The 72,089-nt window shown below is 42.3% G+C and overlaps 1 protein-coding gene across 4 annotated transcripts; it reads right to left on the reverse strand.

Annotated features, from left to right (window-relative positions):
• Positions 1-33,003: 33,003 nt before the first annotated feature.
• Positions 33,004-57,759, reverse strand: Cdc42ep3 (CDC42 effector protein 3). Of its 4 annotated transcripts, none has more exons than XM_026405868.2 (2): positions 57,053-57,759; positions 33,004-35,022 (listed from the first exon to the last, which is right to left on the reverse strand). In XM_026405868.2, exon 2 carries the CDS (start codon positions 34,783-34,785, stop codon positions 34,021-34,023), a length of 765 nt encoding a protein of 254 aa, XP_026261653.2. In that variant the 5' UTR covers positions 34,786-35,022; positions 57,053-57,759; the 3' UTR covers positions 33,004-34,020. The 4 variants fall into 4 exon arrangements, with proteins under 4 accessions (XP_026261653.2, XP_026261651.2, XP_026261652.2 ...); XM_026405866.2 differs by lacking the exon at positions 57,053-57,759 and adding an exon at positions 56,027-56,296; XM_026405867.2 differs by lacking the exon at positions 57,053-57,759 and adding an exon at positions 55,879-56,008.
• Between the last annotated feature and the right edge of the window lie 14,330 nt (positions 57,760-72,089).

The following is a 72,089-nucleotide window of genomic DNA, read 5'->3' on the forward strand; positions in this document are numbered from 1 at the left end:
TTCAGCCCCAGCTGCGTTTGGTGTGTCATGATACCACGCCGGCGGGTCACTTGGTCTGCTCTGGGCGCAGGTGGAAGCTCCACTCTGCCCCACAGCACCCAGCAGGAGCCTGACTGAGAAGCAGTCACCTCTGGTTCCCTAGCCTTGGGCCGAAGCAGCTTCGGTGGCCAGAACCCCGCCTCTCGGATCCCGATACACTCTCCCCTGGGAGCTGGCTCCAGCGAGCGACCCCCACGGGTTCCCCAGCCCCAGGCCAAAACTGTTCCGGGAGCCAGAACCCAGTCGCCCCAAGCTCAGCGCACGCTCCACTTGGAGCTGGCCTCCACCGGCAGTCTCCGCAGTTTCCTCAGACCTGGGCCAGGTTAGCCCCGGGAACCAGAATCCAGCTGCTCAGTGCCCAGCGCATGCCTTGCCAGGCACAAGCCTCTAGGAGTATTCTCCACAAGATCCCCAGTCCCGAGCCTGAGCAAGAAATCTGTCTGCCAGCCTGAAATCACCTGTTCCGTAGCTGAATGAGCTGAGATCAGTGGAACATGGGGATGATTACATCATCTCTCCGAAATGGCGGCTGCTGTCCTCCTCTGTGGTCCGACCGGTGTCTGGAACCAATCTGGCCCGCTTCTCTCCTCTGTCTCAAAGCCGGAACTCAGCACTCAGCGCTGCCAATGTACCACTGGCGGGAGCCTCCCCAATCCGTATCGCTGTTCCCCTTCTCCGGCACCTTGCCGCTCCCCAGCGCGCGCCACAGACTCCAGCCGTGGGGCGATTGCCTATCAGGCTATTCGACCCTCCGTGCAGAGAAATGGAGCTCCCGCAGTTGAACTTCCACGATGGAAATCTGTCCACTAGATTCTGGAGCACCTCAATTTCACTGGAAATCCCCAACAAGATAGCCTTCAGGCGATTCACATCGTCTTTCTCCCGCTCAGTGACGCGGTGCACTGGGGTGATGCACTCCCTTCGCCATCTTCCCTCCTCAGGACTTGACTTCTGCACCCGCCGTGGGGCCACCTGTGGAGCCGGGTAGCTGCGGCCGCATGGTTAGGAACCGGGCGGGTGAGACGGCTGCTCCCAGAGCGAGCGCTAGGCCTCCCAGGGGAGCCCGGATGGTGGAGGCCGACTGCCGGTTCGGGCGGGGCGGGCCAAGCCGCTCCGGGTGTCAGCCGCTTGCAAAAGCGGCTGCTGGCTTCAGGACTTGACTTCTGCACCCACTGCGGGGCCACCTGTGGAGCCGGGTAGCTGTGGCTGCATGGTTAGGATCCGGGCAGGTGAGGTGGCTGCTCGCAGAGCGAGAGCTAGGCCTCCCGGGGGAGCCGCTTGCCGGAGTGGCTGATGGCTGCGGGACTAGACCTCTGTGCCCGCGTGGCCGTCCAAGATCCACTTCTCTGGGACAAACTGTCACTTCCAATAAACCTACCAGTTCACGGCTGCTCTCCTCTTAAGGGAATTATGCTAGAAGTTCCTCCGTAGGTAGGCTGCAGCTGTTCAGATGGGTCTTTCTTATCCCGTTAAAGTGGAGAGGTTGGAATCGCTGCTTCCTCGCCGGCCACCATGTTGGATGCCCCCAGACCATGTACTTATTAACCTTTTCTATATAGCAAAACAATTTTCTTTTGACTCTTAGTGTTTTCTTATTATTTAGTTCTTTATCTTTTCTTTGCTTTTTTCCTCCTTTATCACATAAAATTTATATAATTGCCATACCATTTTTTTTTCTCATGTGTGTTTATCTGGTTCTGTCCAGACCTTCTCTTTGCTCTGATGAACTGAGGGTTACTTTTTGTTCACATTATCTGTAATCGTCTGTGCCCTAAAAGCTGGAGATCAATGAGTGAGTCTCCTTTTGTTCTATCCACTGCTTCTATAAATCAAGAGCATGACAACAGAAGGAGAGAGCCCAGCTGGGCTGCTTTGACTTTGTAAAATAACATGGGTGCTGCTTATTGTTCCAGTCCTATGTCCAGACCTGCTTGAGAGATGTTCTCCTCCACTGTGGGAAGGCAGCCTGGGCCCTTGGATGGTAGAGCTGTGGAGCTTTCTTTTTTGCAGAGCTAGTCCCTGTTTCACTACCTTTCCCCCTCCAGCATCTCCTCCACCAACATGGTATTTGAAAAGGAAAAGATGATGACTAAGTTGGCTTCTCTCCAGACTTGATTTCCTCAAATCAGTGCCACCTCTGGGGGCGGGGGTAGGGATAAAACTGTGCAACTTCTCTGTTTCATTTCACAATCTTCTAGTCAGATATTGAAGTTTTTTTTTTGTTTTTGTTTTGTTTTGTTTGTATTAACATAACCCTATTTATTTGTTTTGTGGCTATCAATAGTTTCTCCTCTAGATTTTAGGCTTTGCATTTCCCCCATTATTTTGTTAGATACTAGAAAAGGAATTACAGTGGTTTGGTTTTAGTCTGAAGTCTTAAAACTTAGACAAGATAGAGCAAAAGTTACATTCAAGAGATATGTAACTGATGATAGAGTTGCAAATTCCATATCGTAACCACTCAAAAGGGAGGTCATTGGGAAGAGGTATATGGTGACAAGTCCAGAAACTACAAAATGCAAGAGAATAAAAGCATAATAGAAAAGAGGAGGATTTAAAAAAAATAGAGGGAAATTTCATTGTTTCTGATGATACAAATGATAAACTGCTTTGGTAGGCAACATTGTCGGTTTGGACTGAGAGTCTTGGTATTAGTAATGCATTATCACTGTGCTTTGAAATTCTGGTACACTTTTTAACTTTTGAAAAAATGGTTCTTCCTGTTCTGAGAAATAGCTTGGCTGTTTTTATTCTAAAACTCTAGAGTTTATGTTTGAAATAAAGTCTTATTTTCCTATGCAAACTTGAAATCTTAACAGATGTTTGAAGCAATGACTTAGATTTTAATATTTATTTTGTAGTCTGAGACATGTTGGCTAAAGGGCCAATAATCCTGAAAGTTTCTGTTATCCTACGTCATAGACTGTAGCATTGGAGGGTACTAAGAAAGCAGAAACCAACTGAACACTGGGCAAGAGGAAATGTTTAGGATGGTAATGGGATCAGAATTAGGCAGAGAAGTGGGAACAATGCTGGGTACAAGCCAAGAGTCAGGATAGGGACCCAAGGTCCTTGCAAATATTTACTAAGGGTGCCATAGGAATTGCATTAAACAAAAAGGCAAGTGTCCAGCTAAAAGCCACCAACTAGGAGAGCCATAGGGATCAGGACCAAGGTGGGCAGGAAGCAGAGTTCTAACAAGGAGTGGAGCTGGAAGTCGCTTGTTTTCTGTCATCTTATTTTATCTTGACTGTGGGAAGAATAAACTGAGATGGAAACCTGCAATGATGAGAACCGATCATTCTGACTGAGTGGGGCAAGAGAGAAAGAAAGAGAGCATCTTATCCCTTTGATATCCTCCAGCTGTCTAATTGACATATTTCCTCTGTCATGGTAGGCCTGCTTCAAGATTGAATTAATTCTGAATCAACATTTACAAGTATTTGATTTCTGGTTTTTCTCTTTCAAATTCAGTTTTTAAAATTGAGTTCAAAATTTGATTGAGGAAACATATAATAAACGGTACTTAGTTCAAATACACTATTTGAGTTTTGACAGAAGCATGTGAAGCCACCAATACAATCAGGATAGCATACATTGCCATCAAAATGTGGAACATTTTCCCTAACTTGCAATTCCTCACTTCTTTCACATCTTTCTCAATTCATTTTTTTTAAATTTCTATTTTCATTGTGATGAAATATACAGGGATTTTTAAAAATTAGAGAAATGTTTATCATTTAAACATATTAATAAAAGCCATTTTAAAGTCTATCCATGTGAACTCTAAAATCTAAATTACTTTTGTCTTTTTCCCTCTGTTTTTTCAGTCATTAGTCTGATCTTATAATCTATCTTGTAAGTTTTGATTAAATGCTAGGCATGATATATGAAAAGATTACAGCAAAAATTGGAGGCTCTAGATAGTGTTTTCTTCCTTGGAGAGAGTTTAGAGCAGAGAGAGACATCCCCTTAATCCAGTCTGGGGACTGTTCTAATTTGAAGCAGAGTTTAGTCTTGGTAAGGATGAGTCTATTTCTGGTTCACCTTTATTACTAAGGTGAAGCCCTTTAGAAGTTTTATCTGAAGCCTGGATTTATTGGCGTATCAGCAGTCCTCCTCCTTGGTGAGCTCTGAAGTTCTATTGAAAGTGCATTTTTATCTTTTCAGCTTCTCAACCAATGCTTACAACTTGACAAATGTCTTAGGGGAGAACACTGCTTGGCTCAGAGCAATGCTTGTCTCTTCCTGTAATCTTGGCTTCAAGTCTTGGCTGGCAGCTGTGTGATACCTTCAAACACACACACACACACACACACACACACACACACACACTGAGCTATGCATTATCTTGTGTGCTCTTGGTTTGTGGCTTCTTTACCTCATTATTAAGGTAGTCATCCAAACCAGGAATCTGGTTGTCATCTTCAATTTTTCTTTCATTGCCTGAATCTAAGCAATCACCAAATCCTGTTTTATCTTGTAAAAATTCCTCTCATCTCTCCTTTCCCTTATAATAAGGTTACTGTTTTAATTTGGAACTCATAATTTTCTTTCCTTGAGCAACAATATTCTAAGCAGATTTACAGAGAAGTGCACACAAGTGTACAAAAGTCAATCTGTTTGAAGTCTATCACAGCCATCTCCACGTTCTGAGACTCCTGGTCTCTGAGTTCTGTGATCTAAGTTTAGAACTCGGCCTCCAGCCCAAACTTAAACACTAGGAGCGCACTTGTGGAGGGATAAGAAAGGAGAGGTAGAAACGTCACACAAACCCCAGCAATGTGAGAAAAGCTGCCTGAGGAGGAGGAAAAAAGTGCTGCTGTCCTCTATTAAATTTTCTCCCAACTAATCTGTTACAGGCTTATGCTAGGAAAGAAAAAAAAATCACTGTGAGTTCAAAAACTATGCAAGTTAAAATCACTACTAGAAGCATATGATGAGTGAAATTCATTTTATTGTTTTGAGAACCTTTCATGAAGACCAATGAAGAATAACTTGGAAGAGGAGCAACCATTCTCTGAATTTTCCTCTTCATTCTAAAGCTGTCTGTTTTGGTAACGGAGGACTGGTTGAATAACTCAGTGACGGCTGGAAGTTTTCTCTCTCACTACAGCTTTATGGAAAGTGGTATTAACAAAGTCAGAGGAGAAGTGATGATCAAATCTTAGAGTGAGAAGAAACCAATGTATTAGCTGCTTCTGCCAATGTCAGGGGCTGCACAAGCTGTCATCACAGCCTAGACCTTAATTTATGAGTTAGTGCAAATCAGATATCATTTTTAAGTACACTTTCAAGAAAACTCGCCAGGAATTCCTTTGGGCAACAGAGGATCCTCTTGTAATACAAACCATTCCAAATTTGGGAGAATACAATGAGAGAGAAATTTCAACAGTCTGCCAAAGTCAAGTTATTATGTGAGTCAGGAATAATGCACTTGCCCTTTAGTTGGGGGACTGACTTGATTAAAGAAAAAGTAAGCTGAAACATTTACTAGAAAGCAAATGATCTTGTAGCAACAGCTCATCTCTGACCTGGGTGAATTTTTATCATCATGCTTTAGAGAGAACACAGGAGACCCCTGAGGACCAAAGTCCCATCATCAACTGATCACCAATTCATGATCAGAAAATTCATGGGTCCTGTAAGGGAAAAGAATGTACAGTAGTGATCTTCACACTGTCGCTACGCATTGCAGAATCTTTAAAAACCTGATGCTCAGAGACTTTCATCAAAGACTGTACTAATTAAATGAGAATATCCAAGGCTGGGCCCTCAGGCATGAGTAGTTTAGAAAATTCCCCAGATGATTCAGAAATACAGTGAAGATAGAGAACCAACCAGTGTTTCCAAGCAGAGAAAAGATTCTCATCCTAGTTGCACATTAGCATCACCAGGAGAAAATCTGAAAAACTACCAATGTCAGGCATCACTAAGAATTTAAGCAAAGTGTGCAAGGGATAGGGCCCAGAAGGTTTTCACCTCATGGCCTGAGTGGTTCCAGACTCAGCACATCAGCATCATATGGTAACTTTTTAGCAATACAAATTCTTGAACCCCCAACCCACACCAATGGAACCAGAATCTCCAGGGCCCAGTGTTTTGCATTTTAACAGGCTCTCCAAGGGATTTTGATATATACTGACATTTAAGAACCACTAGTTATAGTGAATAAGAACTGGTCTCTGGGACTAAACTATCTAGGTTCAAAGCTTGCCGCTTGCCTATGGAGTAAGTTAACTTTTTTGTGCCCCAATATCCTCTTCTGCCAAATGGAAATAAGAATAGGGTCTCCTAAGAGCATTGCTAAAATGTGCACCATGAATAACTTTTATTTATTTATTTTTTTTCATGAATAACTTTTAAGCAGGGACTGGCATATGATAAACTCTAGGGAGTGCTTGCTAAATAAGCATGTATATATGCTATTCTAAAGAGATGTGACTCTGCTGATATTTAGTAGGCATCATTTGTCACCACTGCAGAAATGTGAGTGGGCTTGCTCCTGTGATTTCCTATCTGATACCTGGAAGCCTTAAGTCTGTGGACCAGTCTCCTGGCAGGCAAATTCCTGGGAAGATGATCTTTCATGGGGAAAATATTAAAAACTGTAGGTAATTTTCCAGTCTGTAGAACTTGTCACCTATTTGTAAGTGATTTTTGAATTATTACTCATGTGGAAAAGTGGGGGTTTGAAGTTGGGTTACAGGAAAAATTGGGTCAGCTTTCAGAGACTTCTCACTCTCTTCACAGCAGCTGAATCCCAGAGTGAAGATGAAGGCAGCCTTCATGAGAGAGCATTCCCCAGGATTCCCCTTGAAGAATGTCAGACCAGCTGGAATGAAACTTGCTGAGGTCCTGAGGGAAGCATAAAATCCAACAGTTATTATGGAATGGATTCTTCTCAAGAAAGAGTGCATTTGGCTTTGATGACATCTTTGTAGCATTCGGTTGCCTTCTAGAAAGCCCACTGAGAATTGGGGGTCTTCCTGGAAGCACTCCATTCATCTGTTGAAAGAATGGCTTGTTATGGCACCCCCTCACCTTACAAACTGGATTTCCCTCCAAAGCCTGTTTGCAATATTTTCCCTGAATCTTGGATGTGTTTCCCCACAAGCACTGCTATCTCTTTTTCTGTGGCTCAATATGGGATGTCTCCTGCAGATCCAAACCTACACCTGTAGCATGCAGCACAGCACCTGTACCGTGGCTCACCATGGCCCTTGCCTCAGCCTCTAAAGTTTTCTTTATGAAAATTATCCTTCCTAAAGGATGATCACAGATTTGAAGCTAGCCTCAGCAACTTAGCAAGGTTGTAAGCAAGTGAAATTCGGTCTCAAAAAATAAAAAGGGCCGGGGATATGGCTCAGTGGTTAAGCATTCTTGGGTTTGATCTTTGGCACCAAACCAAAAAAAAAAATTTATTCCTTCTTAAGGAGAAGAATCATGTTTTATACATCTTTTGTATTCTTTATGGTTCTTAATACATAGTTCTTAATAATTGGATGCTTTTTCTATGTTTTTCTTTTTATCTTGACTGCCTAGAAGCTCTGCCTTAAATATAAAAATTAAATTACAGAAGGAATTTCATTGCTGATTCACTTAATTCTTTATATTTTTATGTGGTTTCAGTTGGCTTTATTCAACTTTTCAAAGAATGTAGGATATCACTTTATTAAAGATATATTTTTAGTTCAATTAAACCTTTTGCACCAAATTATATTTAATATCCTATACACTTCAAAAACTCTGATTTACAAAGAAGTTCTTATTCTGGGATATATGTGTGTGTGTGTATGTGTGTGTGTGTGTGTGAGTGTGTGTGTGTGTGAGAGAGAGAGAGAGAGAGAGAGAGAGAAGAGAGATTGTGTATATACATAAACACACACACATATATATTTAAGTGTGTGTATATGTATATGTACATGTACATATATGTATATGTACTATGTATATGTACACACATACTTACATGAAGTGTGTATATACATACATACATATCTAGACACCCACATATATACATGCTTCATGTAAGTATATATATGTATGTGTGTGTATATATATGTAGTACACAAGTATACATATGTATGTGTGTATATGTATATATATACTTACATGAAGTGTATATATAAGTATAATTCATGTAAGTATATGCATGTGTATGTATATGTACATATATACACACTTCAAGAGAGTTTTTATACTATATAGTATACTATAGAACAGTGTATATATAATGTATATAGATAACATACTATATATATTTCTATGCATTACACATATAATGTATAAATACATAAGTACTTATATGCTTTATATATAAAATACTATATATACATATATACACATACACACATGTATTTATACATTGTGCATGCATGGGCACATATTTTTAGAGAGAGAGTGCCTCTAGCTTTCATTAGTTTATCTAAAAATTTTATGATTTTCTTCTTGCCTTCCCATGCAACCAAAAGTTTAAAAATCACTGAGTGAGTAGGACCTGGAAGTAGTATCCAATAATATGAATTCACACAACTCTGTCCTCAGTTCTCTCTCCCAGTCAGTAAACATCATCATTCATTTTTGGCCTTGCCAGCAATTGTTCTTCTGGCCAAGCAAGCAGATGAATGACTATTAATGGAGCCAGTTCAAAGCAAGGCACAGTTGGCTGGCTTTGGATCCCAAAGGACACCCTCAATTAGACTTTGGCTAGAGGGAGGTCAGAGCTCAGTAGGTGAACCCTGCCTCTGAAGAGGGAGCAGGCTGTCTCTCCCAGAGAGGGCTGGTGACCACCGGCAGCGCATAGGCGCCAGGCACAGAGGTGCCTGCTGGTTATGCTGTGCTGTGCTATGCTGTGCCCAGAGCTGGAGGCAGCAATGGCACCTATAAACCAGAGAGCTGGGTGTCAACCCACAGAAATGAAATCTACCAAAGTGTTGATGAGTCATAGCAGTAGGACGTTTTGAGTCCTTGCAAGGAGCGCTTCCCAGGAGACCCAAGACAGTATTTTCCAGAGATGTTTGGTTCGGATCCCCTGAGCTGGCTCAGGATTTTGTGCTGCTGCTGAGGGGTGTGGAGTGCTTGAATCCTCACTTCCCCATCCTCTTCAGCCAGAGAAGCAAGGCCCTGAGCGGTTTAAGGGTAAAGTGCACACTAAGTCACTTACTCCTTTTGTTTCCTTGTAGGAGGAGCTTGGCGGTTTTAAGGCTTCTGCCTTCCCACTCTCTCCTCTCTAGAGGAGGAGGAGTGCTATATCTGATGAGGGATCTTGGGAGGAGCGCCTGAGAATCACAGCCTCAGCCCCACAGCTCCCCTCTGGCTTAGGGTCAGCCTGCCTCAGAGGGCATGTGCTTTCTCCTTGGTTGTTCTGTGCTAGGTTTTCCCAGGGCAGACTCCTTGATGGAAGACTTAGGGATTGTCCAGCGCCGCCATGGATACACTTTTTTGGGGTGTGATGCTGGCATACACATTTGATCATCACATCTAAGGCACAGTCTCCAGGGGCTTTATCAGTAATAAAAGCAATATTTTTATCTGTCTGCCTGATACCCATGTTTATTTCTTTCTATTGGTTCTGAAAATGAGATAGTAGCACTGGGATACTTTGTATTGGTTCTTTAAATTCTTCTAGTTTATAAAGCTTGAAACCTTCTGATCTCAGGCTCTGAGGGTGGTTTGGAAGGAGATCTTGGAGAAATGAGGGGTTGGAGGACAAGCTGGCAAATAAGGGGTCACCCCTCCCCACCAATCTCAGAAGCCACCAAACTTTGTAAGCTGATTTGGCTTAAGCTGACTTCACATTCCAGTCTCTTCCAGTCTGATTCTGAGTGATACTAACCAGAATCCCTAACCAGTATATTGAACAAGTCACATTTGATCTGGTGAGATCATGATGTCATTTTTTTTTTATGACTTATCTAGCAAAACCTAGCTTGGCTTCTCTCTCTGGACCACCTTTGGATGAAATTTCATGTAGATATCACCCTTTTTTGGGTATTCTTATACAATAATGAAAAAGTACTCTAGTTACATTTGGCCAATACATACATCTTATTTATAATAATAGTCCCAAGTAGAGCAAAGTTCCTGCTATCTGCTCAGACTGTCTGTAGCGTGGAGACTTGTGTGAAGTGGGGAGAAAGGGCATGTCTGTCACCGTCTGTGTTTCTTATAGAGCATTTTTATGATTCTCCTTTAGCTCATTGGGCTGCCTTAGGTGCCCCAGGACTGGGGCAGAGGGAGAGGAAGAGAAGGAACCAGTAAAGTTCTTGGTTGGTGGTCCCCAAGCAATATGGCACTGGTATCCTCTGACCTTGGTTTCTCAAGAGATGCTTTGGCTGGGTACCTCTGAGTACACTTCTGTCCTTTTCTGGTGTGGTCTTTTTACCCTTTCCAGAAAGCTGTCCTGAATGGGGTCACTTTTTAAAGGACTTAAGCTGCCATTCCTACTCTGAGTTCTATATCGGGGAGTCACATATTGATGGCTGGTATTTAAATGAGAGGGCCGGCATCAGATAACATCCTCTGATGAGTAGCAGAGGGTTGTTGGCCACCCTATGAATGCCAGAGGGTGGAGCTGGCAGAGACTTCACTGGGTGAGATGCTGCCAGGGACTTGGGAGAGAAGCTGAGCAGAAACGTAGGCCCCTCTCTCTCCTGCTCCTGTCCCTTGCCATTGGCTGGCCACTCTCTTCCCTTGCTTCTCTTAGGCCTTTGCTCTCTTCTTTGTATGGTTACATCATCTTTTCCTTTTTCATACAGCCTCAGCTTCTTGGTGAACTGGCCTTTCTGTCACTCTTGTCCTGACCCAGCCCTTTTGCTTGCTAGATTGTTTGGGAAGCTCTGTGAATTAAACAGAAGTTCCCTTGGCAGTCTAGGCATTCAAGGAAATTGGGTCTTCAGGAAGTTCACAGGAGCTGGTCTGTAGACCTCAGAAGGAGTCTGCTGGGAAGCAGGAGCCAGAGCAGGGCAGCAGCCACGGGGTGGGGAGCTGGGAAGGAGGAGGGCGGGTCTGTCTCCAGGTGTTCACAGGCCCAACAAATTGCCCAATCATAAGATGAGAGAACTACCCAGAGGGAGGAATTGGCCACTCCTAGGTTCCATGGCACAGAAGGATTCTAAGTGCTATAGTAGGGCTCTCCATATCAACTCAACAGTCCTCCCAGACCTAGGTCTCTGGGAAAACCAGTTAACCAACCCCTACAGAAAGTTTCCAGACCACTCAGAAAATCTTGTATTTGCCTGAGAAACATTTAGTCCTTCCTTAGCATCAGGGTCATGCTGCCAGTAAAATTAACACTATGCTTTCCTCAAAAAGTGTGCAGGCTTAGGGGCCATGGAGCAGATAGATGCTTGAGGAATCAAGCTGCTCAAGCCTGACTTCTTTTAAAATAATACCTTTGAGGCACCTTCTAGTATGGTCAGTTGCGTTTGCTAGAGCTCTCCCTTTCTTGTGGGCTGAGTGGTTGCAGGGATACTTGGGTTAAGGCTGAAACAGGGCTGACCACCCCCTGGCACGTCAGAGCTCCCCTTGTCTGGTCTGTTTGCTTGGATGCATTTGTCACATTACTGGTGGAAAATTGATGCATGTTCCTTCTCTCCTGGGTCAGATTCCTAGTGGTAAATCATGTTTGCTAGGGTTAGCATTACCTCTTATTCCCCATGCAAAAGAATAACAAGGACAGGTGGTTGCATAAAGACCCCAGTGAGTAAATCTAAAGCACCTGTGAAAACTCAAAGTCAATATTTTCTTTAAAGGAAAAGAGGGTGTACACATGGTGTCCATTTAACTTAGCTGCCATGGCAGACATAACCTGAGTATCAGTGATTAGCTGCTTTAGTTGCTCAGCAAGTCCTGAGGGTCACAGATTTGGGCAGCATCTTCTGCCAACTTGTTATTCCAAGATCTCCCACTGTTCTGAACAACATCGCCATGCTTCTGCTCCCACCTCAGTGAAAACAATCAGAACATCCTTACACTTTTAAAAGTCTAGCCATGTGCCTGCACTGATGTTTTACGTGGATTTTCCAGTTTAATCCTCACAATAACCCCATGAAGTAGCTACCTTTATTTTCATGCACAGATATAAAACCGAGGCTTAGAGAGGAAAATTAGTTTGCCCATAGTAAGATCATTTGTACTTGACTCCACCCACATGTATTCTAACTCCAGTGTTCATTCAGTTATTATTGCCTAGTTGTCTACATCAATTCTAAATGTGTAGGGTTTTTCCTTCCCATTGTCTCAGTTATCTATCAGTTGGGGCACTTCAGTTCTCCCTGCAGATAGCCTCTCTCTGCCTGTGGTGTCTCACCCCACAGGGCATCTCCACATGGCCTTTCTCTAGCAGAGTGAATTGGACTTCCTCACAACATGGCAGCTGGGATCCAAGAGGGCGCTTTCCAAGACTATGAACCTCATTTTTCAAAAATTTTTTAAGCCTCTGCTTGCATCACACTTGCTAAGGTCTCATTGGCTGAATCAAGTCACATGATTAAGCTCAGCTTCAAGGTAAGAGGGGACTTTCCCAGGGGGCAAAAACCTGCGGGTGGTGTTCGTTGGGGAGGCCACTGCATAACCATCGATGGCACCAGTAATAATATTAATAGTAGTGATAGCTTTTATTTATTGGGAACTTACATGACATTTCTCTTTAATCGTCATAGTTAACTCAACCTTTCAGCTTGTCATCATTATCCCCCTGCGATAAGAGACAAAACTAAGGCTCAAACTCACCTGATAAAATGACAAGAGGGAATTAAAATACCGTCATTTTGTTTCACAGGTCCTATTATAAGAGATAGAAATGTGGCATATAGAAAATGAAAAAAAAAATCCAAGGTGTAAGTTGGGGGAGAATGTATTTTTAATATAGGGACAGTCCTTGGCATTGGGAAATAAAAAAAGAAAGAGACAAGTCAGTGGCTTTGGTGCTTGATGCCATAGGGTTTGGGACCTTCCTGCCTCCAGACTGACCTTCTTACGTTTGCTGCTGTCCTGACTTTTTGAATGGAGAACATAGTAAACAAAATTGGGCACAGTTAAGTTCATCAAAAGATGAAAGAATACAATGTGACTTCTCTTTTAATCAGCCTCTTGTTTTAATCCTTGGCTGTGTTCTCAAAAAGTTCTCCCCTGAAACCATTTGGGAAGCAGAGAGCTGAGGAAAGAACGGAGCGAAGGAGCTATACCCTATAATAATGCAGTTTTCAAAACATAGCTTAGATTTTTGGAAAATCCCCTCATGAGCATGAAAAGCGGAGTGACCATGTTCAGATGCGTTTGCCAGCTAAAAACCACCATGACACTTGAGCTCAATTGCAAATGTTCTTCCTTCCCCACCAGCACCCGGGGGCTGTGGTCCAGGCGGTGAACACAGAGTTTGGCCTGTCCCAGGACTGAGTGTGTATGAAGCATGGGCATTGTTGGGTGAGCCTGGCTGGGAGGGTAGTGCTTAAAAGCTAGGGAATCATGTGGAAAGATTCATGGAAACTTATATTAAAATATGATACCTCCAAAAATAATTTCTTGCAAGCAGCAAGAATTAATGCATTGTGAAACAAACAGAGCTTTCACTATTAACCTCAGGGAAGAAAAAAAGAGTAGGGTGGCTGGCTCAGTGGAAAATATTGGCTGTAAGAACTGTGATTTTTTTTTTTTTTTTTTTTTTGGCTTTTTCCATGCTAGATGGCACTAATTGATTGAAGAGCTTAGTTGTTTGGGGAGGGAGTCGCAGGGGTGTATAAAAATTAGACTGTGATTTTCGGTGCATTGGAGGGTTCCCTATTATATTTTCATTGTTGCATCTATCTTATTCATCATTGTTTTGGTCTTTGCGGTAATTTTTAATTTTTAGTCTAGTGTTTAGTCTTTCTCCGTGTAGGCGCTTGGAGGGGAAGCTGACTAATGAGCCTGCAAAAGCACTAGGGTGGGGTGGGGGGGTGTTGACAGATCTGACTGACATTTGCATGGCATTTCCCTGTGGACTCTTTCCCCACCCTGGTGGCAGCATTTTAAGGACACAAAGATCCTGGAAAATAGTGTCTTTTAACCAATTTCTTTCAAAGTGAAGCCCATGGAGAAAGGAGCCATTTTGTCTGAGCAAGTAACAAATTCTTACAGAAGCTTGTAATCGCTGTCCCTTCTCCCTCTCCATCCCCCCCCAAAATAGACCTTGTGGTGTGAAATGAGGACAGCAAGTGATTCATATGTAAGTGAGTTTATAATTCATTTTAGAAATAAAGCTGAGTATGTAAAGTCCAGTCCAGGAAAAATAAGGAAAAATGAACAGCTTTAAGGGCACATCAGACTGCTTGGGCCAAATAAAAATATTTAGTATAACTTAAAAATATGTCTATATTTATTTTTTGAAAGGTTACGTGCAATTAAAGCTACCCTTGTTGAAAATTTATTTAAAAATAGTTTATCATATTTATTTTGTGACAATTTGTGGCAGGATTGCATGCTTTGATCTCATCAATGGCTCTTTGAAGGAGGCTCATCATGTATTGTTGACAGTAATGGACAAAACAGAGGTTCTGAAATTTGGTCACTTTCTTAAGGCCACCTGTATTGTTAAGTGACTTGATTTTGCCTATGATGGTTCTAAAACTTCTTCTCTTTCCATTTTAAGATGTACCACATCTACAAAGTTTTGTCGCTATGGGCCTGTTCAGCCATGACTTGGGTGGTGGAAAGTATTTTGGATTCAGAGTTAGGAAATCGTATTAGAGTCACACCAGAAATTACTTAACTGGGTGACTTGAAGTACATCACTAAAATTCTCTAAGCTTCAATCTTATATTTGTAAATTGGGAGGGGATATCATTTATCTATAGAGTCATAAGGCCAAAGATCATGAATGTAAAAGTTCTTTAAGGATGGTAAAGTTCTCTTCCCAGGTATGTTATTATTATTTATTAAGCACAAATTAACAGCAATAGGCTTGGAACTCTGAGAAATTCAGAAGGCTTTTATATAGCCTGCCTGACAACACCTTTACTTCTTTCTCTCCATTTGAAAAGGGCCATGTCCTAATCACACTGAACTTTAACTTGCCCTTTTCAGCTTCATGCCTGGGCATAGTTTAGTCTTCTCCTTTGGCCTCTTTATCCTCCTTCAGAGCCTTTTCCTCTTGTGGACTCCCTTATACTTTGTTCACATCTCTACTAGAGCACTTTCCTCCGTGTGTCATAATTTTTCTCTTCATTTATCTGCTTCTGCCACTTCCTAAGTAAAGAGCAAATCAAGGTCAGAGGCTGCCATCTTTATTAAGGTGCCCGGCTGTTTGCTGAATGAATGATCAGAGGTATAGGAATCACTCCTGACTCCCAAATTCACTATAACCAAGTTGAGGACACGACAAACATACGTGAAACATTAGCAAAGCCCACAGGATTCTACGATGTGGCTCAGATCCTTAGCAAGGCATAAATTCAGAAAAGTGGGAGATGAATGGAAGTTCAAGTAACCAGGGAAAGTTTTGAAGGGTATTTGGAATTAGTTAATGATACCTAATGGATGGAGACACTACTTAATCTACCAAAGTTCCTTTAGGGAGGGGATCTTATTAGTTTGGAATCCCTCATGTGGTAGATGTTAAATACTCATGGCGTCTACTTTGGAGGAAGAAGTATTCTGTAAGAGGACAAGGATTTATCTGATGTGCTAGGGGAGGAGTTTGAGGAAAGAGATGGAGGTGGATTGAAGAAAATGGCTGCGGACTGCATACCCACCCAACAAATGTCAATGAAGTTGACTAAATCCTGAAGTGCTTGAACTGAATGGATTTGTTTGCTTGTTTTGTTAAAGAAATAATGGATGGACTTGAACCCGAGCTACTTAAAGAAAGAACCAAGGAGTAAGTACTCAAAACACATGACATGGACATGTGAGGAGGGTCCAAGGACATAGATGAGGAATTTGGGCCAGGTGAAATCAATCTCGAAGGAATGGAAATGGGGAACAGAAGGAAGGGAAGCTGAACAGTTGATATCCAAATCAACTGTTCCTCCTAAGCAAAAATTGGCCATGCTCTTAAGAACTCACCCAGTTAAAACAAAATAATATTGCAGTCCACTTGATAGACATTCCTGGACCCAGAATCCATGTCTCAGTCTGCTGTCCACACTGACAGAGGAAAAGTTTTCTCCTGTCTCTGGAGAAGTGAGGAAATTATTCATAATATCAGATTTACTTAAAGAATTTTCTTTATTTTGAAATCATGTTTTTGTGTTTTTTTTGCTCATAAATTCCCTTTCTAATACACTGATGGTTTTACACAACTTTACAGAGCACAGTAATAATGTGTCCGTTTCATGTTCATCTTCTAAATTTCTTGGAATTTTTAGCTATAAAGTCCAAAAATCTAGGAACCACTTCTTTTAATATTACAATTAATTAATTTCAATTAGTTATTTTGTCCTGAACTAAATGAAGGACAGGAGGTTGACTGGTCATGGTTGGTGTTAAGGCAATGCCTTTTTGAGTCACATGATACACATCCCCTTTGAATTAGAATTTGTGGGCAAATGCCTTGCCTCTGAAGCCTGTGTGCATATTAACAGGGGTTGGTTCTGTAACCCATATGCTATTCAACAAAGTAAACCCTACAGCTAATAAAAACAATACCTTGCTTTGTATTACAAAGCAGCATTGTGTAATGATTACATATTTTCACTTAATAAATATGAAATGCACAATTGTTATTATGCTCCACAGTAATTGGCAATGAACAGCACACATTTCATGTAAATAATTGTAACTACTGTGGCTTCTCATATGAGGGCCAGCTTCAGGGCATGTGAACTGTGTAGATCCTCAGGGAGGGCCCAACGCTCCATTTAATGTGCTGTCTTGAAATGGTTGATAGTTTTTGAACAAGAGGCCCCATCCCACATTTTACTTTTACACTGATTCCTACGAACTTTATGGCCAGTCCTTTCTCCTATCCAATTGTACCTGTGAGGATTTGGGCAGGACAGAAGAATCAGGATTAGGCTGGAGAAAGACTAAGGCTCCAAAGGTCTCCCCAACTGAGCTATATCCCTGGACCGGCACTGTTCTTCATCGTTTGGAGTTAATGAACTTCTTTGTGGAGCTCAAAAGTGTGAATCAATCCTGAATCCAGGTTAGGGATTGGGGCTGGGGCTGCCTCTGGGTGGTGACCTCAAAGAGAATTCCAGTTCTGTCATGGTCTCCTCGGTGAGTCCTGAGCTGGTATGTACAAGACTGTCATGTGGCCCCAGCTGTGGTGGGTGTGGTGAGTGTTCCCCATACTTGAGCAGAATGGAGCCTGTGTGAGCTGTGAAACTGTCAGCCTTGTGGATTAGTCATCCTTGCCGGGGCTCTTTATGAAATGGGTGCCCTTGTTAGGTTGCTCTTTCCTTTAATTCGCATAGTAGACATCAGGCACCATTGCAAATAGGACTTTTGCTGATAGTTATGCTGCCTTTTTAATATTTTCAAGTTTCTTATTCTCTCCATCTCTCTCTGTGTGTATATTTCTCTCTCTCTCTCTCTCTCTCTCTCTCTCTCTCTCTCTCTCTCTCTCTTATTAATATACTAAAGCTTTATCTTTGCTGTGAGGTTAACTTCAGGCAGAGGGTATATTACCAGCCACAGGCCAGAACTCTAGGCAGGGCGAGTGGGAAAGAAATATTTTGGCAGCAATATAACTTAGGAAGCCAATATTTTTTACCATAAGTTACAGTAAATATTTACAAATTCAGGGGGTGTTCATATTTTGAGTGAAAAGCAATCTCGTGCACCGATATTTACTTTGAACATATTCTCCTTTTTTTTCAGTAACCTTAACTAATTCTCCTTTTCAAAGAGCACAGAGCAAGTTGGCTCTCAGTCCAGCAAAAAAAAAAAAAAAAAAAAAAAAAAAAAAATTCATGTACACACTTTGTAGTAGTCATACAGTTAGAATACAGAGATAAGAAAACAAATGCAAATCCTAAAATCATAGTACCAATTAATAAATGAACTCAGCATCATTGATGAAGGAGCCCCAATCATAGGCCCTCTACTTTTTTTTTTTTTTTTTTCACTTTTGCTAGGAGGAACAAGAATCTGTAAATTCTGGGTGTGATATAGCAAATAAACTAAATGAAAGGGAGGCCTTTTTTGAATATCGTTGTTGATGCTGTGAGATCTGAAGACAGACAAGGACTTGCCTTCAAGGAACTTGTATTTGTAAAGAAAATACATCGACAAGGCGAAGGATCATAAAAATCTGACACTATAACAATAGAAGGAAGGCAGAGAAAGGAGCCTTAATTTAACGGTTAATTTATAAATGGAATGTTTGGAGTTGTTTCAGAGATGAAAGAGATGATTTGGGGCCAGCAGGAAAAGAAAATCTCTCTGGAGGAGGTAGATGTGTGGAAGAGGGGCATTCCAGGGAGGCAGAAAGCATGAGCGGAATTAGAGAGGTGGTGAAAGATCTGTGTGCAGTAGGGCAAGGCTAGCCAGCCAATCTGGCTGAAAAGAAGTTTTGGGTGATGAAGAATTAGAGATAGGGCTAGAAATAGCTGAGGGCCTCGACTGTGGGCCCAGGAGCTTTTCCAGTACTATAGAAGATGTGCTCTGCCATGGAAGTCATCTCTGAATCCTCCATTTCCATGGCACCATCTTGGACTTCTTTCCCTTTCTGCTTTTTCCTTGAAGTCAGGAGTTCAGTAGACCCATCTTTCCTGGATCCATTGGGCCAATTCCAACTTGAATACTAGGCCTGACAGGAAAGTGTGTAAGGCCATTACGGGGATTCCTCAAAGTATATTACTATTCCAACTTGGTCATAGTCAGTTTGGAAAACAGAATGGTGATATCTTCTTGCCTCAATACGTGAAAGCTCCCTCTTCCATGTGCACAGTAGAAACAGAGAGGGCTTCTCTTACCCTCTACCACTCCCAGAACCCACTCTGGCCCTGACCCAACAACCTGAGAAGTAGGTATAAAACTGGGGACTTTGTTCAAAGGACCATTCATTTTAACCCCTGAGCAAGCATTATGAATGCAGACCAGATAATGTGCTATCATAAGCAAATGAAAAGCTCCGAGTCGGTGGTGCTGCCTTTAGCACTAAGTCATTCTGTAGAGTAATTATGAAGCAGGAGAATGATTATACAAACTGCAGACTAAACATTTAGGTCCTGTGTGTGAGGCCAGCTGACAAAGCAGAAGTAATTAATAGGCAGTTACAACGTGGAAGATTCTGGATAATACAGTTTTGTTATACGAAACTCACAGTCTCTGACAGAGAAATATTAGTAAGATAGATGCAGTTGGACCAAGTTTTCTTGAGAGGAAGGGCATTCTCAAGCCATTTCTGGAAAGAATCCCTGGTGGTGTTTGGTTCCCTCTGCCCCTTTGTGGAACAGTTCTCTGGAGTGTTACACTTGGCAAGTGTGTAAATATAGATGTCACATGCACTTGCTACAGCTGTACAAGCAAGCTGCTGTGAGGATTAGACACTTGTTAGTTTTTATGAAGTTGGTTGTCTGGTCTGTTTCTTTGCTTTCCTAAGGTACTTCCTGGTGGAGAGTTTGAATAGTACCTCCCAGAAAACCCCAGTCGGCAGCATCTGCTCTGAGACTTGTCAGACCACAGCTGGCCCTGAGCATGGCCTTGCTAATTTCTGGGTCCAGGGTGACTGTGGTGTGATCAACCTCAGCCAGACAGAACCCTCTAATCTCTCCTCACCTCCTCCTGCTATAGAGGCCCTGATTGTTAGAAGTTATGATATGGATTCTTACTTTCCTTTAGTCCCGAGGGAAAAGAAGGGACCACAGTGGGTTTTGTGGAGGGACAGGTGTCATGTCCTCAGAGTTGATTCTTAGAAAACCATGAAACCATTCTTTGATGACCTTCAATTTGTTTTCTCCTGTATTCCTTTTGGACTCTCTCCCTCACATTCCCCTCCTCCTCGCTGTTGACAAATCTCTTCCTCCTACTCTCCAAATGTCCACTTTTATCTTCCTTTGAAAGGACATCAAAATATTCCTTCCTTTTTTCTATCCCCAACTTCCTAAATAATCCTTACCCCTACTTCTTCAAAATTTCTGTTTCTCAGGACTAATCCCAGGAGAAGCAGAGATCGACGAACTCACACCAGTAGGTGAATGATGGGTGCCCTTGGGGGTTAGACAATTAGTCATTCACTATAGATGACTGTCTTATATCTTTCCTTTTGCAGATATTATCCTGCCCATCCCTGTGAAGCAGATAATCTCACTACCTTAGTTTACTGAAAAGGAAATGGAGGCTCAGAAGACTTAAGGAGCCTACTTAAATAAAACACAAAGGTAGGACTTGAACCCAGATCTTTGGCTCCAAGAAGCATTGCTCATTCTCTTCCACCTGTTGCCTGAATAGCAAATGGAAATATATTTGGAGAGTTGATTCCTCTCACTCTTAATAGGTTAATCTATTAAAGTCAGCAGTCTGCTTGGAGATATGGGGAGAACTGGTACCATTGTGCCAATGTGTAATGATATCTACTGTCTACTTACCAAACAGCCAAGTAATGAGTTCCTAGAGTCCATGAAAGAGCTAAAAAAAAAAAAGTTTTCAAATAAGGAAGTTCTGCTATTTCTTTCCTTTTTTAAAGTGGGTTTTCCTAAAGCTGTTTTACTACTTCCCTGTGTACAGGCCACTTGTGACAAGATGATCCATGATATCTCTTATTCCAGTGATGTCAGCTTGGAGTTTTTTTCTTGTTTTCTTACCTGGGTACAATGTTCCCAATTGTATTAGTTACAAAAGATAAATACAAAAACCATACCTGGTCATTTAAAGTCACTCTCTTTTTGTCACAGTTGTCTATCTGATCTTTTAGATAAAAGAAGTATAATACATTGAACTGAGTGCCACCCTTAAATGAGGATTTCTTCTCTATTTTGTACGATACCAAAACCACACAACAGGTGAGTGGCAGACCAGGAAGTTTCCCTTGGGATAAACCAGTAGCAGAGATTCACATCATTCAAGGGTGATGTCATAGTCCAAGATCAACTGAAACTTGGTTGGGCAAAAGGGGAATTCCTTGTTTCTCAGAAGCACAGTATGGGAGGATGGGGATGTGGCTGGACCTTAGAATGATTGGGTTGAGGACAGCATCCAAATAAACCTGTATCCCTCCATCCCTGGCTTATGCTCTTCTGTACTTATTTGATACATTCTGTTTGATAAATGTCTTCCTGACAGCTGGATGCAACCCATCCTCACAGTTAATAGCTCACAGTTGATATTGGTGGTAGCTGTTTAAAACCACAAGAATAGAATGGGGGAGGTATCATCTCCTAAAGCCAAGAAATAATGCTCACAAAAGAAAGGTGCTGTGCAGGTTCTAAATGAATGATACTATAAAAGGCTACGGAAATCACAGATGAAATGATGATAAAACTGATTATACAAAAAGGTAATGTAGCTCTTAAAAACTGACTTGTGGCACTTAACATTCTTACTATTTTAAATTCCTGAAATAGAAATATGAAGGAATGGAAGCAGTGTATTTTGAATGCATAATAAAAATACACAACAAGACAACAGCTCCCCCTTTTTTTTGTACATATGGGCCCCCTTGATCACAATTTTTATTTTATTATTATTAGCTCCTTTTTGACTCACCTTTAAAAGATAATGACAATTTTCATTGGAAAACTACTCTAAAAAAGAAGTTTTAGAAAATAACAGTAAAAGGGAAAAATTTCAACAATGAAACATTTATTCATCCATTATTTCCCCCTCCAGTGTGTACGATGTAACTGTAAAACAATGAGGCTTTTAAAAATGGTAGGCAAGGAGGACCTTAAATCAACAAATTTTAAATGTAGTCATTTTATTTGTGTAATAATAATAGCTAATATTTATTGAATGCTTGCCAAGTGCAGGTAACTATTATAAAAACTTTATTGTTGTTATTAACTTTCAAAACAAGTCGTTGGCAAGCTAAGGCCTCTGGGTCAAACTCAGCCCACCATCAGTTTTATTCAGAGTTTTATTGGAACACACTAACACTCATTTATTTATGCAATGTCTACTCTACTCTCATGCTACAGAATTGAGTGGTTGTGCAGGAGACTGTACGGATTGCAAAGCCTAAAGAATTTATCATTGGCTGGTTCCTGCAAAACAATCTTATGAAGTGGGTATTACTTTTTATTATTTATTTGTTCTTTCTAGAGAACAAATGTATAATATTTTGACATACATTCATAGAATAAATATAACTTGTTCCAGTTAGGATCCCATTTTTGAGGTTGTACAAGATGTGGAGTTACACTGGTCATGTATTCAAATATAAGAATAGGAAAGATATGTCTGATTCAATCTACTGTTTTTCCTATTCCCATCCTCCCCCAACCCCTGCTTCCTTTTGTTCCCCTTTGTCTAATCCAATGAACTTCTAATCTTCTCCTTCCTTGTTGTGGGTTAGCATCCTCATATCAGAGAGAATATTCTGTCTTTGTTTTTTTGGGACTGTTTATCTCATTTAGCATGATATTCTTCAGTTCCATCCATTTACCAGCATGTGCCATAATTTCATTCTTCTTTATTCTTGAGTAATAGTCCATCGTGTATATATACTGCATTTTCTTTATCCATTCATCTGTTGTAGGGCACCTAGGTTGCTTCCAGAGCTTGGATATTGTAAATTGTGCTATTATAAACATTGAAGTGGCTGCATCACTGTAGTATACTCATTTTGAAGTCCTTTGGATATTAAATGAGGAATGGGATAACTGGATCAAATGGTGGTTCCATTCTAAGTTTTCTAAGGAATTGAAGTGGGTATTATTATCTCTACTCTACCCCAAGATCATAAACTGATAGTTGTCAGGATAGTGTTTCAAACCCAGGTCTGTGTGAATATGAAGTTTATAATGATTTTTAGATAACTTCACAGCAGAGAACTCATGTCTTAAGAGTCAGATAATTTGGGTTCAAATAAGACACTATCACATGGTAGTGGTGTATTAGACATTTTTCTTAACTGCCTGATGTCTTTGATTCCTCTTAGTAACTCTTGTGATTGGTAATAGAGGTGGCAGGCCATCCTTGACGTCAGTACAGGAAGTCTGCTTCAGACCATCTGAGATTGTTGGTTTCAGTCTGTGCGACTCACCTCGGGTACCCTATGTTTTGGATTGTTTTCCTCAACATTTTCTAAGTTTCCCTAGGAACAGGGGGCTGTAGTGTCATCTGGATAGAGTGCTCTTGGTCCCTGTTTCTCCTCCTTGGGGTGCTCTTTGATCCCCCATTGTCGCTGTGAGGTTGACCAGGTGCCCAAAGGAGCTCATATCTATGGGATCATTATGGGCCCCTGACTTGGCTATGATTCCAGGAAAATGGCCTGACAAGGGATTGTTCCTCAGGATAATCCAGTCTTTCTCTGGTGAGATTATGTAAGTGCAGATGCAATGATTTTCATGCCTCTCATTCACACAAGACAAGTGCAGGTATCTGGGGTGCCCATGGTTCACTGCTGACCCCTGGGCTTGATTCACATTGGGGGCCCATGCATTGGCTCTCATCCCTCCGTGTCCTGATACCTAGCAACTTCCAAGCTAGAACTCCAGGGCAGTGAAGGTGGCACAACATATCTTTTCCCTGTGTACCTCCCATCACTACACCAGGACAGCCAGATCTCTTCCCTAGCAGACCTCTGGAGGTGGCCATGTTGTTGCCAAAACTCTCAGAGGGTTTGTGAGAATGGTGTTCTGCAATGCCCCGCAGACTTTGATTGATGCTGTCTCTTGCCTCCAGTCAATGTGTTGACATTGAAGTCTCCATGCTTACGCTGTCTGCTGAAAGATGGACATTCCTTGTACAAATGGGCCCACTCTTTTTTTTTCTTCTATTTGTGAGCTCTCCCCACCACTCCCCTCTGACGGTGGTGTGGGGAAGACGGGGTTGCTGTCAAATGTGCAAAGAAAACACATTTCAGGAATGCAGTGATTACCTTGAGGATTTCAGGAGAAGATATGGTCAGAAAATGTGCTCTGTGGTCAGAAAACTCCAGTCAATTTAACATGAGCAGAAAACAAGTTAACATTAAATTAGCATATTCTGGGCGAGACTTGCCTTTGTGTCATCTTCTACAAAGCATAGCAATAACCTTGAAAGAGTCATGAGAAGCTGGTATTCAGGGTGGCGTGATAGATGGGGCAGAATCACGAGTGATGACATAACTAGCATTAAATACAAGGGGTTAGGGAAATGCAGAGGCAGGAAATACATGTGTTTCAATAGGAACAAATTCTGAAGAGCCACAGGGTTGGGAGCCTTAACTGTATTGCTATCCTTTTCTCCCAGCAAGAAATCTAGAATCAGCACACCTAGCAAAAAAGAATACAGAGAGCTAGTTCTAGTACCTACACAGGAAGTGAGAGTTCCTAGACACTGCAAATAATCATCACTTATACCAACTGGAAAATAAACAAATGTTAAAACACCTCTTCTTTCCACATTATTCCCAAACCTCTTTTGAAAAATCACATAGGCCCATGAATTTTGTAACATTTTTAAAAAATCAAATTGTTTATATAGAAAGGGACCCTGCAAAAAAAAATATTTACCAGGGACACACATACTAGGGATGGCCTTGCTTGGTGTCACTTTGTCACTCTTGCTTTCAGTGGTAGTTCCTCCTGTCTCTTCAGATTTGTACAGTCCTGTATGTTTTCTTCTCACTTAGGTCTCTCTTGGTTGTCTCACTTTCAACAATCAACCTATGCTTTATCATATTACGTACTGCTCTGCTTCTTTTCAAGAAGGTCATTTTGCTACCCTGTGTCTCTGTCTCTTCGGTCTTCTACCTGTCTGACCTCGTCACTCTCACATACACACACGCCCACACATTCTACACCTACACACGACATCATCCACATATACAAACTGCTGCACAGCTTGTTTTTAACATATGGGCAGCATGCTTACATAGAATTTGTTCCTTGGTTTAGAAACTATGAAATTCACAAAATAATAGAGGGCCGCATACCTGATACAGGAAAGAGAAGCCAAGATTACTTGCTTTCGTTCTCGGATCTCATGTCCAGGCCCTTAGTTTGAAGTATGCTAAGAATGCCAAGACGCCAAGGACAGTGCAAGGGGAAGTTCTTCTAGGTGCCCTGTGTGTGCCCTGGAGTGTGATTACATTGTGGCTCTTTACATCTTTACTTGCCTATGGATCAAATGTCTTGTGGCTGGTGATGGCTGCAGTGTGGGATGAGATGACCTGAGAGCTATGTGTACTTTCTGTCTATGTGTCTACATTTTGACCAGAAAGCTATGGCACTAGAATTGCATTTTATATCATTTAAAGTATTTATATGCCCAAGATCTAATTTTTGCTTCACACCAGGAGGCACGACAGTCAATTTTTATATGTAGTTCCTCTTTGTTGTAACAGATCATTTATATTTCTTTATTCCTGACACCCTCTGGCTGTCCTAGAAGTAGCCAATAACACCATTAGGATATGAAATCAGTTTTTGCTGACTTCCTATCCTATTATGCGTTCATGCACAGCAGGGCAGGGAATCTGAAACACATTTGCTTTAGCCCATTTAGATAATGTATGGTAAAGGTGACAGGTTTTTGTTTTCCTATTTGCCAACTTGTACATTAGTGTCTCTTAAGTGGCAGATTAAAATTTTCTTAAAGCACTAACACTGATTAAAAATATTTGTTTAGGCTTGTTCAGAACTCGGTAAGTGCTTACAGGATCCAAATCACATTCTTGTCCGTTAAGCCAACAACATTTCAAAGGCCTGCTGTAATGGCTCTTTCTTACTGTAGCAAATGATAATTGTTTTCTATAGGATCATTTTCTTTTAGAAGGTAAATTACAAAAACCTGGAAAACGGTTTTATTTATAAATATGGAAAGGCAATTCAGATCTATGGAAACATCTGTAAGTATGTGTATGTATGTGTCTAAATAACTTTATGCATATTTTAAAAGATTTTAATCCTATTAGTCTCTTTCTTTTTAACATATGGGAGAGATGCATATAGTACTTTGCTCTTTCCTCAAAAATTGTTTTTCAGAATTTATGGCATTTCTTGGATTCACTTAAGACTCTTAGAGAAGCCATTTCTTGTGGAGTAATAAAAACATTCTTTTGTGAACATTGATCTTAGTATCTGCTTTTTACCCATTTGTTTATTCTTTCATCCTTTCCTCACTGAAAAGCAGCTCCTGGGTCTGGCTGGGAGTCTGTGCCAGCTAGATAGTGGGTGGACTTCCTTAGAATGTTGTGGGAGACCCACTGATGGGGATTGTGCAAAGAGCTATGTGGCTGAAAAGGAGAGACCAACTGGTTCTCTCGGGATTTGAACACAGACTTCACCAAGGCGGTGACATTTCTGATGGAGGTGAATGAGGCTGGATGTAGACTGAGGTCCCTGTGTGCCATTTTTGAAAGTTCAGACTTTGCCTCCCAGCTGCGGGGACCTGGTGAGGATTGTAGTGGGGGCAGTGGCTTAAAGTGGGCAGTAATGGAATCAGAGGCTCCTACCAAATAGTAAGAATGAGGACTTAAAGCCCAGATCTTCCATGACATCACGGACAAACCTATTATGTAATAAAACAGACAAAAATGGTTAATATGTAAGCAGTCATGATTCTTCCTCTTCTTTCCAACACACTCTGCAGGAAAATTCTGGCAGAGCTATAGGTTATGAATTGGACTTCCTTTAGAGTTCTCTGAGTAAGGCTTTGGGTATTAGAAATTCTTTAATCACTGTTTGTTGCTATCTCATGGTCTGTTGGTTGGTATTCTGACAGTGAGCTCTCAGCCCACAGAGCGCTCCAGGTTATTAGAGTTGCATGACATTTTTTTGGGGGGGGAGGGGTTAATTTTATGTTGGGTGGTCCAAAGGTTAATGCCTATTTGGTGGCAGTTTGAAGACCTAACTGGTTAGTTACTTCTACAAAGAGAAGATGGGCAAGTTCCTAAAGTCCCAAATCCTATTTTGTTCCTGCTACCACAATGAGTTTTTGAGGATCATGTAAGAAAGGGACTTGCTGTGACCAACTGGGGCTTTATCCCTAATACCTTACATAGGTGCCTGTTCTGGGCCATGCACTTAGGATGAAGAACCTCGGGGGTGCACAACAGTGTCGAGGCAGGTAGAGGAAGGGAACCTGGAAGGATTCAGAGTGGTACAGTTAGAGAGGGGACAACTGCAGAGAAGGGAGTAAGAGGAGAAGCAGCAGCTCCTAGAGCCAGATGCTGCAGAGGAGGGAGGGAGGTGGCCTGGAAGCTGCGGTGACTTGAGGAATGCTCAGGTTCCTTAACTTAATCATACGTGTAAAGTCCCTTTTTCCAAATAAAGTAACGTTTACAAGTCACCGTTAAGTAGCATTTACAGGATATGAGGGATGAGGGCCTCCTATCTTTGGGAGCCATTATTCATCCGACCACAGGCACAGTATTCATAAGTCATTTGGCATTTTAATAGTGGAGTCAACCTCTAAGTAGAGCCCTTGCTGGGAGGGCAGGAGACTCAAAAGATACATTTCCTGGGTGTGTCCATCCTCTAATCCATACTCCAGGCTCTGTCATCTCCATCTGGGCTGGAGGGGAAGGATGGGCACTGGGAGGAGAAGATGCTGGCATTCACCAGTAGGGAGAAGATGGGAGATTTCCTCCTAGGCATAACTGCTCCATGGCTGGTTAGAAAGGTGGGCACCCTCTTGGAAGCCGTTTTGCTTTCCATACTCTGTTTACTTCTGCTTAGAGCAACCCTCAGAAGTATGAGCTCTGATGGGAAGATCCTGCTTCCCTGGTGTTTTGACTCCAGGTTTGTGTTCTGATGCTACACTTAATTTTTTCTCTCAATTACCTAAGGTAGCTGATGAATATTTAAGGTCTTTATCTAGAGGGCCAGCTGTGTTGAAAATGCATGATTTTAATCAACAGTGAACCCAGCACTTTGTTTTTAAAAAACAGGGGGGGGGGGGTTTACTGCAGAGTAAAGCACAAACAGTGCTTTATTTGGGCACAGGAGCCATGGTCTCATACTGTAATGGGAGAACTTTATTGGATGCTAATCTAATATCTAAGATTGGGTTCATCTGCTCTTCTTTCTTGCCATTTATGGTAAAAATTTTGCTGCCAGAGCATCATAAATGTTTTTCTTCTTGTTTTTAGTCCCCTCCCAATTACATTTTCATGAAATAGGAGTAGAGGTTACAAGATAATTATCGATTCTCTTCTCCCACTTTTAGCAACACCCCTGCTTTCTTTACACAGGTATGTCTGAACATGGCTGCTGACTGAAAATTCAATATGTGATTTTTAATGCCACTTTGGGTTTTTTTCAAGTTTCATGTTTTTCTGAGGCATTGCCAATGGGTTGCCTTAGAATACAGAATTCCAGCATAAAATCAAAATCTCAAGGAAATTATGTCACTAAAATACTGCTATTAAGAGGAGGGAAAGCTGGAGGAAATACCAGACAGTGATGTAGAAACATCAAAATTCGATGTCAAAGCCATAATGCCTTGAAGCCTTCTGGCCTGTAGGGTGACTGCAAACTTGTCAGTCATTGAGAGCTTTATATTCATCTCCATGTGTTAATCTAATGTGTTAATCTGGTTGGTTCAAAATTAGGTTTAATTGCAATGGTTGCATGTGCTCTTCCAATATCAGACAGACCAGCTGACAAATATCCTTTATTGACTCCTCTGGTGAGGGCCACATTCAGTGACAAGCAAATCTCCTAGAAAAACCAATTTCATTTTTTTTTTTTTTTTTTTTTTTGTGTGTGTGTGCCTGGAAAAAATTATGCATTGAGTGACATGACTGTTTCTCCTTTTCCTGGTCTCTCTTGCTCCCTTGGCCCAAGCCAGTTGCTAGAGATTTGTTCTGCTACAGTAGGCCTCTGATAAGCAAACTCATGTCCCATTGTTGGTGGTTTTCAGGTGTTCTTAGTCCTGGGATTATTCTAAGGGGACTTTGTGCCAAATGTAATGTCTCATCCAGAGGAACTCACCTCCAGTTTTCTAGCTCTGGAGCTTTTTCATTTTCACTTAGGGTTTACCTATTTCTTTGGCAAACAAGGCCCAGCCAGGGGTATGAAGAGAACATCCTTTGGGGACTTTAATGCATACTTCCTGTGAATATATTAAAGAAGGAATTTTTCATGGAAGGAGTATCTCAAAATGCTTCGTTTGCTGGAATTTCCAAGACCCAAAATGTAATGGAAGGATCTGTCCACCATTTTATGAGATATTTATAGTATAAATGTTGGAGACCTTTTGCTATGGTGAGATGAGCATTTTCCTGATATGCCCTGTAGGGTAAGGGGTCATCCTGGAAGTGAATGTGATCTTTCTTGGGCGGGGGTGGGATGAGGGAGAACCATCCAGAAATCACTCCTGGGAAGAAGCTGGACCTCCTAAGTCCAGGACTTCAGCCTTTCTCTGGGCCTCAGTTTGGTGAGTCTGAATTTAAGGAATTTGAGAGAACTTCAGGGGACATTTGCTTCTACCCTGTTGAGTTGATTTTCCTGTTCCATGAGTGAGAATCCCTGACTCTCTCACGTTCTGGAGGCCCAGTTTAGAAAAAGAATACTCAGCTGAGACTCTTTAGTGATATTTGGAACCTCCTTATGATTTTCTGAGGAGCATCCTCTCTTGGTCCTAAGGATATTGGGTCAGAGGTGATAAGCCAGCCCTGAAAAAGATGGGTTGAGAGGGGTGTGAGGAAGCTCCTGGAGGCACAGCAGCCTAAGAGCGTTCAAGTCTTGGGACAGTAATAAGAACTTGTTCCATCTGGTGGAGTGCCTCTCATTTCATCGTCATCATGAATGACTTCCTGGACTCTCCTGTCAGCCTCACTAGTGGTGTCCCTACTCTGGCCTTCAGTTCACAGAATATGCACTAGGGACAGGGCATGAGCTTTCCCAGGATGGTGGCTAATTTTACATAATCGTTTAACCCTGGGAATCATCTCATTAAAAAATTTCATGAGTCTCCCAAGGCCCTCTTCAGGTCCTTCTTTGGCATGAAGCTGCCCCTGGTATCTCCCTCTCCAGAATGCAAAGCTTTTTCTCCAGTGTTCCTTTTGGCAATGAATCACGCACATGTTTTGTGACATATTCCAGTCATGATTTTATGGTGAGCATAATACACAATTCACTTATTCAGCGTTGCTAATTTTGATGTATGGCAGACATCTCTGCATGATGAATCTCTGGAATATTAACTCTACTCTGCACGATGGCTTTGATTTGGGCAGATGTTTTTATCTTTCACCCGTGTCCATCTGCTTTCCATGAAGGGAATTTGGCTGACCTTCAAAGGATGATCATTGACTTCCATTGAAAGCCAATGGAAGTGACATCATTATCGAATTTTTTAAAGTAAAAATGGAAGATAATTAAACGCAGCACAGTAGTTGTAAAACAGATTTCATCGTTACATATCACTTCATAAAGCAAGCATAATTCCTGGTCCTCCACATGACATTCTTTGGAGCATTTTACCACAGAATGATGACTCCCTGACAACTCAAGCAGGAGATATTTAGACCTACCTGTGCTAAGAATAAGGTGAAAATTAAACATCCTCAGAAAGTTCGCTGGATGAAATAGTGTACCCTTAGAATAAAACACATGCTGCTCTAGGTATAGTCAGATGAAACAAATGTGTGAAATCTACCAGGGGGACTTTTCTTCTTTAGAAAATAAATGTATTGCTCAGACAGTACCAATACATTAATGTGTGAGAACAGTTTTGTTATTATGGCTATCCTGAAACTCAAATAGCAGCCCAATGGTGGCTTATCATTTGACATTCAGAAACCTTTCTCATTTTGCTGGATCTGGTCCAAAAGTGTGGGTGGGAACACCCTATTTACATGGCTTACGGACAATCTGGGGGAATAATTCTAAAATCTGAGAATTTTATCTGAGACTAGGTTGCTAACTTAATTACCAAAGGAGATATTCTTACTAGAGAAATATCATCAAATTATCATGTTCTATTGTTTATATATTTCACAGTAAAATGATCCAATCTCGCCTGGCTGTACAGTAGGAGGGTTAGAATCATTATCTAATGTATACTTTGATGTATACTCTTCTAAAATATTTATCAACTTCATTCAGGGACTCCTACCTTTCCTCCATTCCATGATTCAAGTGTTTGCAGGGAGACTTCAGAAAAAAAGGCAGCTTGCAGTAATATAAAAAATGACTAGACTATAATTCTGGAGAGTCAGCTTCTTTTTTCTGTTCAACCAATTTAGTCCTGTGTGCTTGCAGATAGTGCTACTGGCTCACAGAAATGTGATAATTAATGACTTTATATTTAAGAAGGGCTTAGTAGCTTAGTACTCTGGTATGTGGACCTTTTCAAGCAGATAATTTTAGGCAGAAATAACATAGCTTGTCATTTGTTAGGCCTTGTAAAAAGTTCAGCCCTAAGAATTTTGCCTACCTTAACAAGAAAGGTCCCTCCCTCTCTGTGTGAATTGCATGCATCTTTACTGGTTGTTGGGTCACAGGAAGCTTGCCACTCTCTTTCAGTTTGCAAATAAAGTGCATCTTAGATTTCCTTATCTTTAAACAAGTGAAGATAAATTAGGTTATAAGTGGAAGAATGTTCAGGGGTTGAGAACATCAATTCGGCTCTTGGCAGGTGTGAGTCTAAAAGGCTTCTTTGTAGAACAGAAAGTTACCACCAGTTGTGCACCTGCTCCCTAGAAAAGGGACCAGGGATCAAAGGCTGCCTTAGGAGAACTAACTCAATACATGTTGGAAGTGGCTTTGTTTCTTCTTCCTAATAGGTGGCACGTCTGTGCACCTAACAGGAGACAGTGTGTATGAATGGGCTTGGAGAAAGTAAAATGGCTAACCACATGCATGATGTAGGATCACTTAGACAGTGGCAAACAAACTCAGTACCAGCAGAGATGTTCTGCATGGTTTGTGGTTGCGAGAGGCAGCAGAGAAAATGCAGAGACCTTGTTCTCCTCTCATGTAACAGTTGACCTTTTCCTGCAACAGATAAAGAGTATAACAAGAGTCTGAATATGATCAATAATAATTAAGATAGGGAAGGGGTGGAAGGAGCCTTGTTAACACTAACTACCAATTCTGAGCTCATCAGACTTAGCCTCACTGACAAAATGTAGAAGAGGTTGGGAAGTCTATTGGGAACTGGACGTAGTGGGGTGTGGTCCAATAGCAAAGGAAGACTGGGGAAGCCATGGGGTAAAGACATACAGTTGGAAAGCACTCAATGCTCCGGGGAATGTTTCCTCCTCTCCTTGGTTAGCTGTTCTCAGTGCATCTCACCCACAGTTCAAAAGTTATTTCAGGTGATCAGATAATAAAAGTTCAAGAACTCCGAGCCCGGGGAAAGAATCACTGAGATGGTTGGGAGGGGAAGTCCTTTCAGGGATACATCTCACAGAGAAGTAGAAGTTTCTGAGAGAGAACTGGCAATTATTGTGTGCAAGTATTTTCTTTGGCAGGGAAGGAGTAGTTGACAAGACAAGAATCTGTGTTTCCAGTTCTTGTTTCCTTAATCAACACCCTCAGGGCATCTCAGAGGCTGAGGTAAAGGGAAGTCTCTCTACTGCCTTCCTTGAGGACAAATCTTTATCCTACAGGATGAGATGGGTTTGTAAGAATCTGCTGTGGAGGGTGTTCAAGGGAGGAGATGCACTGAAATGAGCACTGAGAAGTTGATAATCATAATTAAAAAAAAATTCTGATCTCACATGTTCATTTCTCCTAAAATTGAGGGCAGGTGCTTCAAAATCTTCAAATGATTAATTTGGAATTAATCAAAATTACAGAATGGATGGAAATAATTTCTTACCTTGTTTTAAAGGTTCAGGAACCTTTCAGAGAAGGAATTTTCCTAGCTGGACTTAAAGAAAATATTCTTATTCTCTTATGTTCTTGTTTATTATAAACAAGCAAGTTCATTTTAACATTTACTCTTTATTGTGTTGTATGAAGTACCTAAGTAATGCAAGTATGTACTGTACTAAAATACTCATATTTCCAAATAGCATTACGTGGTGTAGCCCACAGTCTCTGCAGAAGCATCATGAGTAACCTGTGCCTTTACACTTTAAAATCCGTTGTTGGCTGCTGTTAGAAGTATGGTAACAGACGAAGGAAAAAAAAAAAAAAAGCCAAGAATGAATATGCTTGTCTAAACTCACACATACACAGCTTACAATGGAACCCTAATGGAAACAAGTCAAATGACATTTGATGTGTTATCTATAAAATGTAGACTCTGCAATAAAAAGCCAAAGGCACATAAAAATATATTTTAACTTTAAAAATAACTTAGTTACAGTAATACCTTGCTTGTGTCTTACCAACATGTAGCTGACAGTCAAAATTTTGCAATATAGATATAATATATAAGGGATATATAAGAACTACAAGAAAATCCCCCAAACCCATAAAATTGCTCAAATGTGAAAACAGAGAAAAGTTTTAACACTGGAGAATTTGCTATCATGAGCCCAAACAATATCATATACAAAAGAGTCTAGAAAAAAAGGCTTAGGTGTTAAAATTTGGACTTTCTCTTAACTCATAAACTGTTGGAGTACTGTGAAGTTTCTTAGTGTGACTTGCTCAGCTCTCCATAGCTAGTGCCAATCCTGGCCAAGGCAGATTTCTTATGCGTCTGCAAACCAAAAAAAATGTTAGCTGAACATCAATCAGCAGTGCCCGCCATAAATGGGTTCTGACTCATTTCCTCTTTTTGCCAGGACAGGGTTTTTGTTGTTGCTTTTTCTAAACTGTTTTTGCAAACAGGGCATAACAGGTAAAAAAATATTTTGTAGGAACAATTATTTTAGAAAACGCATCACGTAACTGCAAAAAAAACAGCCAGGGAAGCTCTTCTCTTCAACTGTGGTTAGCTGAGTTTCTGGTTTTTTGTTTATTTTGGTACCTTTTACCCCAAAGGAAAAGAGCTGGCATCCTGTTACTTATTTTTATCCATGACATTCAGCACCTCATCCAAAAGCGAGGGCCCAAGATCCAGCTGGAGGGAGAGGAGGGAACCTGTGAGGTCAGAGAGGGACTCCTGGGATTTGGTCTTTCCCTTCCCCTGCTCGCATGGGGAGGGATGGTCAAACATGTCCTCGGCCGGCCAGTCGGCATACTGTTCGGACAGGCTGGAGGAGTGGCTGTCCCTGCCCTGGCTGGACTGCGATGCTGAGCCACTGGAGCCCCACGAGGCATCTCCCTGGTGGATGGTCCCATTCTCCAGCACACGGCTTTTCTCCTGAGCCTTCTCCTCCATGACGGGCTCGCAGCTGAGCCTGGGCAGCTTCGGTGGCCCAAAGGACTCCTGTTTGGAATTAAATGTCACCGGTGACAATAAGGGCAACATAAGAGCTTGGGACCCTCCGATGGTGGGGAGGGAGATGGCGTTTTTGAGCACGGGGGAGGGCGTTTCGGAGAACACGGAGTCCGAGGTGCTGTTGGCCCGCAGGAACTCGTAGTGCGCGGGCAGCTGGCCCGAGCGGGCCTTCTCCTGGTTGCCAGGCAGAAGCTCGTAGTTCCCCTGAAGGAAGGAAATGTCCCCGAAGACGTCGTGCTGGCCCTCTTTGCCGATGTGAATGGTGTGGCGAAAGTCTCCCAGGGGGGGACTAATCATGTCAGGAGACAAGATGTCCCTCAGCTTGAACTTCTTCCCTTTCTTGTTGTTGGCAGCTTTAAGGTAGATCGGGGTCTTGGCTGGCATTTTGGAATTTGAGAATTGTCTATTTCACCAAAGGGGAAAGGGGCCACTCTCTGCACAGATGTTCAACGTTCCCCCGAAGTCCTTCTGGCTAGGAACTGTCACATCATTTTCCTTGAGTGGCTCAGAAGTGGCTCTGAGATGAAATGGGGTCCGAGACACCTGGTTGAGCTCACGGCCACGTGGGGCTTCCTGGAGAGGGGGTTACATCATCCAATCCCTTCCAGGGCGAGGGGAGACCTGGAGAAGAAACCAAAGTGGTTTTAATCTCTGGATGCTTCAGGGTTCACTCTGGCCTGTACACAATGGCAGGGCCACTTTCCACCTACAGCCCAACTTTATCTTGTTTCCTTCCTCTAAGCAGAATAACAACTTTTAATCTTAGTAAGGGATTTATTAATCTCAGTTGACTTAGTTTCCTGAAAACGGAAAAAAAAAAAAGAGAATGAGGGACTTAAAAACTGTAAAACTATGACATCAATGCCTTGGTAAATTAATTTTTTAGTTATACATAATATTAGGCTTCATTTGACATAATTATGAAAGGAGGGAATATAATTTGCCCTAATTCAATCCCCAATACTTCCCGTTTCCCTTTCCTCTTCCTCCCCCTGTTCCCTTCCCTCCACCCTACTGATCTTTCTGCTATTTATAGTTCTTCTTTTTTCTTTTTTTCACTAGTGTCTTCCAGATATACATAAAGGTGAGATTTACTGTGGAATATTCACATGTATACATAGGAAGGTTAGGTCAGATTCATACCACTGTTCTTCCATTTTTCTATCCCTTGTCTTTGTCCCCTCAATCCCCTTCCTCTATTCCACTGATCTCTCTTCTATTTTGGACATATTTAAATATGGCTATGGACACAATTTTCTGAACATGTCTAAGATTTTAGTTCTTTCTTTCTATTCTAAGAAGAAAGTCTATGATGATGAAACTTATTAAGTATATTTTCTTTTTTGTGCTTTGGTGTACGCACAGTAGAAACGCTGACAGTACTTTTTTTGTTGACTTCTGTATATAAATAAAACTAATGCAATCAAACAAACAGTCTAACAGGAAAGAGGCTATATGACGGTTTGGATATAAGGTACACCCCTCCACCAAAAGCTCATATCAGGCAATACAGCAATGTTCAGAGGTGAAATGATCAGATTTTAAAAGCTGAAACCTAATTGGTGGAGCAATTCATTTGCTGGACTAATCATCTGAAGGCTGTACTGCATAGCAAGTGGGGCCTGGCTGGAGTAAGAAGGTCACCAGGGACATGACTTTGGGGTTTATATGTTGTCCCTGGCACCTCTCTCTCGCTCTCTTTGCTTCCCAGCTGCCATGAGCTGAGTAATGTCCCTCTGCCACGCCCTTCCACCATGGTGGGGGTTCTGCCTTACCTCGGCTCAGAGCAAGAGAGTCAACTGACCACAGACTGAACCTCTGAAACTGTGAGCCCAAATCAACTTTTCCGCCTCTACGCTGTTCCTGTCAGGTATTTTGGTCATGTTAACAAAAAGCTAACACAAACTGAAGTGTTAGTGACAGTGACTATTATGTAGGTGTCCAATAAAATCTTCTTAAGATACATCCCTATAGATGAGAAAATGGAAATTAGAAGAAAAAAATGACCCTTTTTCAATAATATAATCAAAAGAGCTAGAGTTGGAATCAAGCTGTGGCAGAGTACTGAGCTGACAAGGATTTGAGGATTTGAAGATATTTTGAGGTGGAAAGAACAAAACTGCTCCATTTCAAAGAAAATAAAAACCATTGTGATTATATAAAATAGACTGGGCCTTCACTTGGAAACATTACTGGTAAGGCTTGGCTCTCTCCCTGGGGTAGGAATAATTCTAAGAAAACCCTGTGATCTGCCTGCTGATATTAATGCCTCTGTGGGTGGAACCTACGACTTCTTTCTGTACAAAATAGTATGGTAAAGGAGATATGCCATGCCCCAGTTAGGTTACACTACAAGAAGAACCCATCTGAGCTGATGGGAGAGAGACCGCCATTGCTGATTTTGAAGAAGTAAGCTGTCGTGCTATGACAGGCCCCTTAGATGAATTCTGACAATGATATTAGAGAACATGTCATTCCCCAGTCAAGTGTCAGATGAGACATAGCCCTGGCCCACAGAAACTGTAAGATAACATGAGATAACAAATAGGGGCTGTTGTAAGCCACTAGGTCTGTAGTAATTTGTTACCAGCATAGAAAACACAATCTCCCTGGCCATACAACATGATAAGATTAGAAGAGAAGAGCTACATGAAGGCTTTGGGGGATGTCAGGCCTTCATTTACTGAAGAGAAACTCTTATCTCTTGAAAATAATCTTTCGACTCTTCAGCTGCCTCAGTTGACATGGAGAGGCTAAATTCTTCTCCATCTTTGTTGCAACTTCTCCCATATGGCTTTCCAGTCTTGGCAGCAGAGCCTGCCAATAAATATTCTGAGGGTTGGTTAGATGGTGGCTTGAAGAGAGCCACATTTGTTTTGTAGCAGCTGGAGGCTGTCTGCATCTGCTCCATATTTCTTTCCTTTCAGCAAGAGTTTTAAATTGACTTGCCAGTGGCAGGTGACAAGAACGGTGCTCCACCACCCACTGGCAAAGGTAACAACTAGCTCTGTTAGGAAAGTGGCCTGCCCAGGGTGCAGCAGGCTGTCCAGCAACTAGGCCTGAGAAAGCTGAGCTTGATGAGCTAGACACCCAGTCCCACCCTGGCTCTGGGTGTGCAGAGGCCGGTGCAGCAGCAGGAATGTATGCTCCCACTCTGAATGGGCTGACCACAGAGCTGCCAAACAAGACAGGATCATAGTCCTGGTGTTAATTTTAGCTCTGATTTGGGTCTTGTCCCAGTAACACAAGTTGAGACCTTGGGTCTTCCTGCTAAAACATCAGAACTTCCTGCCTGTTGAAATGCTCAATACTGGGTCCCAGCCTAGGATTCCTGGTACCACTGTCCTGCTCTCTGGGCACAGGATAGGTGACTGCCTGCAGGAGCCAAGACTGCAGGAGGTGGTGAGCAGCTCTGAAGAACAGCTGCGCATGGGAGCAGTGGTCCTCAGCACACAAGGCTGGACGCAGCTGCTGTGGAGACACTGCGACTCAGGGCCACACAAGGGCTGCTCGTGGCCAGCTGGTGAAGCTGGGTTACTCAAGGCTGGGACCTGGAAGAGGAGCTTCCAAATAAGTTTTTAAAAATCCCATGACTATGTAGCCAGAGAGCAGTTCTTTGCCCCTCTGCTTGGGTCGCTCACACCAGCCCTTTAACTGGAAAAGGATCTGGGATGGTGAGGACGAGGAGGGGATGCTGCTCTCCTGGGAGGCACAGGGGATGAGCTCTGCAGCCCTCAGGCAGAGGCTCCTGCAGCTTAGCAAGAGTTGCATTTTATGTTAGTGGCAGGAAGACAAAGGTTGGAGGGACATGGCTGAAAGCAAAGGAAAAGGTAAGAGAGCTTAGAAGCTGTAGGTGGTGATTCTGCAGAGTTTTTTCTTTCTTTTCTTTGCCTTCTTCTTTCTTTCTTTTTTTTTTTTTTTTTTGGACTACTTTCCATAGTTTTTACTGCCTGACTTCTGGGCTTCTAGGACTTTAAAAATAATAATTTATATTTAATGTCTACTCTGTGCCATTCCTAAGAGCTCCCCAATACATCTGAAGTTAAAAAAAAAAAAAAAGGAATTCTGGGCAAATATGTCAGGCTTGCAACTTTAAATGAGTTGATGTCTGTGATGTTGCGGAAGCATCTGGGAGCTCTGACCTAGCCCCACTCTATCTTATCTGCTATCTATCCTCCTCTCAGCTGGAGGCACCCAGTCTTCCTCTTAGGAGAGGCGATCCAGTGCTGATGTCTCTTACTGACCACTTCCCCCTCTCCTTCCTGAACACTCTGGGCTCCCAGCTTATCAGCCAGTGGACCCCTACAAAGCTCCATCAGTTTTCCTCTTTTCTTTTCCAAGATGACTGCTCTTTTAACACCACCTCTGCCATGGCTTATGCAGCAACCTAATGAGGTGGCTTATCCACTAGTAAAAGGGACAGATCGTGGAGAGGGCATGTCAGTCTCGCAGGAGCCAGCAGCACCTTTGTATGACAGAGCAGCCTGGAAGTCAGGCACTGTTCCAACCTTTGAAGTGGAACCCAGGAGGATGCAGTTTCTAGTATATTAATTTCCTGATTTTACAAATGAGACACTACTGAGGCACAGAAGTCAAGTCATCCTGCCAAGGTCACATGCTATCAAGCACTAAGCCAGGAGGCTGGGCTCTGGGGTTTAGATCTTGACCTGTCATTGAATGAGCACACTCTCTGAGAATTCAATGAGCCCAAATCATGAAGGGGTCACATTTCAAAGCCTGTTTAAGACACAACTGTGTGGCAATGCCCTGGGCTGATGAGGACCAGGAACCCTCCTCCCCTGCCACACACTGACAGCAGAAGCCTGAACAGGTCCAACTTCAATGGAAGACAGTTTGGCAATATCTATAAAAACTGCCAATCATGTGCTTTCTGATCCCAGATTCCCTAATAGGGACTTATTCCACTTACATATATGGGGAAAAAAGTACAGAGTGTTCAAACCAGCACAGTTTATAACAGCCGAGAGATGGAAACAACCTAACTGTCCACCTTCAGAGGGCTGGTTAAATAAATTAAGTATATCCATGCAAATGAATACTAATTACATCTCATTAAACGATGAAGTTTTTTTTCTTTTTTTAAAGATATTTTATTTTTTTTAAGAGAGAGAGAGAGGGGAGAGAGAGAGAGAGAGAGAGAGAGGGAGGGAGGGAGGGAGGGAGAGGGAGGGAGGGAGAGAGAATTTTTAATATTTATTTTTTAGTTCTCGGCGGACACAGCATCTTTGTTGGTATGTGGTGCTGAGGATCGAACCCGGGCCGCACGCATGCCAGGCGAGCGCGCTACCGCTTGAGCCACATCCCCAGCCCACGATGAAGTTTTTAACATGTACCAATGACAAGAAACCAAAGATGCGCATCTTCAAAGGAATAAAAAGGTGCAAAACTGTGTAAATATATCTGCTCTGGGTGGTAAGTTTATATAATATTTCTGGAAGCATACATAAGAAGTTAATACTGGTGGTGACTGCTCTCAGGGGAAGTGGATGGAAAGGAATGAGGGTGAAAAACAAAGTTTTCAGGCTATATCTTTTTATGATTTTGGATTTTGAAACTATTTGAATGAATTGACTACTTAATAATAAAACATGCAGGGGCCTCAGATTATACTCTTTTGGAAAGCCTGTTTTACACATGGTACTTGGGTCCTACAAAGGCTGTGGAACTTAAGATTTATGGATCCGAACACCAACATTTCTACAAGAAAATGTGTTCAAAGGCCAAGCAGGCATGACAGTGTACAGACATGAAGCCCTCCCATGAGGGCTGAGCCTCCTGTCATTCAGGCTTGGCAAAGGGTCAGGCCACTTCTTCCCATTGTGATCAGGCCTTTGCTGAAGAGGGCACTGAATGAGATTGTGAGGAGTGGGCAAAGATTGCAGCAGTGTTTTCAGTCAGAAGAGAAATGAGCAAAGCCAAGAGGCAGGAGAGCACAGGATGCTGGAGGAATGGCAGGGCGTCCTCACCGAGGGAGGACAGGCAGGTGGAGCTGCCGAGGCTCAGGGCACAGGTCTCAGCTTGGGAGATGGCTAGTGACACCGATGGTCACTCACACTCAGGCCTTCCCCTTCCCAACTCCATTGCTTTCCTGCAGTGAGGGCTCCCTTTTTCACCCTGCAATTCACTTTTGTGCATCTCCAGCTTTCTTCAGTCATCATTCTTCTACTCTTGTTCTCTTCCCTGAATCTTAAAAGTCAGACAGAAAGAAAGGTTCCTATGCACAGCCCTTTCTCAAAAGCCCTGCCCTTGTCCCTGAAATCTGAACTCTCCATGATTGCTAATCCCTGTCTCCTAGTTCTTAGATCATGCTTTGCTTCTTTTTCCCCACTTAGATGGACACTCTCAAGATAATACTCTTTGGAAATTTAGATTCCTTTGAAAACAAACACTGCAGTTCCTGGGCACTGGAGAGGAAAGCCTTGCCAACAACAAGGCCCAGCTCCCCAGGGAGCCACTTGGCATCCTCTCCAGGTGCGAATGCCCAGCAGATGGATGTGGGATGCAGAGTCCGGCTGGGAATGGACATACTCCCACTTACAGGTATCTGTGAGAAATCCAAGGTGTCAAGACACAAAGAACCCCAGAGGAAGACAGAGCCACCCTCTTATTTTTCTTTGTGGTGCCAGGGAACAAACCTAGGGCCTCACGCCTGCTCAGCAAGGGCTCTCCCATTAAACTACACTGCCCTGCCGGCCCAAAGCCACACTTTTGATAAAGATGGCAGACAGCTGAATGGTCACTATTCATTAGGCTGGACAATTTTAGGTACTTGTGACTGCCTTTAGTATAAATGGCAGCAATAGTAGAAATAATCACAGTAACAACAATTGTATGAAGGAAAAATAATCCTGAAGCAGAACTTTGCTTCATTTCTCTATCATCCTTTTGGCAAATAAAATAATTACTTTAGATACCAAAACAGAGCAACGACTAAGAAGGGGAAAGCAAGGGGTTATGAAAAAAAAAAAAAAAAAAAAACACAGACTGAAAAATCAGTTCCTGAATTACTCAGAGTTGACTGTATTGGCAGCTCACAGGGCTCTGAAAAGAACAAAGAGTTTGGGATTAAAAAAAAATCCTATTTATTTTAAGAAAAGAATGTTTGATTTTTTCTACTAATTGTTTTTAGATGAATTCTTAAGAGAGAAAGGGTACAAAAAATTTCATGCATCCTGCAAAACAGGTTGCTCTGTTAATTTAAAACGCACATGTGTGAAAACAGGGGCAGGTGGGGTGAGCAGGGTGCCACTGCCCCAAGGGACCCGAGGCCCTTTTCCTTTCTGCTTCTTGCAGGAAGTGAGCTGCATTCCACGCCCCTCTGGCTTAGCTGTCACATCCTTCAAGGTCATCCCAACTTCTGATCATGTTTCCCTTTGCCTCAGCACAGCGTCTGTGTACTTCTCCTACCAGCACCTGGCCACAGTCATCAGCATTCAGACAAAAATACGAAAGTTATTTCTCTTTCCTGTCTGAATCAACAGTCCTAGGGAAGAACTATGACTCAGGCAAGCACCCTCCACTGCCTCCCCACCTCCATCTTTGGGGCATTTCTCTGCTGCCCACCAGGGAAAGAAGATAAATATTTCACTGCACTCAGACACTGGACAACCGAATTGGGCCCTGAGCTTCACACTTTAGAAGGGACAAAGGCCACCTGGAACATGTTCCTACAAGTTCTAAGGAGGGCAGCTGGGAACACATGAGAAGAAGTGGAAAGAATACTATAACAGCTTAATGAAAACTAATAGAGAGGGAAAATTAATCCTTAGGGATCTAAAGGATTCATTTAATCGTAATGGAAAGGGATTAACTTGTTCTGGGAGGCCCTAGGGTTACTAAGCAGAAACTACAAGGAAACCGACTATTTCTTGAAAGATGGAGTGAGCTGCTAGGAGCATGGGCTGAGGATCTTTGTAGGAGAGGAGCAGTTCCCTGGAACGCCCCATACTGCAGGACTGCAGGAAGGATGGTATTCACCCTCTTTACAAAAGCACTATCACTGCTAATTTACATATGGTCCCGTGTCACATGCCCACACGAACACTCAGACTTTCCCTGGAAAAAGCTTTCTGTTTGAACGTGGCTATGTTTTACTAACATAGCGATGACCGCCAACCCTTGGTATCAGAAACACGAAAGTATTGCTACAATGTGGGCATTCGTGCCAATCCTTCTGCAAACCTCGGTAGGAGGGTTTCTCTAAATCAGAAAAAGAATTTTAAAACTGGGGGGGGGGGATCATAGTGTTAGAAATTTGACATTAAACTGAACTGAAAATCCAAGACAGAAATCAGTGTAACCAGAGAACACCCAGCATCCTACAGGACATGCTTTTCATACTTCTAGTCTGTTCCACTCCGCCCGTTTGAAAAGATAAGATGGCTTTTCTATTTTTAGATTCTTATCCTCTCCCTCAAAGCATCTAAACTGAGGACAGACCTATGTGTTCAAAACGGTGAAGCTCCATTAACTGAGTTCCGGGCGCTGAGCCCTGCCATGCAGACCTCAGGGTGGGCAGGATGTGTTTTACGGACCCTCTCAGAAAGCCTGATACATCTCACCTTCCACTATTTATAAATGGACAGATGTTGATGATTCAGCTACAGCTAGTATTTACTTTCCTTTTACAACCCTGACTATATAGAGACCCACGAATACCATGTGGGAGACTCACTGCTGATGAGTGCACTCTTCACGTTTATAGGACCTAATTGTACTATTTGAAAGAACTTGTAGAAGCAAAATTGGATGACAGAACGTCCACCTCTCAAAGTACCAACACTTTTGAAGAGAGGCCATTAGAGCCTTTTTTGCCTATAAAAAATGAGTTATTGGGGAGGACTCAAAAGGGACATTGATCCCTGACAGTTATAATGAGGCAGGCGTAGGGCAGGTTCTTTCATGCTGGGTTCTTTGTGCATGACTGGCTTTACACGGGACTCTGCCTCAGGGCTGGTCAGAAGTGCCGAGCCAAGTGCTCCAGGCTTTTGTTTGGTGGGTAGGAATCTACTAAGGTCACTGCTGTGAAATGCTTCTGTGCTTTCCTAACCGATGAATCCTATTTGGTCCAGTGCCACTAAAAAGTCAATATCAATACAGGAATAACCTTATTCATTCTAAACTGCTCAAAAGCAAAAAACTTTGGAAGCTGCTTAGTTGCTCATATAAAAACAGACATTTAAGTCAGCAATCATTCTGTGCAAAATCCCACTTCTAACAATAGTAACGTCAAATGATCCAAAATGACAAGTTGACAGAAATTCTGAGTATGGTCTCTTGGTCCGTGCCACCTGAGATAGCCATGTTCCTAGTCCTTTGCCTTTATGCACATTCTCAGATTCTGGCCCTCTGAACACTCTTATTTCCCTACCGGGATGAGGGTCAGATATGGGATTTCCATGCTCTTCCCCCATCCTGCTAGGGTCCTCTGCGATCATCCATGCTTCTTAGATGGGCTGAAACATGGCTTCTTTCTCTGCATTACACCAGCGCCAGGTGTCTTTGTAATTTGGTGGTGATCATTGTATTCTAAACCATTTCCACGACAGACCTCCCTGTGTTAGCTGTATACATACATATCCATACACACATATTTCTAGCTAGGCTGAAAGCTCTTCTGTAAGCATAGACTGGGTCTTTCTCCTCCTCTTGCCTCCCACAATACACGGCATGCAGTGAAGTTCAAATTTGGAATTGTTAAACCCATCATGTTAGCTCTTCCATCACAAGACGCAGGTTCATTTGCTCCCAATTCAGATCTACAGAGGCTCCCTAAAAAGCAAATTCGGAATGCTTGGTTCTGTAAAGAATCTCCATGTGTGAAGAGTAATGGCTAAAATTTGAGTGCTTGCTCCAGGTCAGGCAGGTATTATCTCTTGCTATACAGAAAAGAGACTTCTTAGGAAATAGTTTCAGATTAAGCCCACATCTCAGGTTCATCAGACAAAATGTGGGGGAGCTAGGATTTCAGCCACAGCTGCACTTTAACCACTGCAGGCCTGATAACCTGAAAACTGCCAACGAAGAAAACCTATTCTGAAATCTGGCCGTGTGAAGAGGAACGATGCATTCCTATCTCAACATCAAGGAGAGACAGAGATGCTAACCTGACCTCCCCAGAAACCAGAAGCAAGTAACAAAGGGTCCTAGACACTTACTGCTCCAGCCTCCACTCACTAGGACTTCTCAGTATTTTTGCTATTGTCAAAAACAATCTCAGAAGGAATTTGACTTTGTGTTAAAGGTCAAAAGATTAAAATTTTAAACCAATAAAAAGCCCTCTGAGCCTTAAGGAAAAAAAAACCCAAACATCCTGTTCTTAGAAAATATTGTCAAGTGCTATTAATTTTTTTCCCAGAGGAAGCACATGCATGTGAGAGTGCAATCACACAGCTTTGACCAGGGACAATGACTCCCTTCCCTCACTTTGGACACTTCCCTCCTAACTTTCTAAAACTAAGAACCCTGTGTTCCTTATAGGGGATGTCCTCCTGCCTCCTTACCATCCGCCACTGCGCACAACATCTTCCAGGACCTGCTTCGCTCACTTCCTTCCTGGAGGAAGTCTCTAATTCCCCTAGGGATACCAGGCTTGCTGATGCCTTGCTTGGAGGTTTTCTTGGGCTGTGTAACACTTACGTGATCTGTTATTTTCCTGTTTTGTGATTTTATGTCTAGTATGTCTAAGTAGATGGGAGGGACTGAAAGAATAAGGTAAGCAACGGTGCCGTACATGACAGCTTCTGTTGATATAAACCTCCCCTAGCACTTCTTGGGTTTGGAATACAGAAGACTCTCAAATTTAACTGAATAAGCCTTTTTAGATTTCCTTCTGCCCTCTCTTAAGGATCCATAAACAACAGTGGGCAAGTCAAGTCTGGCCCCTTGCCTGTTTTTGTAAGTAGCTTTATTAGAACACATTCATGGTCATTTATTTATGTATTGTCTGTCGCTTGATGGTTCTCAACTGAGCATGATTCCCACATCCCTTCCCCGGTGACATCTGGCAATGTCTGGAGACATTTTTGATTCCATGACAGGAGGCGCTTCTGGCATTTTGTGGGTACATTTTGTAGTAATGTTGCTAAACATTCCTACAATGCCTAGGATGGTCCCTAGAACAGTAATCTGGGGTCAAATCTCAGTGGTGCTGAGACTGAGAAGTTCCAGCATAGTTGCTTTTGCCCTACAAGGTCAAAGTTGAGTATCTGGGATATGGATTGCAAGTGGCTCTCCAAACCTAAATATTGATTCCTTACCAAACAAAACAAAACAAAACAAAAAACAAAGTTTGAGCCCTGCTTTAGATGTTGGCATTTTTTCATAAAAATGAGTTGGAGGGATATCCATCTTCCTGCAATCATAGCCAGCATGTGTATTCAACTACCACTTCTAATGGTGACTTCCAAATTCGAACTTCAGCCCACACATGTCTGCTTCAGTCTAGACCAGTGCTACTCAAAGTGCGTCCATGGACTAGGGCCAGCCCATGACAACATAAGTAAAAATACCTATATAAACTTTTGACATTGCCTAACAAACGTCATCAGTAAACTGCCCCCTCCACTCACTGAAGAGGCTACTGGCAAACCTGGGAGCTAGGTGTTGTTGGGCTTGTGTGGGAAGTACCCGTGGCCCACGCTGTACACTCAACTGTGCACAGTATCATTATACAATAGATTGGAAATTGAAACGAACAACAAAATGAAAAGTAGTGGCCCTTCTCAGACAGTTTGAGAAGCCCTGGACTTTCCCCCTTTGGTGTTTTGGACTCCTCCACTTTGCTTCCCTTAGACACTCGGTTTTTATTCATTCTGCCTGCCTCCAACACTTTCTTCTCTTGAACAATGGTGGAAATCATCCAACTGCAAAACCCAGTTGTCATTCCAACTCCTTCCCCTGCCTCATTTTCCCAGTCAAGTCCTGTCATCTGTGTCTTCAGTTTAGCTGGACTGCTGTCTCTCCTTGTCCATCCTCCCTGTCTCCACCTGCCTCCTGGCCCTCACCATCTGCTGCATGAGGATATTTGCCTCCCTGCCTGTCTCCCTGGTCCCAGCCCCGCCACCACCACTTTATCTTCCAAACTACACCAGGTGAGCTACGTAGAATTCTCAAGTCACCTTGTCACTGTCTACTTAGAACTCTTCAGGGACAGACAGACCTGCCCTGAAAATCTGGGGCACTGCCCACCCAGCAGCAATACCTCCTGCCAGCTCACAAGGCCTCCTGAACTCCCAGTGCCAGGTGCATACCTTACACCTACCAATTACCACTCGGTTCTGACTGTTCACCTGTCCACTCAGTTGTCATCTGGGAGAGAGAACTAGATCTCCATAGTAGGTTCTAAATAAATGTTTGTGGAATGAACGAGCAGGTCAGAAGGCATGAAACAGATGCTGTGATTCTCTTCCCCATCAACCCTCCCCGAGCTGCTGAAAACGTAAGGTGAAGTTTTTCTGTAACTTCTACAGGGAAAAAAGGTAATTTAACAAAGTACTCCCACCTCTTTTGTTATGGCAAAAGCTCTTGTTCATTTTTACTCTCTTGTAAGACATTTTAAGTCTTCTTCTGTCATGCAGGGTAATAATTTAACTGTGTATCAATGCTAGCCAGAGTAATTCTACATGATGGTGCAGATCTTTGGGATTAGGGCAAATATTTGTGGACGTGCTATTTAAATGGGAAATGACTTTTATCCATGACTGCAATGTGCAAACAGTGTCTTAGTCAAGACTCAAGGAAAATCTGACAAAACAGTCCCCTGCATGATTCTGATCCCCTGGTTATATTCAAGTCATACTTGAAGAATGATACCCTGGAGAAACAATGGGCTTGCTCTCCTGCCATTTCCTTTCAAAAGGAAGTGGGTTGGGGGGAACTTGGCTAATGCAGCCTAAAATGTATTAGGAAATCTCAAGAAACTACAATGGACATTCTATAGAAAAGGGAAGCCCAAGGCAGAGCAATAATCACAGGAAAGGACTTCACACTGTGGGAGTCCAGATTTCCAGAGCCTGAGGAGTCCTACAAATCTTTGCCTGCTGATCATAGAAACATTTTCTAGAACCTCTGGAAATCTATAGTTATTTAAGCAATACACATAGACAAATGATTTGATTTCTAGAGAGACAATTGCTAGGTATCACATCCATCTTCAGTGAAACTGTGTGGTTCCAGCAGAGGAAATAAATGTTAAGTAGGCACTGATAAGAAGTTCACTTAGCATGCAGGGAACTGCTAGAGGGTAGATTACATAGCAAATGCTGAGTTTAGCAAAGCATGAGAAGAATCTTATCCATAGGTCAACTGACTTGAAAGGCACAGCAGATGCTCTTATCATGGATAACATGGGACTCCTGGGGAGCCTCCATGTGCTAGTGACAAAAGGGGGTCCAAAATTACCTTGATGGACTTGAGTAGGGGCAAGATGAAGTCCACGAGAATAAACGGTGCTAACAACAAGTCAGAAATCCTGTGATTGGGTTGAAGTTAATTCTATAATCACACGAATGTGGCAGGATGTGGCTGGCAGTTCTTATGAAAACCGACCTGGGCATTCTGTTCACTGCAAGCTGTGAGCCAACAGTGTGAGGCGGTGGCTGGAAGCTGCAGCCCTCTGAGCGTCCCTGCACAGACCACACAGCACGGATCCTGCCACACCCAGCACGTCTGGAACTCATAGGGAACCCACCTTACCAGGAGCTCTGGAAGCCAGCACCCACCAGAGGAAGGCAGCTAGGTGGCACAAGTCGAGTGACAGTGGATGGAACTGGTGGTGGGTGAGAAAAAAGAAAACTGATAACACCTGACAAGCTGTTAGGTGACAGTTACAGCTACAGAGTCCCCAAGAAGGAACTAGTCATGTGATTAGGATGATCAGGAAGCCAGGTGGGGCTAGGTAAGGAAGCAGTGTGAAGCAGCAAGAGTTAGCAGCCCAAAGAGTGAGAGAGAGGCCATCTCAGGAAGTTGTGGCTAAGTCTCAGAGGGCAGCTGGGACCCCTGAGGTGAGGGGTGGAGGGAGGGAAGGAGGAGCTTGAGAGAGCACTCCTGGGGACATCCTCTGGCCCAGGGTCTTCATTTAAAGGGGCAGCCCTTGGTCTACACATGCTTACACAAAGAGAATGGTAAAAACTATATATTCATTTGTGCTCAAGATTTATTTATATTTAATATCAGAGACAAAGTATTTTAGGATAGTGGTTCTTCACACTTGGACACTTCTGGAACAGTGGTGAAGGGATGGAAGATGGAGGAGGGTGGGGCTGACCTCTGTTGCCTTTAGCCAAAGACATGTTACTATTTGCTGGAACAGTGGGCTGAACACTTTCTTTCTTTCCTTGCCTAAAAAAATGTTGGAAAAAGAACCAGGTTAAGAAAAGATTCTTGCTTCATGCTTCATGTCAGTAAAACTCTTAGGGCCTCAGTTTTTTCATGTCAAAATGGAAGAGTAGGGCTGAGATAAAGTCCCTTTCAGCTATGAAATGTTAGGATCCTATAGTTCTAAACATGTGTAGAAACATCAGGCTTCTAAAGAATTTCAAAGAAAAAAATATAATCTATTTAATGAAAGTAATACTATCCTAAGTATCAGAATATTTTTTTCTAGCTATAATTTTCATCATCCCTTCTCATGCTTCCTGGTAGTAACCTAAGGGTGCCAAGTGGTGTCAGGGACTTCCTCTGGGAACCTCAGGCTCCTCATCTGTGAAGTAGAAAGATTAATGGCAGACATCTTCTTAGGAACAGAAAATAAGGTGCTTGACAAAGGCCTGGTTGGCAAAAAGCCCAAATCAATGGGGGTGGGGGGGTAGTTATTATTAGTAATTACTAAAAAAAAAAAATTAAACAAAAACAACAAAAAACACAAAACACTAGAGCTGTTGAAGGAATAAGAGGAGCTGGAAACTTTGCTGTGGAAGTTTCTTCCAAACTTCTTTCTTTTAGACCTTGGGGCCTGTTCACCTTCTGGACTGTTTAATTATAATGTGAACAACTCCCAAATGTTCTGGTTCTAATTCTACATCTCAGGAAAAAAAAAAAAAAAAAAAAAATATATATATATATATATATATATATATATATATATATATATAGAACTCGAAGGAAGTCCTTGCTTTATTCCACCTGCCTTGGCCCTGAGATCTGCCTGCAGGATGGCATCGGAAGCAGCACCTTCCCCCAGGTGAGCCCCCGGCCTAACACTCTCACCAGGAATACAGAGCAGAACCACTGACATCCATGCATGCTAAACTTACTAGGAGGCCAAAACGCAACTATATTTCAGAAGACATTTCATTTCTTGAGAGCAAGAAAACTGTTTCCCAGTGCTGTGACATGTATATAGGGAGTCATGTGGCTCCAGCTGGTTCACCCAGTGAGATGTGGCTTCCATGTCCCTTCACCCACCCCAGTCTGGTCACCCATGTATTCATTTGACAACAAACCCACTGAGGGCCTATCAAGTACTGGAAGTATGGAAAGACAGAGGGCAAATAAGCACACCTACAGGTAAATGGCTCACAATGGAGGCTGGTGAGAAGTCTAGGCCAGCACTAGGAAATACAATCACAATCACTCCTGGGGCACAGGAAACCTTGTTAGAGATGGCAACTGCTCAGTTGTGAAGATGAGAAGGAAACAATTTCCACAGTACCCTTGGATGATGGTTACCAGAAGAACCAAATGAGGGGGGTTCCTGCCCTCGAATATTTTGTAGCCTAGGAAGAAATAATTTTACTACAGCCCGAATTAAATAAGGATGTCATAGGAAGGATTGGATAAATGGGTAGGACTAGACTGTCTACTTTTTCATTAGGTTCTTTTGTAAAACAGAAGGATACCAAGATAAAGTAGGTTCAGTCCCTGTTTCCCAGGTACTCCAATTAGGCAGCTACATAAGTCAACTAGTGACCACTGTAAACGTAATAAGTATCATAATAGAAGGCATCAGATCCTATAGCAATGCCACAGATAATGAAAAAGAGAATTTGAAGTATAGAAATTGAGAGCTTGGGGCTTAGAGAATCCTGAGACACTCCATCTCCTCTCTCCTATTTCACAGATGAGAAGATGGAGCTGACCCAGACAAGGAGAGGGATTTGCCTATGACTAGCTGGTCATTGAAAAGCATGGAGCCTCATCTCCTGCTGGGGTAAAATCAATGTTTTGAGTCTGAACTGACCCGAGGCAAGGAGAAGCTTAAAAATAAATAAATAAATAAATAAATAAAAAGGGTAAGAAATCAAACACATTCCAAAACAGCAAAACCACATTTTACCAAATGTGCCTTTGCTTGTTTTAAAAATGTGTGTAGCCTAAATGATGATGTGTTTGAATAGGTCTCTTTCAACTAAATACATGACAGTGATCTATCATTGGCATGATGGTGTCTACAAGTCTGACCTTCAAGTTGTCACCAGAACATGACTGATTCCCAAATGTGTAGGCTGTCTAAATAGAGGTCTGCCTTTGAAGTTCCCTGCCTTCCAGTCTGCTCAGGCTGCTCTGCAGAGAACTACACTGGTCTGTTTTCCAAGCTTTCACATTATTATTAGTATGATAGTGCTGCTAAGAGGTACCGCAGATCCTGGCTGATTGGATTCCAGAGCACCAAATGCCTCAAGTTAAAGGTGAAGAAAGACTCTGAAAGGTCAATTACACCATTTGGGTCAAACTAAGACTACTATCAGAAAGCTACATTTTCTGATTTTCATGTCTTTTGATTGTTCTCAGACCAGCCTACAGTTGCTCTGGGGGCAAAACAACTGGAGAAACTCTGGATGCCATCTCCATGTTGAGATTCACAGTGCACACTGCCATGATAAATGCTTTGAAAACTCTTGCAGAAAAGGGCCTTCATCAAACCGGTTTTCCACAGAACCCGCTTCTGATGCTAGTCGAGTCTCAATTTATTCAAGCTGTGGTGCCCCATTATCTAAATGCAGGCAGGTGACCACTGCCACACTTACAACAAAGAGCTAAAAACTAGAAAGCAAATCCTATCTTTCTCAAAATAGCAAATCATTTCCAAATCACTGACAATCCTTTATTTTTAACATTTTAAATTTGGGATTCTAGAGTTCTACTATTAATGCATGACTTAGGCAAGCAGTAAGAACCAAGTGAACACTAGTTTGGAACTCACTAACTTGACTACTTAGAAACAGTAATTTTTAAAATATCCAGTGTCATGCTTCATAGTAGAAAACTGTAGAGTTAAATTTTTAAAACTGCCTCTCCACCAGAAGTTCTGTCAGACTCAGTTCATTTGCATGCAGCTCTGGTGAAACTTGGCATTGAACTATATGAAAAGGCCAAAGAAGGCATTTTCTTAAGGAAGGATCTACCTGATTATTGCTATAGAACTGTTTGGCTACTTATTCATTACAGTTTTGGAGGGTGTAGTTTTCTTTTACAGACTAAAGGGAAGGGAAAGGAAAAGAGAAGGTTCTAAATTGAAGAGGATAGCTCCAGGCCTATTGCTTTTGGTTTGGGGGCAACCTGTCCCTTCCAGAACCTCTACTGCAGTCTGCACAGCCCCCTGCGCAGGTTTTCAGTTCATCACAAACTCAGAGCATCAAAGGTGATGAAGGCCAGGGGACTGTACAAGGCACACTCCTCCCAAAGCCTCCTTGCTCTATCTTCCACACCAGAAGTTTATCTAGCAGCACGCAGGGCATGTGCAGAACTGTTACCAATTCCCCTTCCGCCCAGAATGGAGACCAGTGCCTTCCTGCCCAGCCTCCTTGTGGTTCCTGCCTTGTCCTTAGCTCCAGGACAATATCATGACCACACATGTGCTCAGCATCCCAAGTGCTGGGGACTGCAGGGTCAGGCCTCATGGATATGGTGGCTGTCCAGACTTGGCCTCTGGACCTCCAACCCCCAACTATGAAGCAAAGACACAGACCTACTTCTTTCCTGGCTGTTGAAATTCCCTGTCCCTGGCTGTGGCCTGGCTTGTTTTCTCATTCCAGAGTCCTATATTTTTTACCTAGTAAATATCTTCATTCATTGTATAAACTGGTTGTTTCGACTTTGGCAGTTTTGTGCTGGATCTGCTGTAGTCCACTGTTGCCTTATGCATGGGACTGGACCATCTCTAATAAAATACTTTATGCTATATTCCCTAAGGATGGCAATTATTGTCATTTTCCTTTGTGGGGTGACACTGTGAGATAGAGAGTAATATAAAATGAGTTCCTTGCCAGAGGCCAAAAGCTATAGCAATAATTAGATTTAGTAACTTCCCTGCTCCCCCCTCCTCCCTGGTGCTGGGGATATGGTATCAATACAAGGTCAAATCCACATGATTTCAAACTTGACTTTGCTACTTACTTAGCTATGTGACCTTGGCTAAGTTACTGAACTGTCCTGAGCCTATAGTCTCATCAGGAAAAGAAGCACTATACCATCTATTTCGAAAAATGTTAAATGAGAGAAATAGTGTCAAGTCCTTAGTAAAACAACAGAAACAACAATGAAACATCATGGTTGTGCCCCTACTCTAGGCCTGACACTGTTCTGAGTACATTATGTTATTCAACTCCTTTAATCCTCAGGGTGATATTATTATAATTTTTACTACTGATAAACTGAGATACACAAGCTAAGGAGCTTGCCCAAAGACACATAAATATTAAGTATCAGAAACAGGCCCTCTATCCAGGCAGTCTGACCTACATTATCTAATAACTTCACGGTTCTTTCCCATCCCTTTAACTCAAAGAGCTGTAGACTTTCATGTAGAATTATCCACTCATGCAAGCATACAATGTGTTGTTAAACTGCATGTACATGTGGAGGTACGTTCCTTGCTGTATAACTTTAGGCAAGTTATGTACCCCATCTGTTCTCAGTCTCTACAACTGTAAAATTGGAATATTAACAGTTCTTTTTTTATAGAATGATTTTTGGCAATAAATGAGTTTGTCAAAGTAAAGGGCTAAGATGACCTCTTGGCACTTAGGACGAGCCTCATGGAGAAAGTACTTTTAACATCAAAAGTAATGAACAAAGTGGTGTATTAGGAGAATATTCTGGCTTCCAAGCTTGGTAGAGATTTTGTGGCTGGCTGAATCTACTAGTTTCAGATGGCTATACTTGTTCTCTGATAAACATACTGCACTTAAAATAGATTTTAAGCTCTTATTCAATCAATGAAAAGAAAAACAGACCCACAGGATTCTGGTTAAAAAAAAAAAATAGATGGGGCCTATATGAAATCAACTGAAAGAACAAGCCTATGTAATTGTTTAAAAAAAAAAAAATCAGAGCAGTCTTCCCAGAGGCTTTTAGGTTGTGAATTGTGTTCCACCCACAGGATAAATGCTATGGTTAATGGGCAAAGAGCTTGTGAAAATTTTATGGCTTGCTAAAAATCTTTGGGTGATATAGGTTAAAGTATCTTTAGCCCCAACACTGTTGAATACCAGGAATTTTATAAGTGAAAAAGGGCAGCTTTTGTGAACATGTTGGACATAAAACAAAACACCACATTAAAGGAAAAGCTGGAGAGCAGACAGAGAGAACTAGCTCAGGGGAGCCCTTGTGCATTTGTTGTACGGCTTTGTATTTATGCATCTTGCACCACATTTAAATTTGCAATAAAAAGCAAAAAGAAAAAAAGTATTACGTATTACTCTAGCTGCCTTTACATGTCCTATTGAGATACAAAACAGAATTTTAGTGCTCAGAATGATTCAGGGGGGAGTTCATCTTAATTCATGTCTGTTGGGGCTGCCACAGCCTCAGCACCATGTTCCAATCATGGAATTCATAATGTAAATCTCTAGCAGATGACACCACTGCAAAACAGAAACTGCCATGGACCCAGAAATGCATTCAAAATTTTCCTCTAAAGTTCTTATCTGTGAGCCAGGGGGCAGGGACTTTGGTAGTCTAGTTTTATGTGATGGATAGATAAAGCCTACCTTGGAAGACTTGGTGAAGGACTTTTAACTGTTCTTTAAATACAGAAAATGATCTTTATCAGGCCAGGGATGTAGCTAAGTGGTGGAGTGTTTGCCTGGCATGTGCCAGGCCCTGGGTTCCACCCCTAGCACTATAAAAAGAAATGATCTTTATCATTTATTTCACATGTGACAGTGCTAAACATTTCACAACTGCCCCACCTTATTTCTGAGTGCTTTATTTAGGAAAGGATTTAGCTGCCAGTAAAAGCCCATACAAATTACATGTGGTCTCAAAGGGATTTCTGGAACTATCCAGAAAAAGAAGTTACATTTCCTAGTTGTTAGATTATAGGATCTTTTATAAGTTAGTATATTCCATGTATTTTATATCAACTTAGGGATACCTCTGATACATCCTGGATGCTTCCTAGTGAGGCTTTTCTTCCCTATGATGTTTAGGTTAAGTCTCTCAGGCTGTCTTTGCTATTAAAGCAGGGACATCTGCTTCACTCCTCATTTTTTTTTTCCTTTTTTCAAAGGCAGCACCTCCAAGAAACTCTGGGATACTGTGAGAACTAAGAGCTGGGGGATGGGGAAGGAATCTGTCTCCCTAACACATTCATCAGCTCCCTCCCCAAAGCCCCCTACACACTCAGCACACAGCAGCCCACTCTCCCAAATACCCAGGACTGGAAAGATTCATGTTGCAATACCCTCCTGACATTCCTCTTCCCGCCCTCATTTTAATTCACTCACTTAAAAAAAAAAAAAAAAAAAAGGAAAATGTAATTACTTGACTGTCAGCCTGGGCTGCACTCTGGGGCTTTTACTCCTTTCAACACAGCTGTGCTCCCGGCTTTGATGCTGCTGTCCACGAAGCCTGTCCCAGCCACAGCCCAGCTCTCGGTAATGTAACATTCAAGTGCATATTTATTTTTAAACTGACCTCTCCTAGACTGTACTGTATAAAGGAGGTCCTGCCAAAAAAATATGCTACTTTCTATTTATAAGATGAAACACATGCCTCCCAAAGGCGAGAGGGGGATGGAGTATAATAATTCATAACGAAAAAATGACTAGCCAGATCCATTCGTCCTCACATGCCTGATACTTGTCTGTGTCAAGACAGTTTCAAGGAGAAAGAAAAAAAAAATCTTGTAAACGCTTCAGCTGTTCAGAAACCACTGGGGGGAAAAAAATCAACTGCCAGATCGACAGGTTGGAGCCCCAGCAACAATGCCCTCCGTAAAGAGTGGGGAGAGCAACCGGGAGGGGGGTGGCGATGCCACAGCAGGTCTGCACAGTGCACCCATGTGGGGCCCTGATGCAAATCCACCACGCGAGGGGCGCGGTAGCCAAGTACGGTTTATTCTCGGATGGAAAAATGCAACGCACGCCCAGAACGGTACTGTCAATAGCTTGGAGGGTGCAGTGAAGCCGCACAGCCCCACCCTGAAAAGTGATAGGCATAAATGGTGGAGCCCAGCGTCCTGGTTGCGCTGCCCGACCCCCCTCCAGGTTTGCCTTCCGTCCCCTTTGGTACCTCGGATACCAGATCAGCAGGCGAAGCCCTCGATATTCCCGCTCCCTGCAGGTTTCCAAGCCTAACAGCAGCGCGTGCCGGAAGCAACCACGGCCGCGGGTCGGAAAGACTCAGGTAGAGAAGGAGCCCAGGGCTGGCACCGACTCACCAGCCGCCGCCAAGAATCCAGCCGCTACCACGGGGCCAGCCGGCCGGCACCGACGCCCGCCGCGGCGCACGCAGTGCCTGCCGGTGCGCGCAGATCCAGTGGGTCGGCCCTCTCGGCGCCGGCTCACAGCATTATCCGCTCGGGGACGGTGTGAAGACTCCCCAGGTTGGCGTCCAGGCTGGCCCTGCCGGGGCCCCGCCGCTCCTTTACGCAGCTCCGCACCGCTGGGCCGCGATCGAAGAAGGTGCGAACCAGACTGAGCACTGGGCAGCCAGCCCCGAGCCCCGAACCTGCAGGAGGCGGGGCGGCGCGGGGCGGGGCCGGGAGCGCGGGGCGGACCGGCCGGGGCGGGGCGGAGGGCGCGGGCGCCGGCTGGCCCTCCCGCCGCGGTACCTGTACCTCGGCCCCCCGGCCGCCTGGCGCAAGCGCAGGGGTCAGCAGCGGCGGCGGGGCCGGTGGGCCCTCGGAGGACAATGGAAGCCCATTGTTTTCTTCCCTCTGCCACCTCCCGAGATGTGGCTTTCTCGGAGGAGAAGCCTCTTTCTGCTCCCCGGGCACAAAGAAAGATCGCGGGACTCTCGGTTCCAAGAGGGTCCCGAGGTGAAGCGGTCCGTATTGTGCTCGAAGACAAAAGGACTCCCCCCGCCCGCGGGACACTCGCGCTAAACCTCGTGTTCCCACCTCCGCCGATCCCACCAAGCCAACCTAGCCGTGCCAGGCTCCGGCGCGGCGGCGGGCAGCCGAGGCTGGGGGAAGGGGAGCGGTGCCACCTGACTGCGCCGCTCTAGCGGGCCGCAGTTCCCGGGGCCTTCCGCTGCCGGGGCTCGTGGGAGAAGGGGAGGGTCGCGTTCTGTCAGTTTCCACTTTGCTCCCCTCGCAGCTGCAGCTAAAACCCGGAGAGCGGATCTGGCTCCCTGGAGACGCCAGGGCTCCGGGCTGGAAGAGTGGGCGAGCGAAGAAACGCAGACGCTGCAGGTTTTTCCTGTCTAGAGGGCCGCGTTGCCTCTTTCCCTCAAAGAGGTTTACCTAAAGCTGAGGAGGCGGGTGGCGTCTGCCCCAGATGCACCGTGGGGCGCAAGTGGCGCAGCTGCGGGGCCGCGAGCGTAAAATTCCGCCTGTAGAGACACCTGCGCCCGTCGGTCATTCGGGCCGCCTGCGCAGCACGTCCCGCCCCTCCGCCCTGGGGCGGGAGGGTGAACCCGGTGAATTAGTGTTAATTTTCTTAATCGGCCTCCGTCTTTTCCTCCGCGATTCGTCCGCCTAGGGAAGGACTCAGAGGCTGGAAAGGGAGGCGTTTCCGGTTGTGAAGTCGCAGCCCTTAGGGTTGGCTTGGAGAGGTGGCTGGGACTCCCCGGAGACGACGCTTTGGGTCTGGACCTAGCCCGGAGACTCTCAGGTTGCATGGAAATCCTGGCACAAAGCTGAGACCCTCTGGGAGACTTTGGCTTTCCCAAGCAGTATCAACTTCAGGTCATCACCGCGATGGCCCGGGCCTGTCTGAAACCTTAGAGGGTACACGTTAAGCCAACGTTGTAAACCACGGCCCACGATAAGGTGAAGTTGAAAAGGAAGCGGACACAACTGCTGGAAAGCAAAATACTTGGGTGGAGTGTTAAAAGCCTGAAAGAAAATAATAGTTGGCGGGTCAAATGGCCATGAGGCCTGAAGTCAAATACAAAACTCTGCTGAAGTGATGTTAGAAATTTAACAAGCAAAACAGTCCATGTAGATAAGAGACCTGGCATTGTTTCCTTTCTTCGAATGACAAGGGCTCGAAGTTTCCTTTGGCAGTTACCTGTGTTCTATTCCAGATTCCTGAGTTTTACATAGTAATCATATTTCAAAATATATGTTCCATTTGGCACTCTTGTATATGTTTTATATATGAATTTATTGAAAAATATTAAATGTTACAGGCCTACTTAGATAAAGGTATTTTTGTAAATATTTATGCATAGCTTTCGTTACATATGGTATTTTTAAAAGTACAAATATGTATGCATATATATATATATATATATTATATATATATATAATTCTAAGTGAAAAATTTCTTTATACACACAAGCATTCCTTACACATATGTCTTGTATGTGATTTTTTTTTCATTTGCTGTATTGTTAGCTGCTGATAAAAGCACTATATTTCCATAGGACTAGATAAATAACTTTTTTTACAGTTTCTGCAAACATGTAGAGTCCAGGTGTTGCATTTTTCCCCCTGAAACCCTATTTTCACTCTTCCACACCATTCTAGAGGGTTTGTTTTGTTTTTAATGAAACTTCACTTCTAGACTCTAATTTACTCAGAACCTACCCCTTCAAGGGCCTGGTGGTACTGGTGGGTCTGGCTTCTTTGATGGATGCCTAATTATTTATTTGTACTGAACATCTTCTGTGAGAAAACATGCCCTCATACAGTAAATTGGTCTTACAAATTAGTGGATTTCCTGTACATCTTAGAGGGCTTTTAGGTTTGATGGATTTAGATTTCGTATGTTAGGGGCTCTACTACTAGATGAGAGGAAAGTTTTGCTTCAGGAAGATTTTAGTGATTCTAAGATTTCTGCTCTGAATTTTGGAAAAGGTTAGCCTTGAAAAAAATTGGTGGTAACCTTAGAAACCCGAGATTAACGCTTGTAGAACACCTGTCAGGCCCAATAGTGGACTATTTTACTATTAGTCTAATTCAGGAGAAGAGCCAAGGAGTATTGGCAGTGTCCTTAATATCCAGAAAGCAATCCACTTGCAGGGTGGAGAGCGACTAGTGGCTGTATACAAGCAAGTACTGACTCGACTTTAGCAACTTGTTACCAAGTGTGGTGCAGAGACCAACCGTACCAAGTCCACCAGATGCCTGCTCCATTGGAATCTTCATTTTAATGAGCTGTAAATGGTTTGCATGCCATTTAATGTTCAAGAAGCACTGACCATGAGTAGGGGTCTCTACCTCTTAATGCACAAACTCATTTTAAAAGCTCACAGGATTAATGTATGAAATATGATATGTCAAGAGCTTTGTAATGTTGTGAACAACCAATAAAAATTAAAAAAAGAAAAGAAAAAAAAAAAAAGCTCACAGGATTCATGAACCCCCTTCTGGGAAAATCAACAATTACACAGAAGCTTTCTCAAACAATTTTAGCTTTCCCCTGAAGACCTATCTATTAAGGGCAAGGAAGTCCTATGTTAGATCTCCAGTAACAAATCAAGGAGAGTCACTCAACTGTAGTCAGAGAAGTTAGGGGAGGATTCTTAGAGGAAGCAACTTTAAGTGAGCCTTGAGACATGAGAACAATTGGGTAGGGAGAGGAGTAGTGGAGGGTATTTCAGGCAGGTGGAATGCATAGGTGAACGGCCTAGAAGAGAAAAGGGTACACCCACGTATCCATTTTTATGAGGGTTAATGTGAAATTTAACAAGGAAATTGTAATTCCACAGCAGTTTCACCTTGCAATTCATTATCATCTCTTGAACCTTCAAAAAACGAAGCCAGACTGTAGTAGAGCAGTGGTCATTTCGTTTTGGGGGATGAGAAAGAACCCTGTGATATGGGGTTTTATGTAAGACCTCATTTCCCATTACTTTCTCTTCTTGCTCACTCAGCCCTGGCCATATTGACCTTCAAGTGGTTCCATACTCAATCTATCTGCTGGGGCACTTCCCCAAATCACCCAAACCTCTCTTCTCAGTTCATTAAGGTCTTTATTCAATGAGATTGCAAAGGAATGGCTTTCCCTTCCCTATAGCAGCAGCCCTACCCACATTCCCTTTCCCTGAATAAAGCAGGAGGAACAATTTCTTCATGACCTGACTGTGGCATCATATTTATTTATAGACTCAGTTCTGTCTTGTGTTCCATAATGTGTGGACTTGATGTGCTGTTATAGCTTCTGTACCTAAAACAGGGCCTGAGCACATAGTAGGTACTCAAATAGTTATTAAATAAATAAACCTTTAACTACCATAAGCAATGGGTGTAAAAGCCTTGTTTACAAACTCCATAGCTACAGAGTAATATTATATTAAACATTCCTAGGATACACCGCATGTATGCTGAGGCTGAAATTTCAATCACTTCTCTTTAATCTAACTGAAGAAGAAATATAAAACACATGGAACATTTTAAGTTCTAAAATTCAAACATTTTAAAGTAAGGCTTACAAAAAATGTCTTTATAGTCTATGTATAATGCATAACTATTTTTCTTCTGGCAAAGCTGAAACATACTCGTGTGTGCTCAGCTGGGGTTTTCCTCCAAAATGCCACATTAGGGCTGAACTTGCATGTGTATGTTCTCCATTATCCCCTGAGTTAGATTTAAGAAAAAATGTAAGAGAAGCTGGAAGATTATAACTTTTTTCCCAGGGTTATGGATGGAACTCAGGGCCTTGCACATGCTAGGCACATGCTCTACCAATGAACTACATCCCGCCTTGTTGAAACTTTTAAGTGAAATTTAAGTAGGACCCTCCTCTCCTTGGTATCCAATTAGAATTTAGCCCATAGAGAAAATATGTTAACCTGTGCTAATTTGGCTGATTAGTTGCCAAAGTCTAAGGAATTTTCTAACCAGTGATTTCCTTATAAATAAAGAAGTTCAAATCACATCCTGGTTAGGAGATTTGAGTTTCACCTAATCAAATGCAGCAGGAAATAGTGTACTATAAGACTATGTTTGCTTGCAGACTTAGTCTAGCATGTAGTTCTGAGCAGGTCAGAGTCACTCACCATAACCACCAAATCCTAGGACATTTTTGGCATTCATATTAGCTCTTCAACCCAGGCCAGCACCAATTTAATTTGTGGATAAGGTCTTCAAATATCAACGCATACATGATCTGATTGCTAATAGAGATCAGTGACTAATAAATAGAATTACCTGAGATTTATATAGCCTGCCATGCTTTTAAAAATCCTTCACATTTATCTCATTTCATCCTCATATTAGGTCGTCTTGTTCATATTGAGTAAGTAAAGCACTTATTGTTGAATTATACTTTTCTTCTTTCCAGATGGGCTATGAGGCAACATAGAAGGCCTTTGTGTATAATGAGTCATTTTCCTGCTCACAGCTTACTGATGTGGAATTGATTCATTCTTATACTCTTTCTCCAGATACCTGTACATCTCCCCCTGAGCTTTCTTCAGGTTTCTACTTGAGTGTTGGCTCTCTAGAGATCTTCTAAGCCATCCCATGTAAGGCATCACCCATGATACTTCTTATCACTTTGCTTTCTTTATTCACAACACTTACTACCTGACATATTGATTGCATATTTATTTATTTTTACCCTTGCCCCACACCACTGGAATATAAGCTCTGTAGGATAGAAATCTTGTCTATTTTGTGCACTTCTATATCCCAACCTCTTGAACAGTGCTTGGCACATAACAGGAATCTTTTTAAAAAATATTTTTAGTTGTTAATGGACTTTTAACTTATTTATTTATATGTGTTGCTGAGAATCAAAATCAATGCCTCACACACGCTAAGCAAGCGTTCTTCCGCTGAGCTACAACTCCAGGCCCCATAACAGGGATTTAAATACTTGTTGAATGAATGAATAAATCCCTAATGCTTAGTACAGGTATTTGTTGCATAAAACAATGCTTTGATAAATTAACTAGAGAAAGGTCTGTGAATCATCCAAAAATCATATGGATAATGATAGTTTATTTTATTTACATTTCAATCCCCACTAATTCTTTCTCTGAGCCCTCTTAATTTGTATACCTGGGGACAAATCCTGACTGTGATATTGTCAGAATTCTTTGTTCACCCTATTTGGTACCTGACAAATGAAGGTAATAAAGCCATGTCAGTGATTTTGAGGTGAGAAGGAAGATATGATTATTTCAGTTCATGTTCTGGATTAGTGAGAAACAAGATAAAGAAGAGAGAGGGGAAAAGAAAAGTCTGCCATGATACTCCTGCCCTCATTTCTCCTGCCCTCCCCAAAGGCTTTCATACACATGCACAGATGAACACGGCCCATCAGCCTTCCCCTGACATCCACATCAAACTCACCCTTACACCTTAGGGTACTTGATGCCCCATGGTCTCTCTGCCACCAGAGTCACTTTTCTTGATACCCAGTGTGAGAAGTCCCTGTGCACAAAGGACTAATTTCAGGTGACTTAATTTGGACTTCCATGAAGAAAAGCAGGAAATTCACAATAGGGGACACCCAGGACTTTCCTTGCATTTATAACACACACACACACACACACACACCCCAAAGATATGGACCATGTCTGACACATGGCCTACACCTCCTTTTAGGCCCTTGGTGGCTTTTGTTCAAGGCCAGGATCCTTTGCTGTAGCTCACCTTGCTGATGTGCCGGGCTCTCGAGTGTGGCTCTCTCCACTCTCTTCTTTGCTTGAAGCCACTCTGCTAGGTTTTTGCCTGGTCATCAACTCTCTAGAAACAATAGCTGCAGTGTTTTCCTCAAGAAGGATGACGACAGAGTTTGAGGCCTTGACAATGCTTTGTGCTACCTAGCCAAGGCCTGGACAGTTGGAGCAGAAGAAGGACTCATGTCTCATATTCAACAACCATTTATTGGGTACCTACTTTGTGCCAAGGAATTGGGCTAACTTGCTGGCACTGTCCTCAGGCTGCCCTGTGTTTCTCTCATCTCTCCAACCCCGCTTGACTGAATGTGGAAACTGTTCTCAAAAGCCTAAAGCAAAACCTTCCAGGGACATATTGGTGCTCCTTGCTAGTCTGAGTCAGGATATGTCATTTAAATTGGGCTCTATATGAGAGTCAGCATTTGGAAAGTCTGTGTTTTACATCTTAGCCCAGAAATGCTGTGAGACTTAAGAAATGAATGCTGAGCTGCTTCGAAGGTAGTTGGTTTCCTCTGTGGCCCGATATTAAAATCTTTGTTCCTAAAAATGGCCTAGGACCTTCTTTATGGCTTGTAAAGTCTTAGCTTTAATTTTTTTCTAATTGTGATCTGTCTAGAAAGCAGAGATAAGAATCTTGCAAGTTTGTTCCATTATATTGTAACCGTTGTGATTTACTGGCTAAATCTGCTTGCTAGTGAACATGACCAACATTCTCACTGTCATTCAACTTGTATTTGCTAAACGCCAGAATGTAAGGCACTGTGACAGATATTCTAAAGGACACAAAGGTGAATACACTTCCTCCACATAAGCTATTTAAATTTGTAGAGATGATAAAACAAGCACTCAAATACCTTTAATGCAGGGCGGTATGTGATAAATGTCATCAACTTCTTATGTTCCAAATGCCAAGTGGTGACACATATTCTGATATGTTATCTGACAATGGGACATTGTGTATTGAATTTGGAACTATATGGATTATTTGAGATCTACGGCCCACTAATACTGATGTTTTGTTGTGCATTAATGGTTTTGAAAGCTTTTTCCCTTTAAAATTGAGATATATATTATAAGCAAAAGTGCAGCTGCTCTGGTTGATCTCTAGTGGGGAGCCCTTCCCTCTTAGCACCTTTCACTAGAGGGTTCTTGAAACTCCTTTCTGACTCTCTGGGCTCTGTTATGAGCTGAATATTTGTGTTTCTCCCAAATTAATATTTTGAATGTCCTAACTCCCAAGGTATTAAGTGTATAAGAAGCTCAGACCTTTGAGAGGCTGGAGCCCTGGTGATAAGGATTAGTGCCCTCATCAATGGGTCATGAGAGTTGCTCCTTCTGCCCTGTGAAAACCTTCTGCCCAATGAACCAGGAGCGGGCCCTTGCCAGACACTGCTGTTAGCCTTAATACTGGACTTCTCAGCCAAGATTCTTCAGAATTTATTTCTCCAAATTCTTTAAGACTGCGAGAAATAAATGTTTGTTGATTAAATCACCAAATTAGTGGTGTAGTGTTTTTGCTATAGCAGACCAAACAGACCAAGATAGACTCCAAGAAACACAGTTGAAACCACATTGAGATGACCGACAAGTGGAGAGATGATATTTAGTTAGAGTGATCAGGATGACCTGATTAACATGGGATAATAGACTTTTCATTGTACAGGGCTGGGGCATGTCATCTGAGTGCATTGCTACGTGATCCAGATCTTCACATGCAGGTAAATGGCCAACATGGAGTGTGTCTGCAAGGATTCAGGACTTGATTAGTGAGTTTCATGGCCTACATGGGTTCCAGGTACAGTGATGAAGGATCTGAGGTTCATTTCTGGCCTCTTCTTCCATGTCCTCTCTATCCCACTACAAGTGACTTCCTGCCTTCTCTGTCTCAGCTCACAAGGCTGGCTTCCTTGGATACTTTTCTTTCTTTCTTTTTTTTTTTACTTTTTTCAGCAACAGCACTAGTAGAGGATCCTAACATCTCTTTCTTTAGCGTTGGACCCCGGAAGCACACATTCCAATCATTGCAATGATGGGTGGACAGTGCCATCCTCAAAGAACACTGTGTTTGCTTCCAAGAAAGTCAGATTTGGAAAGAGGATAGGCTCCAGACCCACAGTGCCAATATACTGGAATCTCCTCCCTTTGTGTAGCTACTCTGAGCAGCTCTTGTGGCTACTCATGATGTCACCTCATGGAGTATAGTTAATAAGCTTCACACATACTGGGAAGATGGCTTCCGATTCTCAGCTTCATGCTGTCCTGAAACCTGCATATGTTAGAATTATGATGGAGGAAGACTGTGTCTCAGACACCATTCTTGTCCTTAATTGCTTTGTCATATCTTATCGGGCTAGTGACCTAGGTAGCTATAAAAGAAAGGAGGGCTGATGAAAAACCCAAAGATGGAGGTCAGACCTAAATTTCTTAAAATGTGAGGGTTGTGCAAAGCATCCAACTCAATTAAAAAGTATGTTTGTTGATTTTCCCTTTTAAAAATTTTTCATTCGGAGGAGTCAATTTTAGGTTCACAAAAAATAGAGCAGTAAGAATAGTTTCCAAATATTTCCTGTTGCTACATATGTGCAGCCTCCCACACTAAGGCACTAAGCTACATGCCATTTAGAGATATAAAAGACATTGCTCATAAAACAAGACATTGTTTAGTAGACATTTACGGAGCTTACTCTCTCTTAGGTCCTTAGTTAAGTGGTGGGATTATAAGGAAGAAGAGATTACAACTAGTTAAACTTCAGAGTTCTGGAAGGAAAAATGTATTTGAGGAGGACTTAGAAGTATAGATAGGATTTCAACCTTATTATTCCTGTGCTCCCCCATCTCAAAAATTCATATGTTGAAGTTCTAACCTCTAATACTTCATAATGACTGCATTCGGTGACAGAGTCTTTAAAGAGGTAATTAACATTAAATGAGATCCTGTAAACAAACTTGAGTCCAATCTATCTGCTTTCCTTATAAGAAGAGGAAATTTGGACACGCCATGAGACACCAGAGTGCCTGTGCAGGACACTCTGTGCAGGGTCACGTGAAAACCCAGTAAGGTGTTGGCTATCCATAAGGCAGGAAGAGAGGACTCAGAGAAACCATCTCTGCTGGCATCTTGATGGTGAACTTCCAGGGAGTCCATGAAGGTGTCAGGATGGGTTGGGCCAACTAGGATTGCTCTCTTGAGTTCAGGCAGCTTTGGAGGAGGTGGCTTGGTCAGAGTAGGTGTTTGTATTGCGCCTAATTTCAAGTTAATGAAATTTGGTCTTCTTTAAAAGATGTTGGCTTTCTGTTTACTCCTGGTGCCATGATACAATGGTTTTGGTGCGCTGAGTTTGCAATGCTGAAAGATACGTATTACGAGGAAACACCAGGTAGGAAGATTTTGAGGTGTTTCTCATATGAGGTGAGTACTCTGTCTTCCTTGGTTTTCTGTCTGTATCTCTCAACTTCAAAGCAAAATGGGTCTCCAGAATAGAGGTACAGATGCAGATACATCTGATTGCCATCATCAGAGCTTAATGATATCTTAGAGGTCATCTAGTCCTGCCTTCTCACTTTACATCAGAGAAAACTAAGGCCAAAAGAAAGTTAGTGAGTTCTGAAGTTTGGATGTTGAATGTCACCCACAGGTCCATGTGTTAGACGCTTGGCCCTCAGCGTGGTCTAGTGGGAGCAGCTTTGGATCTTTAGGAGGTAAGCCTTTTGGGGGAGGTCCTCAGGTCACTGGGGCATGCCCTCCACAGGGATTATGGGACCCTGGCCCCTTCCTGTTTCTCTTTATTCCTGGCCATGAAGTGAGCAGTTTGATCTACCATGAACTCCCTGCCATTACCATCCAGCATTCCCACCCAAGTTCAAATCCATGGGTCTATCCTATCTTGGACTGGAACCTCTAGAACAATGAGGTAATAAACCTTTTTTTCCTATTAATTATTTTGGGTATTTTGTTATAGTAATTGATAGCTAACAGTAATTTTCTTAAGATCATCTAGTTGTTTGTAGTAGAGGTTCTTAGAGCAGAGAGCAAGTAGTTTTGATTTTTTGTTTTTCTTCAAAATAATGTCACTTCTATTTGAAAAAAATTCATCAGCTCAAAGATTAGGAAGGGAAAGTGTTCTGACTTATGTCTGTGGAAAGGTCAGGGCACCCAGAAAAATTCATACCCACATATTCTGGAGCCAGTCAGCTGTCCATTGGCTAGTCATGCAACATTGGTTCATGACTTAAGCTCTCTAAACCTTACTTTCAATCTATAAGAATGGTGGGTCTTATAAAATTCACTTTGAGAGTGATATAAAGATGTATATAACTGCTACATTATCAGAACTCAAAACATATGTTCATATCTATTTTTCCTATCACACAGAGATTGCCTTATTCATCTCTGTGTCCCTTGGACCTGGCATAGTTCCTATTACTGAGTCTGTGCAACAAATGTGTGTTGGTTGAAGGAAGCATCAGGAGCAGCTGAGAAGAAAAGACAGCACGTAAAGCTGAGAAAAGAAACAGGGAAACAGAACACAGATACAGGGTGATAGATGGATAAGGGATCTGTAAATATTTGGATTCTCTAGTAAACTGAGAGATTTGAGAAATTGGTAAATGGCAGTAAAAGTACTGGACAAATCTTCCACCTCCAGAGAGGTCACACTGAGTCATACAACAGATGCAGTGACATGCTTTGCAAAGCATGAAGTACAAAACAGGTGAACAGGCACTATTAATATTAAAAGCGACCACACCTTTCTAGAACTTGAAGGAGGAAATATTGCCCCAAGAATCTGGGGAGGCTTCCACACAGCTCAGTCCTCAGGAACCAGGAAGATCAAGCAGCCTCAGGCAGTTCCAGTAAAAACAGACCTAACAATAAAATCTAAGCAAGAAGGAGTGTCTTAAGCATGTATTTTATTCAAATACTCGAACATCTTGCAAGTTTTCCTCAGGGTTAGCAAATTCCTAGAGACAGGGAACTTGTCTAGGAGTCTGCCTTGGTAGATGCAAACCAACCAAGCCAAAGTTCACATCTCTACCACACCTTTATCAGACCAGGGCCAGATACCACCGGACTGGAGACAACCCTACCCCTGAGCTTGCTGAATTTATTCAAACTAGCCAATCCTAAACTTATTTAACCTATCTTGCCTTAATTTTCCTATGAAAACAGCAACAAAGGCTCTTGCCCACATTTCCCCATACTCTTTCTGCTCCCTAACCTTAGTGCTTCCCCAAGTGGCCCTAAGGGTGTGCCCTGTCACCTGTCTTTAGGGATCTGTATATATACAAGCTTCTTCTTTTGTCATCATCTTTTTTTGTGTGTGGCTGTGAGTCTTACCATATTGGATCTAAACAAATCCTTAGTTCGCTTACAAAAAGGAGCCATCAGGGTTTTTATGATTGTCCCATCTACTCAGACGGCAGCCCTCTCTTCCCTTATTGAGCATGTTTTTTTCATTTGGAAATTATATTCTCCTGTGTTTTGAGGAGTTATTTTCTGTATCTCTCACCCACATACACATTTCTTTTACATAAAGTATTATATTAAGTGTTAAGTATTAGCTCACACATCTTTTTTGTTCTCTTATTTGAGGATGAGGAACATAGGAGCTAAATTCATATGGAGGAAACAAATTGATGGTTTCTATATCCCATTCCTAATAGGATCCCAAAGAGTACCACCTCTTTTCCTGTAGTCTGAGCTACTTTTAACTATTTCAGTGATTTATGCAGTGACCCAGATCTCTTTTTTCAGTTTTACTGCCCACTCCTGACAGACTTTGATTATTTAAAAAAGTGGTCAAACAACAATAGAGGCATTATTACACACTGATTAAAATGGCCAAAATACAAAACAACAACAACAAGCTCTAACAGTACCATTTGCTGACAAGAATTGACAGAACTTTGTGGAACAAAAGAAACTCTCATTAATTGCTGGTGTGAATTCAAAATGTTAACGACGACTTTGGAAAACAGATAGGCAGTTTCTTACAAAGTTAAACACAGTCTTACCATAGAACCCACCAATCACATTCCTAAGTATTTATCCAACTGAGTTGAGACTATATGCTTATGAAAAAACTGGCATCAGAATGTTTGTAATGATTTTGTTCATAATTACCAAAACCCAGAATCAAATCAGTAGGTGAATTATTAAGCAGACTTTGGTACGTTCATACAATGGATCCAGCTATCAAATCACACTGACGTGCATGAAGCTATGAATCTTAAATGCATCCTGTTAAGTGAAAGAAGCCAGTCTTAAAAGGTTTCCTAATATGTAACTCCACGTATCTGACATTTTAAAAAAGGCAAAACTCTATTTTAAAGACAAAGTAAGTAGATCAGTAATTTCCAAGGGCTTGTAGAAAAAGCAACAGTTTTTAATAGGTAAACCACTAGGAAATTTTTTTAGGGTGTTGAAACTCTTCTTTATGATATTGCATTAAGGTGGATACTTGACACTCTGTACTTGTCAAAGCCCATAGAACATGAGAAAACAAAGAAAGTTAGTTATGCAAAATTTTAAAACCATTTAGGAGGTTTGAGGACCTCAGGATGGAATATAAAATATGACAAAAGAATCTGTGTTACAAATGCATGAAACAACCTCACAGAACAGGGATGGAAAAAAATGCTAGCCTCCGTAAATTCGGAAGTGAATGAAGTGTGTAAGATTAAAGGCGCTCCAAGTTACCAAGTTATTTTCTATAACATTATGAGTTACAATTCTGGAAGATATACAGTACATTGGGATTGAATCATTAAGAAAATGGACGGTTGATGGTGAGATCCAGGCTCCATTGCAAGAGGGAGAGGATACAGATGAGCAAGGGGGAAGACTAGAATGATCTATGAGGAACTAGATTGGAGCTGAAGATGTCAGTATCAACTCATATTTACCTCCAATATAGATAGAGATTTACATTTAGAAATATTTATAGATCTACATGTAGATACATGATTATACATATATATATATATATATAAAATCATGAGATATAACATGAGATTATATATAACATATATTTATATAAATGTATTTGTATATTATATATACAATATATTTATATGTAGCATATATTATATATAGCATATATTAATATATAAAATTTTATATATATATATATATATACTCTCTGCCAGTTGAGTGAGGGTGTCTAGAAGCCATAGCACCCCAGTGACAAAGAGCACACCCATGTCTTGGTACCTAATACCATTCTTCAATAAAAGTGCCAGAGATCCTTGTAGAAACAGCTGATTCTGGAGGGAAGAGGGGGAAGCTATACAAGATGACCTGGTGCATCTTGTAGTTCTAGAAACCCAAACCCCACAATGTCAGAACTATGGGAGCCAACTGAATTAACTCTTGATAGTTAAAACTAGAACCAATTTGAGAATTAAAATAAAGTAGAATTGAGTTATAACAGAGCATAAAATAAGTATCCATGTGTCTATACTAATAAAGAAATGATTGAATAAATAAATAAATAAATGGGCAACAATAGACAAATCTCACATGTAGGAGAATTTCAAGTCATTTTTGTGGCTATTTTTCCATCAAAGAAGTTAGTATACAAGACACTTCTGGCTGTAGAACATATTTGGAAATGGAAGGTTTTAGGGAATCCTGGTCAATCTGAACTCTTAGGTGTTGTTAAATAGGTGAGTGTCTGGAACCTTTGATAAGGCTCTCCTGTTCACGCTGGCCCTGGCAGTGTTATCCTGGTGGAAGGGTGACTCATAAATTCAGATCATTTTCAAATGTCTGGCAGTCTACTTTGGAGTCTTTAGAAATTATGTGGACTTTTATGCCCATCATGGCACAGGGAGAGGGATACTTGGAAGCCTCTGAAGGTCTCCGGTGGGCCCCAAGTGTCTGTTGGATGTGTAGGATGACAGAAAAAGTAACCTCTTTGCAAAGGAGGGAATTGCAGGGCTTTTTCTTGGTTTAAATACTGACCCTGGCACCTCTTGTCCTTAACACATATAAATCTTGTATTTTCTATTTATTCAACCAATATTTACAGAGTGGTTGATATACATAAGGATTGTGCTAAACACTGCACAACACAAAGGTGAATTAAACACAGATCTCTCCTCTGAAAAGAGGAGGTAACTTGCATAAATAATCAAACAAGGGGAGAGTGCTCATTGAAAAATAATATTTCTGAGTAGATAAGAGAATTATTTCATTTTCTCTTCTTGCCTCATGAAACCTATGGGATCCCATGAGGCTATTTGTCAGTTACATCTAATTATACCTTTGGTTGAAGCTCTCATCATGTATCACCTGAATCCTTCATCTACACTCTCCCCTCAGGCCCAGTTAGTCACCAAGCCAACTAGATGGACCACCTTGTGTGGCTTCTTACAGCCATCAGGATAAAATACAAAGTACTTATTTGGCTTAAAAAAAATTCTGTTTTGCCTTGGCTCTGCCTACTTTTCCAGACTCATCTACAGGTTGCAAACACAGTGAGTTATGTGGGTGGTATCCCAAACTGCCACATTCTTTCACCTGGGTGTGTTCAGGGTGCCCATTTTCTAGAAATGCCCTTCCTCCTGCCTCTCCATAGCCTTCCCAGTTCAGCAAAGCATCACCTCCTCTATGACATGCTCCTGTCCACTGGGCTCTTCCCCATCCTCTGTGCTATTATAGCTCCTTGTCCATGGCTCTGTCCCATTTATTATTTCCTGGAATGTGCACCCTTCCTTCATATATTCTTACTCAGTAGTCTTCCTCCCTTTAGTCAGAGTTAATCATCCCCTCCTCTGGTGAGTCATTAAGATTTTGTTTATCCCCCATCATAGTACCGAGTCCTCTCTGTCCTGTGTGTTAGTTGCTGGCATGTTTTGTCTGGATTTTTCACCTGCTTGCAAATCATTTCAAAAGAGGCAGCTTATCTTCATCATTTATTCGAGCACAATGTCTGGCAAAACACCTGTTGATTAAGACAATTACCCTTTCTGTGGTTCCTTGGGCCTCTAGGCAACCAAACATCTCAAGGCAGGTGAGAGGCTGCTCCATTTGGCCCCATTTCCGGACATTCTAACAGGCAGGTCAAGCCAGTCTGAATATGACTTAGGGAGCGTCACACAACCAGGAGTTGGACTTGAGAGCCTGTTTATTTCTTCTCTCTAGATACCTGTTCTGCATTCATGGCCAAGCAGAAAGAATACATCTGGAACAGAATTCGAAATGTAAAAAGGCAACTTGTCAACCACATCATTGTTTTCTGCTGGAGCTAGCAGGGCAGCCTCGGCTGCACATTCCTGGGACGTGAATAATATCAGTTGTGATTACACTTCAGTATCTCATCCATCACCAGCCCTCTGCACACTGAATATAACCTAATTAGGAAATGTGAAGGGCCCTTTGCTGGGAATGAGTGCTGGGGGAGCACAGTTCTCTCTGACACCAGTGGGGCTTGCTAAGGGTCCTCACATAAGCACCTTGAAGGGCAGACCTCATCAGCCAAGTCCACATTCCTCTCATAAGCACCAAGAAGCCAGAGCACAGCACCTTGGATTCCACCCTATAGTACTCTGCTTTGGTGCATTGTGAAGGAGGTATGCCAGGATTGATGAGTCAGTCCATTTCAAATATGTATTTATGTATTAAAGTATTAATGAAGTCATTAACTCTCCTGCCTAAAACAGTTGTTGAATACTGATTTTGACAGGCCTGGAAGAGGAAT

Source organism: Urocitellus parryii, chromosome 12 (assembly GCF_045843805.1).
Source record: "Urocitellus parryii isolate mUroPar1 chromosome 12, mUroPar1.hap1, whole genome shotgun sequence".
In the NCBI taxonomy this organism is placed as follows: Eukaryota; Metazoa; Chordata; class Mammalia; order Rodentia; family Sciuridae; genus Urocitellus; species Urocitellus parryii.

What these genes read in the sequence shown, in the direction of transcription:
- Cdc42ep3 (XM_026405868.2), bottom strand. Translation starts at nt 34,785, where the DNA reads ATGCCAGCCAAGACCCCGATCTACCTTAAAGCTGCCAACAACAAGAAA.